This window comes from Pararge aegeria, chromosome 14 (assembly GCF_905163445.1).
Source record: "Pararge aegeria chromosome 14, ilParAegt1.1, whole genome shotgun sequence".
Taxonomy (NCBI): domain Eukaryota; kingdom Metazoa; phylum Arthropoda; class Insecta; order Lepidoptera; family Nymphalidae; genus Pararge; species Pararge aegeria.
In genome coordinates, this window is record NC_053193.1 from 2,803,108 (window position 1) to 2,875,196 (window position 72,089).

General features: G+C 35.4%; 1 protein-coding gene across 1 annotated transcript; it reads left to right on the top strand.

Moving 5' to 3' along the window:
* Positions 1-11,240: 11,240 nt before the first annotated feature.
* On the top strand, positions 11,241-59,177 carry LOC120629439. Its single transcript, XM_039898381.1, has 12 exons — positions 11,241-11,244; positions 15,173-15,278; positions 18,137-18,248; positions 29,704-29,870; positions 30,759-30,842; positions 39,947-40,045; positions 40,574-40,692; positions 45,880-46,035; positions 51,447-51,681; positions 52,628-52,840; positions 54,589-54,841; positions 56,966-59,177. The coding sequence occupies exons 1-12, from the start codon at positions 11,241-11,243 to the stop codon at positions 58,187-58,189; spliced, it is 2,772 nt and encodes a 923-aa protein (XP_039754315.1). The 3' UTR covers positions 58,190-59,177.
* The last annotated feature ends 12,912 nt before the right edge of the window (positions 59,178-72,089 follow it).

A 72,089-nucleotide genomic window follows, 5' to 3' on the forward strand; every position in this document is an offset into this window, starting at 1 on the left:
TCGTAGATGAATTGAAGTATGCCGAGTTAAAAAATTTAATGTTATTATCGACTAAAGTAGTTAATTATTGAGAATTTCAACAACTTACGTTGTACAAAATATTGTGGTAAATATAACCTTACTTCCTTGTATCTCCATACTTCCTTGTTTATTTTTCAAGCCTACTCTAACAATATTTATATTTGGCGCTTCTTTTAAGAGTTACCGACAGTTAGTTGACGACACTTTTTCATATACACAGATGACTCTCCTTACCTCTACCCTCCATAGGTGGGATGAAGGGAAATGTACCCTCTACGCACGTTTCGCTCCGAAACCTGAGCATCCTAAGGTGATGTTGACTTTACAATGAATAATTGTTAAGTGCCACTTAACAATTACTCATTGCCAAAGATCTGTTTGGTGTGGAGTATGAGAATTGAAGAAATTATTAATTAAACCTTACAGATTCTCCTTCTTTCGCGGAGCATAGCAAATTAAGCTTAATTTTCAAAAATTCAAAATTCAAATTCAAAATTCATTTATTTCAAGTAGGCCTAATACAAGCACTTTTGAAACGTCAAGTCTGTCCGTGTGTAGTGACTCTACCACCGGTTCGGAAGGCAGATTCTACCGAGAAGAAGCCGGCAAGAAACTCAGCAGTTGCTCTTTTCCAACATCAAAAATTTACATTTTATATTTTAACATTCATTTTTCTATCTTGTGAGAGATGAAAGCGGAGCCGGATGCTTCCAAGCAACCTTGTCATTAAGAAACTCATCAATTGTATAATAACCTCGCTGTAATAAATGTGTTTTAACACATTCTTTAAACTTATGGATTGGTAGGTCCAAAATTACCTTAGGAATCATATTATAAAAGCGTATACTCAATCCCACAAATGACTTCTGCACCTTTCGCAGACGATATGCAGATGTCACTAATTTATGACCATTTCTTGTAAGTCGACTGTTTATATCCACTTTTTGTTTATAAAGACTAATATGTTGTCTTACAAATACTATATTGTTATAAATGTATTGTGAGGCTACCGTAAGTATACCAATTTCTTTAAATTTTTCACGGAGGGATTCACGTGATTTAAGTTTATATATTGACCGTACAGCTCTTTTCTGCAATATGAATATAGTTTCAATATCAGCAGCTTTGCCCCATAATAAGATCCCGTAAGACATCACACTATGAAAGTACGCGAAGTAAACAAGTCTTGCTGTTTCTACGTCAGTAATCTGTCTAATTTTCCTGACGGCGTAGGCAGCCGAGCTTAGTTTACCTGCTAGTGTATCTATATGGGTACCCCACTGAAGCTTACAATCCAAGGTCATGCCCAGAAAAACTGTGGAATCTTCCATTTTTAGTGATTCTCCATTTATTATTATATTTTTATTAACTTTCTTTACATTTGGTAAAATAAATTCCACACACTTAGTTTTTTTTGCATTTAAAAGTAAATTATTGACAGTAAACCAGTGCGACACATGCGACATAGCACGGCTTACATCGTCAGAGTTGTCTCTACCTCTATCAGTTTTAAAAATTAGAGATGTATCATCAGCAAACAGTACAATGTCACAGGTTTCACTGACATGGTGTGGTAGATCATTTATATACACCAAAAATAGAAAGGGACCCAAGATTGAACCCTGTGGGACACCCATTGACGTAGCCGACCCCTGCGACTTAATGTCTTTTATGCAAACCCTTTGGGTTCTGTCACTGAGATAAGAGGCAACCAAATTTAGTGCAACGTTTTTGATACCATAATGGGCTAGTTTAAGAAGCAAGGTTTTATGATCGACACAATCGAATGCTTTGGATAGATCACAAAAAACACCAATGGCATTCTGCGAACGTTCCCAGGCATCGTACACATGTTTTAAAAGTTTAGCGCCTGCATCCGTGGTGCTACGACCTTTAGTAAAACCGTACTGCTCCGGATGTAGTAAGTTATTTACATTGAAGTGATTCAAAAGTTGATTTAATATAATTTTTTCAAAGACCTTACTAAGAGCTGGTAAGATTGAAATGGGTCTGTAATTGTTAATGTCGTTTTTATTGCCAGATTTAAATAGAGGTATAAGTTTACTATGTTTCATTAAATTTGGAAAAGTACCTCTATCAACACATTCATTAAAAAGTATGGCTAAGTAAGGGGCAATAACGTCTATAATGTTAGATATTACCATTACAGACATACCCCATAAATCACCGGTTTTTTTCTGTTTCAACAACTTAAAATTCTTTATTATATCATATGCAGATATATGTTTAAAATTAAATAAAACGTTGCACTCATTAACGTTGTTCCTCAATAAACTCTGAGCTGCAGTAGGTGAAGAATTAAGTGAATCAGTCAACAAAATAGGAACACTCTGAAAAAAGTTTTCAAAGGTACTTGCAACCTCACTGTCAGCGGTAACTTTATTATCATTAATAATTAATTCAAAGTTTACGTTGCGAGATTTAGCTTTCCCAGTTTCATTATTAACAATTTTCCAGGTTGTTTGTACTTTGTTATCCGATTTTATGATTTGATCCTTAAAGTATAGCGACTTAGCATGAAAGCAAACGTTCTTAAACGTTTTAGAGTACATTTTTACGTGTTGTAGGAAAGCTGGAGTATGGTTATATTGTTTTTCACCATAGAGCTCATACAAATTATCTCTACTTTTGTATATGCCAATAGTTGCCCAATCGCTAAACTTTATTTTTTTATTGAAATCTATATGTTTGAAATTGAATATTTTGTTAAATTCATTTTCTATAATATTAAAGAGCGTACCATAAATGCTGTCAGGATGACCGTTCTTAAAGACAAGGGCAGGAATTTTGGATGATATTTCACCTTTGAATCGCGTCAATTTGCTCTTAGTTATCGGCCTACACTTGACGATATGTTTATCTTTGTTTATATTATTCAAAACAGTAATTTGTTGGCCACAATGATCTGATCTTAAGTTGGTTATTATCGATTTACCTAAGATATCACAGTTGTGAAAAATATTATCTAAACACGATGCTGAGGTTGCTGTGATTCTAGTAGGTTCACTAAAAGCATAATTTAAATTAAAACATTTAAATAAGTTTAGCAACCTAGTCGTAGTTGCATTACTAAGTAAAATATCAACATTAAAATCCCCGCATACTATTGCTTTTTTTGTGGATACAGACAATCGCTTAAGCACATCTTCCATTACATCCTCAAAAAGGCTAAAATCACCTGAGGGGGGGGGTTTCATAATATATGATATTATATTTTCGCAAAGAAAGAAAGAAGCAAGCTTGCTTCTTTCCAATATTTGAATACTGTTAAATTTATGTGACGCCATCTAGCGTTGAGTATGGTGAATGACGTGAATAGTATAGATGAGAAAAAAAATGTAAACGTTGAAATTTTCTAAAAAATGTTTGAGAAAATTTCAACGTTTACATTTTTTTTTCTCATCTATATTATTAGAAAATTTAGAAAATTTCAACGTTTACATTTTTTTCTCATCTATACTATATTATATTTATTGTACTTTTTGAAATTTAATTTTTTTACTCAGCTCTTAATTCTAGCGGTTTCGGACAGCTAAAATATTAAATCTTATTTGCTACGTTTTCGATACTTACCATGCCTGACTAGGGTTGTCTGGATAGCTTTAAGCGATAAGGCTGCGTATGCGCACTGTTTTTTTTAACTTTAATTGTACTTCATATTCGTGAGTTTTATGTGCAATAAATGAGTTTTATATATCTACTAGCTCTTGCTTCGTCTGCGTTTGATTTTGTTTTTCGATGTGGCATTAAATTTAGTTCTAAATCTAAAAAAAAAAAAGTATTCAGTATCGCTAAGCCTTAAATGAGGGGTTTGCTGCTGCAAAATTAAACACATATACCTCCATAATACAAAAACAATTATTTAAATTGGTTACAATTTGTCGGAGTTATGGTGTAAAATCGTCAGACCCCCTCCCTCAAAGGAACCGAGCTTAATGTCGGGATTAAAAGTATCCTATATTACTTCTAACATTCATGAGGATCGGTTAAGTAGTTTTTGCGTGAAAGCGCAACAAACAAACTTACATTGACATTTATAATATTAGTAGGGATCTATCCGATACTTTATATCGATTAATAAAAATAATAAATATTGCAGAAAAATATCAAATAATATTTTGGAGGATTCAATCCCTATCTTATACCAGAAATACTTGTTATAATGTTGATTTGTTGACGTCCCTCGTATTTTAAGTATTGTCACACCCTGGTGAAAACTCTGGTTTACATATTGGCTTTCTGTGCACCAAAGTAGAAACTATAAGAAATAAATAAGTAACCATGACGCCTGGGAAGAATTATTTTATCCTGCATCAAGGTTTCATTATTATTAATTCAATTTAATTTTATTATAATTTCTTTTGCCTAATTGTAAAAACCTAATTGTAAATCTCAAATCAAAACTATTAATTCGACATATTGCCATAAGTAGTAAATGTCACTATGTTCTTTGTGGAAAAATATAGTACTATTTGTGACCCGACAATTTTGTTTATTTTAGCAACTTTTGTACGACAGAACAGAACTAACAACAATGTGCATGCAAGAAACAAAATTAACTTTGCATTTAAATCATGAAATTGAAAATATTCAACTAGTCAGACAATATTAATTATACAGCTGAAACCTCGTTGCGGATGACAAACAATAATTGCTTTTTCAAATTTATAAATCAAGGCTAGCAGCTTTTGACAGTAAAGCTCTTTTAAAGGAAGCTGGATTTTATCTGACATTGACACTGATTAATTTAAACACTTTTTTTTAAATTAACTGTACTTTTCAAACTTTTTATCAATCGACTATCCATAAGCAAAAATCTAATAAAAAAAAAGGAATTAAAAAAATAATACTTTATGAAAGGCTATTGGATAAAAGCAGGCGTTACCTTGTGGAATTCCATTATATATTAAGCTTAATTTGCTATACTCCGCAAAAAGTAGGAGGATCTTTACAGTGTAATTTATAACTTTAATTCTTAACAATTATTCATTGTAAAGTCAACACGAACGTAAAGGAAGGACTATTTTTGGTGTATATATGAATGTGTACAACACATCGCCATATAGCCCCAAAGTAAGCATAGATTGTGATTTGGTAACTAAGATAACTGATGAAAATTTTTATGAATATAATATACATAAATACTTATTACATACAGATGAATACCCAGATACTGAAAAGCATTCATGTTCATCACACAAACATTTTCCATGGCGGGAATCGAACCGATGGCCTTGGACTCAGAAAGCAGGGTCGCTTCCCTCTGCGCCATTGCGCTGCCAAGAAATGACCCAAAAAATGTCTATGTTGCTCTCCGTCCTTTCAATAACTCTAAAAAAAACAAGTTGACTGGTTGTCAAGAACTCACAAACATGGCGTGCACTTCATATATGCGTAGAAGCTCTGCCTACCCTAAAATATGTGTATAACTCATAAACACTGTTATGAACTGAGGTTAGAAGACTAGAAGGCTTGCTATTTAAACCAACTATGTGTACTAGAATAAAAAAATGAGTTTGTATTTAAATCCTATTTGAAACTATTTAAAATCACGTCAAACAATATTAATTATACAGCAGAACCCCTCTTTGCGACTGGCAGACACAATAATTGCTTTTTCAAAGTTACTTGTGTCGTTCCCTTTTTCTATTGTATTTCTATTCCCTTTTGTTTGCGGAAATGCGGAATGATTCAATAATATTCGTGCATATATTGTAACTAGTTTGTATATTGTTTTTTCGGAATAAAGCTGTGGGTTTCCGATAAATGTTTTTATATTGCAAAGCTTCATGTTACTGAAAAACTGGATATCTTTTATAGCTTTTACGAAGATACAGTATATTTGAGAGAAAAATCCTATTATAATGATAAGGATTACTTAAAAGATAAAAAAGCTCGGGTGTGAATTGCTCTAACTTCATAGCGTAATATTAATTAACAGTGAGATGGTGATAACAAAAAAAAATTACCTGGCTAATTTTGTTGTCTTCTTAGACGACGGCGCGTTTGGAACCCTCGTAGCTTTTAGGTTTAAATTGGCGAACGAAGTTACCACCATCCGCTTACAATTCTGTAAACTTATATGTATGAACGCTTCATAAGTGCCTGTTATAGGCCTACCTACATGATTTAAAAATATCATGAGTGTTAAAAATAGTGTTTTTTCTCAACATTTGTCTATTTATATTTACTTATAAAAGCAATAAAGAATAAAAAAAGTGACATTTTAAGTTGGAGAATCACTGTGCGTAAACTGACAGTAATACCCACCTCAACGCTTCGCTTATGAGGCGTGCAAAAATATATTAATATTCCTGGTAGTTAATGTAAAGTTACACAGTATTTCACAGGTTATTGGAGATTCTAGAACAATTTATGGGGTTAATTGAAAAACCTGTTTACTAATATATCATAGTAACACGCACTCACACGCGCACACACACACATATACATACACACTACACACACGCACACATATACATACACACTACTCAACACGCATACACACAAATAACACTTACAAGTACAACCACGAGTACTTGGGCATACTAGTGATCTTAATTTACATGCCTGTCATAGCCCTGTTTTACGAGACAGTTTCCATCAGTTCGTAACAAAAACATTAAACACAGTTCTCTCGCATAATAAGTTCCAAACAATAGATACCTTAAAATGAACCTACATAACTCCTCTCTCCTACGCATGGTTGAAGCTCTGCGCTTCCAAACTACATGATCGAATTACGAACTAAAGAGGAACGCAAACACGGCGTCGACGCTAGGCTAAATGAAGTTTTAAGCACGTTTCGACAACGTAGATAGGTACCAAACTTATATCCATAGCTGAATAATTAAATATGATATCGATGTACAAACTTACAAACGAGTTTCACAGTAAGCTACGTAAGAGTATTATATTGAAGGTATACCTAGATATCTCTAATTGGAAAGGTATAGTTTTTCTTACTAGCGTGTTCGGTTACAGGTTACGAGGTTACTTAAATACTGACTACACTTTTATTATAAGAATAGAGATGAAAAAATAAAGAACCTTCTCGGACGGTAATCGTACACAGATTGAATTGTTATTAGGTTACGCAAACAAACACATAAACCATCTCAAGACTCCGTACCTCCATGAATAAATTAGGGTTTACTAATAAAGGCAAAAAGCGGTGATAGCGTTGTAGGTAGGAGCTCGACTTTCGGGGGGCCGAGTTCGAATCCCAGCACGCACCTCTGAATTTTTGAAGTAATACTTCTTTTGGCGCGTTAGGGAAAAAGGTTAGGGTAGATTTTTACGATGCGCGCGCACACCGTCACGAAAAACCGACACACTGGAATTAGCTGTAGTCAACATTTTAGTTTTAACTAAAAGTTTTTTCAGTCTACCTACACTTTCAATTGTCAAAGTCTGCGGGCTCAAAAATCTCAAATTTGAATGTGAGTTAAACTTGGTTGTTCGATAATGGGATAACTAGATAATGCGTTATAAGAAAAACTTTCAATGTATTAAATACTAAATCTATTGTTAGTGTGGTTTTTTCAACAAACTTTAGAATAAGGCGAAATATAAAACTTTATCCTGTTACTCCAATGAAGTATAACTTTTAACGTGTGTACATAAGTACACACACGTTTTTTTTTTAGTTATGTGCGTTTCAATTAATTAAAAATATCACTTGCTTCAACGGTGAAGGAAAACATCGTGAGGAAACCTGCATGCCCGAGAGTTCTATATAATGTTCTCAAGGGTATGTAGAGTCCACCAATACGCACTGGGCCAGCGTAGTGGACTACGGCCTTAACCCCTCCTCATTGTGGGAGGAGACCCGTACTCCGTAATGGGTTGGTAATGGGTCGATATTATGATGGTGATGAATAAAGCGGTGTAGTAATATTTTAGGTACATTTCAACCAATATTCCTTGACGCTCAATGTTCTAACATAATCATGAATACTGGAGCAGAATAGTAAAAAAGTTATTTGCTATTCAATGTTAAGCTGGGTTTTTAACACAGAGTATCAACATACAGTTGAGAAAGCTCGAACTTTGGAGACCTCTGACTAGCCTGTAGCAATTTTAACAATAGCGAATGATTCTGGATTCATATCACGTTCCGTTCCATATTTAAGATTAAAATCGGTCTAGAATTGTCTCCGGGGACAGACCTTGGTGGTTACCATTCTAGCAACAGAGCCAAATAACCAAGTAATTTATAAAGAAGCGTCGTTTTCCTACCGACTTTAAATAGATTGAATTGAGATTTTACTACAGAAGATATCAAATTTGTGAAGGGTCAATTTAGGAATTTATAATTTTTGAATTTTCTCTGATCCGGTCCAATGGGAGGCATAGGCCGTAGCTAGTTACCACCCTATTGATATAGACGTGCCGCTAAGCGATTTAGCATTCCGGTACGATGTAGTACGTAGAAACCGATTAGGGATACGGGTAACTTGTAGTGTGATAAAAAGAAGTTAGTTTTACTGCCGCTTCACTTTCGCCAGATGAGATACCTATCTCAAAAACTTTTCGTTTGTTATACGAAATACGAAATATATATATATTTCGAAGTATACGAAAAGTTTTTTTTCTCACTAAATCAAATTCTGTGAATGTGGCATCCTGTTTGCGCATCTGTATGATTCCTAGACTGTGGTTTGGAACTTGACTGAAGCCATACATCACAACTAATGTATCCACCGCTAATATTGTGCCGCCACTGGATTTAGTGGGAGTTTTGCGGAATAGTGATCGATGCTGGCGGGGACATGCCATTAGACTATCGATATGTCTGTTTGCTTTCTCATATTACTTGGGGAATATGTCGTTACCATATTCCCCAAGTAATATGAGAAATATTAATACAATTTTAACAAGAAGTTATAAGTAGATTTAGAGGTTATGGAATTTCAACTTTTTATTTGTATACCACATCATTAACAAATACAAACATAAAATAAAAACAGAAACATAAAGAAATAATTAGAGGCGGCCTTATCGCTTAATAGCGATCTCCGCCAGGCAAACTTTGAATTTGGAAAAAAGAAGAGGAGAATAGGCTGCCGCAGTAGGTATATGTAGATGTTTAAAATTAAACGACGTGAAACCAATCTTGACGATGTAAACATATGTCTCGCTAAAATAGTACAACGGTTTGAGGCTAATAACTTAGCTCTTAACGGAAAAAAAGAACAGTGTTAAATTCGTGAATTTAACACAAGTAAAAACCATTGCACAACTTAATAATGAGGAGTTGGATTTGGTGGATACGACAATCTTTTTAGGAATAACGTTAGATGCTACGCTTCAATGGGGCCCACATATAAATAATTTAGCGAACAGACTTAGTTCTACAGCATACGCGGTAAAAAAGATTCGTCATATGACAAATATAGAAACTGCTAGGCTTTTGTATTTTAGTTATTTTCACAGCATTATGTCCTACGGCATTTGATTATGGGGTAATGCTGCTGATATAGATTCTATTTTCGTCCTGCTGAAAAGGGATGTTCGTGCGATATATAAAATGGGCCCAAGAGAGTCATTAAGGGATAAATTTGTAGATGTTAAAATAATGACGGTGCATAGTCAGTATATATATGAAAATTTAATTTATGTCCATAAAAATATAACAAAATTTAAAAAGAAAATGGACTGTAACAATATAAATATAGAATATAGAAGCAAAAATAAACTCGCTGTGCAGCTTACTAGGCTACACAAAATTGCAAATTCATTCAAGGGCAATTGTATATTATTTTATAACAAATTACCAAATGAAATCTTTGAGTTGTCTCTCAATAAGTTCAAAGTTTATATAAAACGTAAGCTTACAAAAAAATCCTATTATAATATTAAGGATTACTTAAACAATAAAAAAGATTGGGTGCGAATTGCTCTAGCTTCATATAAATTTACTGTGAAATGGTGATAACAAAAAAAAAATTTACCTTGCTATTGTTTTGGGCTCTTCTTAGACCAGGGTGCATTTGGAACCCTCGTAGCTTGAGGTTTAAGTTGGCGAACGAAGTTATCACCATCCCCTTACAATTATGTAAATATATATGTATGAATGCTTCATAAGTGCCTGTGATAGGCCTACATGAAAAAAGAAATTTTGAATTTGAATTTGAAACGCATCAAAAGTGCCATCTATGTGCCTATTTGAATGAAGAAATAAAGACTTTTTTTGACTTTATATTATATTAAATACAAATAAATAAATATACTAAGACACGCAACTCGCCATCTAGTCCCGAAGTAAGCGTCGCTTGTTTTATGGGTACTACTCATACTACATACTTACAATATACATATTAACACCCAGACAATGAAACACATTCATGCTCATCACATACACATTTTCCAATTGTGGGAATCGAACCCACGGCCTTGGATTGGACTTAGAAAGCTGGACCGCTGCGCACTGCGTCAATCGGCCGGCCGTCGGACAAATTATGTAGTAAACAATATCAGATGGTTAAAGTTAAGTTTGTAATATATACAGCCGAATAACCCACAAATCAATACGGTTCACAAATAAATACATTACACAGAACAATTAATAAATAAATTACAAGTTTAATGGCAGTCGTTATATCGGTTATAACGACGTTGTGGTCGCATCTCCACATGGAACACAATTTAACTCGTTGTTGAAAATTTACAGTGTCGTTATTTAAAAAAAAAGATATTCTCCTGAATACTAACAATACTTAAATGTAACGATATTTTATATTTGACAGGCGATTTAGTCGTTATTTATTGAAATTGTACAGTCATTATTTGTTTTTAATTGATTGTTGTATTATGATAAAATTATTAATCAAACAATTAATATTAATTAACAAATGACAATTAATTTAGTTGCAACGATACTTGCTGGTGTTATGATATACATTGTTTTTACCCGTATATACCATTGAATTGTTTTAATATATCAATAAAGCACATTTAGGTACAAAACTTTAATAACCATGAAAATTTATATGTAGCATTTGTTTTTCCCATTTCATTGTGTAAAACTATCTAATCGGTGGATATGTATATAAAATAAATCTTGTGCAATTTATTCGCACACGGCAGAAGTGTAACTTCTGAAAAGTAGCCTACGAGAGATTGAGGTGGATGTAGAGTTTCAAAACTATAAGAATAAATGTAAGGTTTATTATTTAGTTTCCGTAGTAACTAGAATGGGTAAAAAAATTTATGATGTTTCCTATCTCACTCAGTCCTATACATTTATGTGTTTGTGTCTCTATGGACTTATTTTTTCGTTTCATCGAGTTCATCACAACGATTTTGGAGGAGTTTCACTTCAAAAAATCTTAGGTAAGAATATATTCCCTTCCTGAAGTAAATGCGTATTGCGGTTCCGGGAAGGAAGGCCACTGAATGTAGGAGGTTTCCACTCCTAGTGCAGTCGAGCATGTCAACTTGGTTTAGGGCTGTTGACATCCATGAGGAATTCCTCCTAAAATAAAAAAAAGGTTAAGAATACAGTAACGAATAATGGTAATAAAAATAATATACTTTATTAGGCACAAAGATACAAGTACAATTATAACGGTATACAAAAAGACACATTAGTTATCAGTTAAATGATCTAAGCAATTGTTACAGTAATCTGTGGTTAGATAAAATTTTTATCGATATATAGGAAGTGAAAAACTTGTGCCCCTATACTAGGATTTAACCTGTATTATAGGAGGCAGTGCTCTCCAAGTGCAATACTAAAGGATAGGTACCTATTTATAATTATCTTTATGATAACAGTGAACAAATGTTTAGGTATAGTTTTAGGTTAATAAATAGCAATACGAAATGTAATAATAAAGGTGTGTGTCTAGTGTGCATATGTTGGTATGTTGAATGTATTTTTGTGTGTGTTTTTATATGTCCGTCTGTGTTGTGAGAAATTTCAAGGAACGAATGTTATGGATCAATGATAAATTAAGAATGTGTGATAAAGTATGTATAAGATACCTTATAGCAAAGTTATTTCCAGAATTGTAATAACTCTTCAGTTTCGGTAGTACTTACTTACTTCTTCTTTGCATTTAATTTTGTTAAGAGGATAAACAAATACTATAAATAGCAAACCATTTGCAATGAGTGTCTCAAATTTCAGCTGTTAATGATACCTACCTATAATTCCAAATGTTCATGAATCACAATAATGCAAAAATATATATATTTCTTGCGTTTGTGACGCGATAGTGATAACGTAATCAAGTATGTTTAGTTTTTTTTTAAATATTCATACCGAATATTTCCAAACCATATTCATTCTTAAAACAAAGCGACTACCATTAGTGAATAAAACTCCACACAGAACAAGCTGCTGAAAGGATGAAAAATGAATATCCAGAGAAGGCAAGAAAAAAGACAGTCAAGTAGAGTCAGAATCACGTTAAAAAGATTCCGTACAATTGAGGAGTAATAATTGAGTGTATAATAATTGAGTGTTTACATAAAATACATATTTTCAGTTTTATACACATGTTTATAAAATATAACTATATACACACGTGACACGTAACGTACACGTAATTGTACGAAATCTTTTTAACGTGATTGTTACTCTACTTGACTGTGTGTTTTATCTTGCCTTCTCTGGATATTTATTTTTATATTTTCTACACACGTGTATAAAAAATGTATAATAAAATAAACAACATTATGGAGAACTCTCAGGCATGCAGGTTTCTTCATGATGTTTTCTATCACCGAAGCTGGTGATATTTAACTGTTTAAATTAAATACTCGTGAATTTTGGATGGCGACCAATAAATTCTTATGCCCAAGAAATCAAACAAACATTACAACCACGCATTGCCAATGCCTTGTCAATCAGGGCCCGTAGCTTGCTCAGTAGTCGAACAATGAATCAAATTATAAAACGCTTCATCATCATCAAATAAACCCATTACTGACTACAGGGCACGGGTCTCGTCCCACGATGAGAAGGGGTTAAGACCGTAGTCCACCGCGCCGGCCCAGTGTGAATTGGTGGACTCTACACCCCTTTGATAACATTATGTAAGACTTCCAGGCATGCAGGTTTCCTCACGATGTTTTCCTGCACCGTTTGAAGCGTGATATTTTAATTACTTAAAACGCACTTAACTTAGAAAAGTTAAAGTTGCGTGTTGCGTGTTTGCGTGTTGTGTTCGAACTTGTACCTACGAGTTCTACGATCATCGCTTCACATATTATTTCCGTATACGTATATTATTTTCGTTGGTCCTATGACAACTGTGGGTTTGGTCATAATTTTTAAGCCGGTATCGTTGGTAGCATGTTGTTTTTTTTCACTCGTTTAGCCGGTAGTTTTTTTACAAATAAGTTATTTATGGAAAAGTGTGCACTTCTGTTGCACTACTATGTTCAAATAGATAAATGTTAATAAATGTTTTTTAATTTTCATTTACATTTTCAATTGCATATCTGTCTCCATTATTTTTCATTACACCATTAGTATTTTTGTCATTGATCAACCACGGAAACACAGTTACTATAGCCGACTTGCACCCAGTGGCGAGCATTGAAGGTATGCACAGGGTATGCAGATGAAATAAAATGAAGAAAATCTCCAGTACGAGTTGCAAAAAACTTAAGTTTAGGCATTATAAGAGTTATAAAAAGCCCTTAAGTATTTATATCTCGTATTTGAGATTTTCTTCATTTTATGTCATCTGCATACCCTGTGCATACCCTCTATGCACGCCACTGCTTGTACCCTGTCTGTTCGGAATTAAACCTTCATAAGTGCCGCTTTCATACTGAAGAAGGGGACCCTAAAAACTGAATTCATTTCATCCAGCACAGCAGCATATGTAAATTCAGTGATGTAAGTCAAAACAGAGGTACCCGCTCGTTTTCTCTTTGATGAAATTTTACCTGTGTAACAATTTTAAAGCCACTCTGCTATTTTTCCATCACTTTAATACGGTTAGTCAATCTTCTCCTTTTATACTCGCTTTTCGAAAAGTTGGCTCTGTTTGTTTAACAGGCATTTTTCCGTCCCATATTTATTGAGTAATGTTTTAAACTCAAATATAGAGATATTTGCTTCATCCGAAATAATTGAAGTGTTTGTGAAAAGCACACAAGTGTATGTTATACATCATCGTCATCATAATAACTCAACCGATGGAAGTCCACAGCTGGACATAGGTCAATTGTAGGTTGTTCAAAAATCCACGATCCTGGGCCGCTTGTTTCCAGTGCCTCCCAGCAAGCCGTTGCCCACAAGCCCACCTCATTGGGGCCCGACCAATACGGGTTGATGGACTTTAAAGACTTTAACCACAATCAAATGAAATCAAGTAAAAATAATCGAGACCGACAACTTTACGTGCTCTCTGAGGCACGGGGGTGACACTCCCAATTTCTTAACTCCGGGTTGAGACGGAAAATTCTTTAATAGAAAATACACTCTTTGCCCGACCGGGATTAGAACCCAGGACCCCGTGATCGTTAGTTGAACATGCCAACAACTAGACCAAGATGGCAATCAATGTACGGCATGAAAATGAATAAATATAGCCACGCTGCCACAAACGGCTACCCCTGGAATGCTTGCTATTTCATCAGAAGATTGCGTGTTCATATCACGTCGGGTTGACCATTTTTACTTACTCATGTAGATATACGTACCTAAAGAGTTAAATAGAAAATTTACTGGTGTATATTAGGTATATTAAACGTATCACTATTATGTCGCAGTATGTAGTGGTATTACTACATGACATAATAACAGATATTAAAGTTTTAGTCTAATATAGTAACAACGTTTGATTACTAATAGATTCCATCTCGTACGATATACAATCACGTTGTAAAGGCACGAATTTTGAAGTGCTTTTGGTGTCAAATTAGTGACTATTAAAGATAAAATTCTGTAAGCTGGCAACTAGCCACGGCGGAAAACTCCCAGAGAAAATTTAGGAATAATAAATTTCCACATTTTCCTTACTCACCTTAAAAGACCACAGCACTCGCCATTGCACCAGGGAGGTCGTCATTTTATTACGCTATCGCTAATGGTATACTACTTTTTTTAGTGATACACACTACCTGTGAGTTCTGCATCACTAATCGATCGTCCATTTTGTTTCAGATTCAAAAAGAGATCACTGTAATAAGACTGTAGAAATATATGAAGATGTATCATCTCCGCCGGTGACACCAGAAAACTTCGGAAGATCCCTCACTTGTACATATAGGTAAGTAAACCCTTATAAAAAGTTAAATTAATGAAACTAAAAAGTTTAAAGCACAGAATTACGAACATACAGAACCCTCATTCAGCCATTATTGTATGCAGTGCTTTGTGTCCAGAAACAGTGCAAACGTGAAAATTAAGCTTAATTTGCTATACTCCGCGAAAAGCAGGAGGGTTGTATGGTGTAATTTATAATTTCTTCAATCTTTATAGTCTACACCAAAAACAGGTTTCGGAGCGAAACGTGCGTAGAAAGTACATTGCCGAAGATCTGTTTGGTGTGGAGTTTGAGGATTGAAGAAATTATAAGCTTAATTTTCATATCATGGATTTCCGCAAAGTAACGTCTGCTTCTATCCAATACAGGTCAAACGTCCTGCACACGTCTTAGTTCACACCCACGTATTGTTAGCTCCCAATTTTTTTTAAATGTTTAGAACATTAGACGTAAAATAATTACAGTAAACTGTTAAATGGAATTGAGTGACTAACCGCCTGTTCAAGAAACACTACTAAAACGGAGTCGTTTTTGATGCTTATGCACACGGTTTCTGTATGTTTTTAATTCTGTGGTTTAAGAGTGTAGAACGATTTACACACTTCTTATTGACATTTTCACAAGTGTCAATAAGCAGTGTACAGGGTCGTGTAAGGTTAACGATGAATCCTTGCTAATGTTATAAATGCTAAACTGTGTTTGTTTATTAGTCTGTTTGTTTGTCCTATTTTCACGCCCTAACTAAGCAACCAATTAACTTAATTTTTGGCATAGAGTTAGTTGGAAAGACGAAGAGTAACATAAGCTACTTTCCCAGAAAAACAAAGACGAAGAACCTGGGAAAAAGCTGCATGTTAGTCGTTACAGTCTTGACAGACTGGAAGTGGTCGTTATCTGGGTGTTGTGACTCGTTTTAAAATCTGTCGCCACTCTTCGCCAACGGTTACCTTTCTTGCGCATTCATGTAGAGGAGTCTCGATTGCGGCCTTCACTTGGTTTGGGAACAAGCTAGTTTATTAAAATTCTTCATTCAGAATTATCTGCATGGTGTATTTAATCTATATATATATACTAGCTGTTGCCCGCGACTTCGTCTGCGTTTGATTTTGTTTTTAAAGTATTCAGTATCGCTAAGCTTTAAATGAGTATAGTAGTATAAATATATAACATGTGACTGCCAATTAATTATAGACAAATAATTTGCAATAAAATAATATTGTGACTATAATTAAAGATCTAAGCTATCCTATCTCTTAAGTTGGACCAGGCCGCTCACGGTGAGCCAATTTAATTTTAAATGGGTTAAGTAGTTTAGGAGTCCATCCCGGACAAACATCGTGACAGGAGATTTATATATATTAAGATATAATGTGAAGAAAGTGTGTGTGTATGTTCCGTATAGGCTCCGAAACGGCTGGACCGATTTCAATGAAACTTTCAGGGAATCTCCGGATTGACCTGGCGAGTAAAGTTTGGTGACGATCGGAGCACTCCTATTTTTGAACTATCAAACTGTCAAATACAGCTTTTATTTGCTATGATGATATTCTATTGTTGGTTGTACATGGGTGTAGATAATGATCTCTCGAGAAGAGAATAGAAGAGAATGAATACGGAGAGAAATAAATGATTTAATATATTATAAGACTTAAATTAAAAATTTAATGATGTAAGTTTATTGTTTAAATAAAATAAAGCAAAATCTAGCCCGGCGAAGCAGGCTGGGTACGCTAGTATAATATATTCTTATTTTTGTACGCAACACCACTTAAATTATCCAAAACAAGGTTTACAGTGGGCACAACCCCTTTTCCTAACGTTACCGTCTGTATCATATAACATTTTTTTTTTTTAATAAAAATGTATTTGTTATTATGATATTTATTATTTTTAAGAATATAACAAAATCATAAAGCGTAGGTACGTTGTATAATTTTTGCCAAATGTGTACTTTTTAATTTCCATAGACAATATTTTAAGAGACCGTTATAACACTGGGCATAAGTCAGTACTGACAATTTGTTTCTTTATTTGTCTTTAATCCCACAACAAGTTAGCCCTTGACTACAATCTTACCTGGTGGTAAGTGATGATGCCGTCTAAGATGGCACCGTCTATTACAATTTTTAAAAAACTTGTTAAAGATCATTTTTTGTCTGAATCTTCGGAACTTTAACATGCCTATTCCCTTCTGTTCTATTTGGTGTTTGACAATAATGTATATATTTATATATTATTGATATTAACTATATACTTAGGTATATATTAATTATCATAATAAAAAACTTTGGCATTTGGCATTGAAAGAGTTATAAAAAGCCCATTTTTAAGTATTTATAGCTCGCACTGGAGATTTTCTTCATTTAATATCATCTGCATACCCTCTATGCACGCTGTGCACGCCATTGACGGGCTTCCTGTTAGGGGGTATGGCAATTTCATAGAACTCATACCCCTAATCAGTTTGTACGCGACATCGTACCGGAATGCTAAATCACTTGGCGGCACGTCTTTATCAGAAGAGAAAAATCTGAATATAAATCCCCAATTTGCCCCCGTCGGGAATCAAACCCGCGACCTCCCAGTAAAAACCACTGCGCTTACCGCTGCGCCAGACGGGTCGTCAAAATCGTTTTTTGACTGTTCTCTGACGTTGTATTTTTTCAATTCAGCAGTCCCTTTTTACTATTCTCAAAACAAAACAAAAGTATCTCAGCATGAAATGAAAAAAATAAACATTTTCTTACTGTTCTTATATTATTCGAGGTCGGGGCGTACATAAAAAGTTTGTACAAAGCATAATTTTTATAATAACACACGAATGATTTCAACGGTCACTGAACCCTGCTTTCGCTTTACAGGTTTAGAGCTTTCCGAGGGTCACCGAAGGACTGGATACTAAGGATACGGTTCAAGAAATTCAAAGTCGGCACTCTTATAAATGGGACTACGTGTCATAAAGGATATATGCAGGTAATTAAATAAAACGGTGAAGTGCGAGTCAGGCTTGCTCGCGACGAGTCCCGCACAATCTTACAAAATAGTATATTGTGTTATCGTCATCATATCAACTCATTACTGACAAAAAAGGGGTTAAGGCCGTAGTTCGCCATGCTGGCCCAGTGCGATGGAGAACTTTCCTCACGATGTTTTCCTTCACCGTTGAAGGTAGTGATATTTTTATTGCTAATTGGCGACCGATTGGCGCAGTTTGCAGTGACCCTGCTTTCTGAGCCCCAGGCCGTGGGTTCGATTCCCACTACTGGAAAATGTTTTGGTGAATGTTTTTTAGTGTCTCGGTGTTTATATGTATTTTCTAAGTATTTATGTATATAATTCATAAAAATATTCATCAGGCATCTTAGTACCCATAACACAAGCTACGCTTACTTTAAATAAATAAATAAATAAATATACTATGACATTACACACATTGCCATCTAGACCTAAAGTAAGCGTCAGCTTGTGTTATGGGTACTAAGATGACCGATGAATAATATACATAAATACTTATAATATACTAACCCAGACACTGAAAATCATTCATGTTCATCACACAAACATTTTCCAATTGTGGGCAAGATGGCGATGTGTGTATTGTTTTAGTATATTTATTTATTTATTAATAGTCTAATTACATTAAACTTATACCCCTAATCGGTTTCTACACTGAATCGCGTGCAAATAATAACAAAGAAAAAATTAATTGATTGCCTTTGGCTGGTCATTTTGCTACTTCTCGACGTCATTGAAATCTTAGCAGGGAATTTAATGCATTTTCTAACTTAAATGATTAGTTTTGGGAATAATATTTTATTCATCATAATCACATCAATCCATTACCGGTCCACTACAGAGCACTGGTCTCCTCCCACAATGAGAAGGGGATAAGGGTTAAGGCCGTAGTCTACCACGTTGGCCCAGTGCGGATCGGTGGACTACACACACCTTTCAGAACATTATGTAGAACTCTCAGGCATCCAGGTTTCCTCATGATATTTTCCTTCACCGTTGAAGCAAGTGATATTTTAATTACCTACTTAAAACGCACTTAGAAAAGTTGAGATGCGTGCTGAGATTCGAACTCGGCCCCCGAAAGTGAAGACTACCTTCTGCCCAATGCGCTATCACCGCTTCAAATTTTTAATACTAAAGCAAAATGTCAACAGTGTTAAAATGACACTGCTCTAAGTTAGTGGCAGGGTGAAATTATAGTTTGCGACGTTGCAATTTGCATTTCAATTTTTTTGTATTTATTTATTATTCTTAATTTTAATAATTTCTAGAAGTCATGAGGTTAAGTGTGTAGGTAATTTAATATTTTTAAGTGCTTTTACCTACACCTTCAGGAAATATCTGTGACTATTATTTAACAACAATTAAAAGACTTAAATACTCAGTGATGTCTACTTAAATACCTACTATGTTTCTTACCATCCCAAATTATAAACGTACTCGTAACTATTTTTTTGTGAGAGTTTTTTGTTGTTTCCATAAAAAAATGTTTTACTGAATAATGTAAAAATTAATATTCAGATATGGTTAGGAATAAAATATTTTTTACTGAAAAAAACTACATAAATTTAGTTATTTTACCACTTTAGAAACACTCAGCATCCTAAGCGATAATTCTACCCACTGCCCTTTGAACTAGACCCAAGTGTGAATGTATTGAAGTACCTATAAACCTGACATCAATAAAAAGTTGACCAAATTGGTACACGGCAGAAACGACATCTAAAAATGGAGGTCAATGGCTACAATCCGATCAAATCGTTAGGGGCGTAAAATCAATAGGTCGGGTAAAGGAAAAGCGGTCTCTCTTCGAAGAAAATAAAAAACCTAGCCATAAGAGAACCGATCTCGTGCGACGAGGGTTCCGTTTCCTGCCATAAACGTGACTTTTGTAGTTCCTTTCATTAAAAAGATGATACTTTTCTACGACAAACCATAACATATTAGGTATCTACTAAACAATGTTACTTATTAGTAACAATATTAAATTTACGAAAAAAATAAAATTAAAATTTCTGCCACCAGGCAACCATCATGGAGGCAACCATCAATACGAGTATAAGCTTTTTTTTTTTTTTATACTACGACAATACACACATCACCATCTAGCCCCAAAGTAAGCGTAGCTTGTGTTATGGCTACTGAGATAGCTGTTGAATATCTTTATGAATATAATACATATAAATACTTATAATATACAGATAAATACCCAGACACTGAAAAACAATCATGTTCATCACACAAACATTTTCCAGCTGTGGGAATCGAACCCACGGCCTTGGACTCAGAAAGCAGGGTCGCTGCCCATTGCGCCAATCGGCCGTCAGCTTGTAAATTGGAGAGTCGTATCTATTTATTAATACTTTCAGAATGCCGTTACTACTTACCCACGTTCTTTTCATCGAGGATGCTATTCGTTTTCTTGGGCTTTCGAGGGCTCATACTGATGGCAAAAAAGTCATCAGTATAAGCCCTCGCGAACATTTCTTATGCACTACAATAACGTGTTAAGCCCAACAGCATTCTGAAACCATCATTATACTGAAGTGATACTGATAACTAACTGATACTGTCCATGACTGTTTCGCAACTGGGTCGAAATATTGCCAAATGTCTAGTTATTAGCGTGGTATATACACGCACGGATCTCTGAGAATTCGCTGGAAATGCGGATTTTTCTTTATCAATTTTTCAAACACAGACATGGAACGATGTCGAGTGTCGTTCAACTTGTTTCGATTAATGATGTCTTTGCAGTCTGGATGGGAGCTCTCTTTGTGAATTTTAACATCGCATCAATGTGTTTGCTTTTGGTTTTTTAACAAGGGGCTTGACATTCTTGTTGTTTTATAACACGGTCTATTTATATTCGTCGCCTGGTGTAGATGTTTTATGACCAGGGCTTTTTCTCTTTTTATTATCTATGTTTTTCTTCTTCTTTTGCCTATTGACTTTTAGTAGTGTGCCAAATCAAAAGTTCGCAATGCGTCGATTCTACAATTTTTAGATAACGAAAAGAATACTGGTAAATTAAGACAATCATTCCACTATAATAACGTAACCCTCATGGCTTTAGTTGTAAGGTTGCGATTCAATAAATCGCCGTCATCTCACTGCCATTTAATATTTGTATATATGATACGCATCAGAAGTAACTTTTACACGGACACGTCTTGTTATAATGACCCAGTTAATCTGTCCAATATCTACCATTCATTCATCAACATCATTATTATCAATTCAAGTATTTGACGTCTACTGCTGGTCTTGTGTAGGGAGTTCCTCAATCCACGGTACCAATGGCGTGCATAGAGGGTAAGCACGGGGTAAGCAGGTGATATAAAATGAAGAAAATCTCCAGTGCGAGTTATAAAAAACTTAAGGATGGGCATTGTAAGAGTTATTAAAAGCCTACCCTTAAGTATTTATAACAGGTACTGGAGATTTTCTTCATTTTATATCATCTGCATACCCTGTGCATATCCTCTATGCACGCCACTGCACGGTACTAGGCCGGTTGCGTCCAGCGGCTTCCAGCGACTTGTCTGAGGTTTTCTGTCCATCTTGTTGGAGGCCGACCTGCGTTTACCGATTGCGTCTGCGTTTTAAGACCCCAACATCCATCGGTCCTCCGAGCCAGATGCCCAGCCCATTGTCACTTCAAATTTGCGACTCGTTGAGCTATGTCGTTACTCTAAGAACTCCTGACAGACTCCTACGGATCTCCTGATTTCTGGTTTCATCACCTAGAGATACTCCTAGCATAGTTCTCTCCATCGCCTCAGTGACTCTGAGGTTTCTTATGAAGGCCATAGTAAGCGACCACGTGAATTTCTGAACTCTAATAAACAACTGGTTTGCCGTTCTTTGATTGTTTTCGCATCAAAAGTGCCATCGACATCTGTATATATCTGAAGAAATTATGTCTTGACTTTTCTTTACTCACTTTAACGTACTTGTTATCTCGACAGGTGACTGATCCGATAATTATCCAACCAGATTGTTCTTACCGTTCGAACTCCAAAGTTCTTTAAGTTCTCAAGTTAAGAAATTAATTAGTTGAATTGCTAAAGCGTTCCCAACTTAATAACTTGCTCCTGCTTTGCGATTTCATCTTACTGACTTGGATTTTCCGTTTTAGTTTGCATAATTTCATCGCTTGATATCTTTTGTCGCTTTCACCAAGATATGGAAAATTGGAAAGGGTGAAATTTTCGTCCATGAAACAAAAAAAAAGTATAAAAATTAAAAAGCAAGAAATAAATATTTTCTACAACATGTTTAAGTTGGTGCCAAGTAAAGTGTAATTACTTTTATAAAGTAGTAATTTTCTACGTTGTACTGGGTACCGACTGAAAAATGTCGTAGAAACTATTTATTTCTTGGTTTTTTGTTGTTGTATAAAGTAGGTTCTCTTTTGTCAAAAAATGGTTTTCACGTTTTTAGTGGGTCTCCTTCATCTTGCAGTGCCGATTTCAATCGGAAGTTGGCAACCATTAAGGCTATCTGGACCTTAGACGCAGCTGCACGGAACAATGATCGGGTACTTTTTCCGAACCATAGGCGTCAATTTTTTAGCCACGATGTTCTTCTTCATTAATTTCTTTTTTTAAATAAATATACTACGAAAATACACACGTCGCCATCTTGCCCCAAATAATTCGAAGCTTTTGTGAGCACTAAGATAACTAATGAATATTTTTCTGAATAATATACATAAATACTTATAATAATATATGTACTAATAAGTAGGTACTGTAATCATGTTATACATATTTTTTACAACAGTAATCGTCTCAGTGCACGCCAAATAATGAATATTATAGGCAAATTTTGCTAATCAGGTAACATTACTCCAATTTCCTTAAGGATTTCTAGTTTTATTTTTTAAATTATAAACTATGTGACACTTCTGTTCAGTTGTCTGTACTGTGTGTTATTTAATCCTAAGACTCCTTCTTCTTATCTTAAGGAGAAGTTTAAATTTCTTGGAGTGCAGTCTGAACTTAGATCGAGTCGTGCGCTGACTTTGAGCATGCCGTTCCACAAAACGAAGTTTTTTAAGCATTCGTTCACTGTCAAAACTACTGAATTGTGGAATGCACTGGGAGTGCATTACACAATTCAGTAGCATAAGACAGTCGAAGTCATTGGGCATATTTAAAAATGCTGTTAAGGCTCAATATTTCGCTCAGTAAAGACGACTATTATTATTTATTTATCTACTCAAACTCATATTTAAGTATTAATGGTATATTAAGATATGTATTAGTATATTTATTTTTTATATTTATCAATAGTATTTTTTTATTTGTGTAGTCTGGTGTATGTATTACTTAGTATGTAGATATTCGTATGTATGTACTAAATAGTGTACCCCACCTATTTGTTTTCTTTTTAGTTTTCCTAATCCTAAGGTTGCCTGGCAGAGATCGCTATTTAGCGATAAGGCCACCTTTTGAATCCTGCTTCATTCTTCATGCGAGTGATGTACAAATAAAGAGTATAAAATAAATAAAAATATGTTCCTTCATGATAATTTAACTTTCTATTGGTAGAAAGGTGTCTTAAAACCACCAGTCTAGGTCCAGTGTTTTTGGAGGCGATTGGGTACATCCAACCAGAAAAAAAATATTAGTATTGATGTAGATAAAGTCCTGACTCTTATATCCTCGACGGCCGGCAGCAGACCGACTGGCGCAGAGGGCAACGACCCTGCTTTCTGAGGCCGTGGGCTCGATTTCCAAACCTGGAAAATGTTTGTGTGATGAACATGTATGTTTTTCAGTGGTTCGATGTTTATCTATATATTATAAATATTTAAGTATGTTATACATAAAAAATTTCATCATTAATCTTAGTTCCCATAACACAAGCTAAGCTTATTTACTTTGCTAGATGGCGATGTGTGTATTGTCGTAGCATATTTATTTATTTATTATTTATTTATATTTGAATAAAGACATTTTTGACTTTGATTTTGACTTTGACTTTGATGAAAAATATATTTGTCATAGCAGCCAAAAACAGCGCTGGTGTTCAAAAACAAATGAACCCATTAATAAAAAATTAAATGAATTCATAAAGCACGAAAGCGTAATTGAGTTTGGGAACAGCAGTAGGTACGAATTGTTCAACTAATTAATTTCCGAACTTTGAAACTAAAAGAACTCCGGACTTCGGAATACGAACGAAGGGTACTGGACGAATAATTATTGGATCATGACCCCTCCGTGATTTTCGAAATTTGAAAATTAATAAACTTTGTCGGGATTTTGTTGGGAAAGTATTTATCTGCTATAACTACCTCTGATGGTGTGGTGGTGTGACCCAGTTGAAATTTTGTTTCAATCCACTTCCAATAAGGAAGTAATTTCACAGAAATCAGCCAAGAAACTATAATCATAAATTTAAAAAAAATCCCTGACTTTCAATACAGTGTATCTACATTATTCTACTAGTCTAGCTTTTACTTATGATACCCATATTGACGGCGTTGTGTAAAAAAAATATAATTCCTTATTTTGTGTTTGTGGCTATCTTGGATTGTTGTAGTATATAGTATTATGCTATTAGTCGAGCCCTCACATTTGATACCCATAGTTGTGAAAATATATATAATCCGCATGTTGGACCGATTTGTTTCAGACATATATTTTTCTGATATTTTTCTGTCTATGTCATCCAGTGATGATAGTTTCCACAGTACATCACTTCATCCTCTTGATGTTACACTTAATTCTAATTTCTCAGATTGTCTGAAAACCTTTAATGTTATCCATATTAACGCCCAAAGCATTCCGGCTCATTATCCTGATATGCTTGCGTCTTTTGATTCCCGTAACTTACACGCTATCCTAGTATCTGAGTCTTGGCTTAAGACTAGTTTACCCTCAACATCCTATTCACTGCCAGGGTTTCGTCTTATCCGAAATGACCGTGTTGGTAAGGGAGGTGGTGGAGTAGCGATCTATTTAAGATCTTACATTCCTTTCTCTATCGTTAGTTCGTCTTCACAACCTCCTCTACCCGATGCGGCTGAGCACTTGCTTGTGGAAGTTCTTTTATCCCACACAAAAATCCTTCTTGGTGTATTTTATTGCCCACCCTCTGTCTCTAACTACTTTCATTCTTTTGAAACAGTATTAGAAAAAGAAGTCCCCTTGTACAGCCATTCTATTATTATGGGAGACTTTAACACATGCCTACTCAAGGATGACTATCGTAGCAAAAAGTTAATGACTGTAGTGGAATCCTGTAGTTTGACTGTCTTGCCCCTTGCTGCTACGCATTACTCTCCTGGCTGTACTCCCTCTTTTCTTGACCTTATTATGGTCTCTTCTCCGGATTTTGTCTTCAAGCACGGTCAATGTCCTGCTGATGCATTTTCATATCTCCAGCGTAACTTTGGTGGGATTGACAAGAGTCGCCTTTGTGATGATGCCAGTCTTCTTGATTGGACTGCTATCACAGATGTCGACTCGATTGATCGTAAGGTTGAGGTATTTAATACTTTGCTAACGCAGCTTTATGATGCACATGCTCCTATACGACCGATAAAGATTAAGTATCTGCCAGCGCCATGGTTGTCGGATGAGATAAAAGTCGTAATGAATAAAAAGAATGCGGCTAGATATAAATATAAAGTGAAAGGCTCGGAAGACAACCGTGAAAAATATCATAAATTACGGAACCGCTGCAATACCATGTGTAGAGATGCTCAACGACGCCACATTCATAAGTCAGTTGAAAATGGTGATACCATTAAAACATGGAAATTTCTTGAGTCGCTTGGAGTTGGTAAGTCATCCAGTCATACTTCTATTAATTTCGATATTGATCTCCTGAATAAACATTTCTCTACTTCCGATACAATCGATAGTGTCGATAAGGAAAATACTCTTAGACTTCTTTCTTCTGCCTCAACTCCAGACTTTCCTGCCTTTAACTTCAAATCTTTCACTGAATGTGATGTTAAGAAGAGCATTATGTCCATCGCCTCGAATGCTGTCGGTACTGATTGCATAAGCCGTAATATGATCATTCCTATTCTTGATGTTATTTCTCCCATTCTAACTCATATCTTTAATTATTCAATCCACTGTAGTAAATTTCCTGATGCATGGAAAAATGCACAGATTATTCCTCTTCCTAAAAAGACAACCCCCGAATCTTTTTCGGATTTTAGACCTATATCTATTCTACCCTTTTTGTCAAAAGTTCTTGAAAAACTAGTTTTCCAGCAACTGAATCTATTTCTTAATAAACATTCCCTTCTCAATCCTTTGCAATCGGGATTTCGTCTTGGTCATAGTACGGTTACAGCATTAGTTAAAGTGACCGATGACATTCGGCTGGCGATGGATAATAAGCAGGTTACAGTTTTGACTCTGCTTGACTTTAGCAACGCTTTCAATACTGTTGACTATGACATTTTGCTTAGTCTGATGTGCTCTATTAACATATCTCCATCTGTGATAGACTGGTTTCGGAGTTACCTCTATGGTCGTCGACAACGCATTCGCTTGGATGAGTCTATGTCTTCTTGGTGTGATGTTACGGCCGGGGTACCTCAGGGTGGCGTGTTATCTCCCTTACTCTTTGCTATATTCATCAATTCCATTACTCAAAATATATCTTCTCTCTACCACATGTATGCAGATGATATCCAAATTTATCGCCACTCAAGCATTGAAAATCTTGGTTCTGCTGTCTCTGCTATAAATTTGGATCTTGGGGTTATTTATGAGTGGAGCAAGCAATATGGTCTAAAAGTTAATCCTGTGAAGTCTAAATCAATCATCATTGGCAGCCCTGGAATGATTTCCAAAGTTGATGGACGTAACTTATGGCCTATTCTATATAACGGTGTAGGTATACCTTTTTGTGCTACCGTTAAAGACCTTGGCTTATATTTAGATCAGGATTTGTCTTGGTCCACACATATAAAAGAAATGAGTAGACGTATGTTTGCCACCATGGGCTCGCTGCGACGCCTAAGATCTATTCTCCCAATCCCGACTAAAGTTATGTTGGCACATTCCCTCCTTCTATCTATTCTTGACTATGCGGACGCAAGCTATCTTAATTTGACTGAGGACCAGCTTAACAAACTTGAGCGTCTCCAAAATCTTGCTATTCGGTTCATATTTGGCCTACGCAAGTATGACCACGTATCTGAATTTCGACAAAAGCTCAAGTGGCTCCCTATTCGCCGTCGCCGAGATATGCATGTCCTTTCACTTCTGTACTGTGTGTTATTTAATCCTAAAACACCTTCGTACTTGAAGGAAAAATTTGATTTTGTAGGATTGCCTGCTGATTTAAGATCATGTCGTATGCTGACACTTCACATGCCTTTTCACAAGACGAAGTTCTATAAACTCTCGTTTACAGTGCAAGCTATTGAGTTGTGGAATGCGCTCCCACTAAATATACGTGAGGCAAAATCGCTTGAAACATTTAAAAACGCGGTGAAAGCATATTATCTTGCACTATAATGACGACATTTATTATACCTTGATTATGTTTATTTTTATTATCTATATGTTCATATATGTGTATGATTGAGTATATATTAGTTTATTATTTTATATTTATTTATTATATTTTTCTTATTTGTGCAATTTTGTTTATGTATTTGTATTTAGCTATTTGAATGTACGTTTATAATAATTTTACACCACCTGTCCGCTCTCTCTCATCTTGTCCTAATCCAAAGGTTGCCTGGCAGAGATCGCTACTTAGCGATAAGGCCGCCTTTTGTATTCTACTTCTGTCTTTGTATTTCTTTTGTTTTTTTTATTTTCCTAACTTCATTGTGGTGTACAAATAAAGAGTTAAATAATAAATAATAAATATAGATATATTCCTTCACCGTCGAAGCAACCGATAATTATTATATATTATTCGTATTTTATTATTTATTATTTTATATTATTTGCTTAAAAAGCAAATAACTAGTATTTAAGTAGAAATAGATTCAAACTCGTCCCCCCCGAAAGTGAAGTCTAAGTTCTACCCACGGTACTATCACCGCTTCCTAAATTTTATTATCACACGTGAATGATAATAACCGGGATCGAAGGGATAAGCGTGTTCTACCAGGCACGGAGGTTGACACTGCCAATTTCCCAACTCCAGACTGGTACCAACTAGAAATTCCTAGAAAATACACAATAACGAACTGTATGGTCCTACCAAATTCGAATCCAGGACCTTGTGATCCGTGGTTGAATACCACCACCACAAGACCGAAGAGGTAGTTATCATATCGCAAGGTATTAAAAACCGAATCATGCTTCATTTAATTTTTAATGATTGAATTAATGATTAATTGATGCATTAATTAATGAATAATTGAATAAACTTTTACTGTACATGACGCAGAAAACAAAATTAATAAAAAATGCAAATACTAAAGAAAAAAGGTACCATTTGACGGCCTTTTCGGAACATAGCGAACTATTCCAGGCAATTAAAGGCGTATAAGAAAAAGCTTAGCAATAAATAAATACACTCTTTATAAACGAAAGGTAGATATAAAAAACCGCCTTACTCGAAATGGACATAAATTAGAGATATCTGCATATCGTTTGCGAAAGGTGCATAAGTCCTTTGTGGGATTAAGTAATATATGCTTTTATAATATGATTTTCAAGGTAATTTTGTACCTACCAATGCATAAGTTTAAAAAATGTATTAAAACAAATTTAATACATCGTAGGTACTATACGATTGATTAATTTCTTAACGACAAAGCTGCTTGGAAGGCTGCTGCACTCTCAACTCTCACAAAATAGTAAAATTCTAAAGATAATAGGTAATACGCTGAGTTTCTTGTCCTCTCTTCTCGGTAGAATCTGCCTTCCAAACCGGTGGTAGAGTCATTACAAACCGACTGACTTGACGTTTGAACATTGCTATTAAACTAAGTCTACTTAAAATAAACTAATTTTGGGATTTTGCACGGTATTAAAAAGCTAGTCACTTTTATATTTATTATTAATTTTATTTTTTCAAAGTTAATGAGACAAACTTTTGATAAAGCTACGCCAAAAAGATATCATTTTTCAGACAAAAGGAGACGTAACACATAAACCAATATCGAAATTGTTATCAGCGGACGTAAAATTTCACGCTCGAAATTCTTTTTTGTGTCGTCCAAATGTTTGGAATACATTTTCATATATCATAAATTTAAATCCGATAAAAGGAGGCTCAAAAGTTTTTTTTTGTTGGTAAAAATTAAAAAAAAAATATCATTGGTAGCTGATTATAAATGCCTACTTGAAATAAATGAATTTCGAATGTTGAATTTCGAAACATGATTACGCATCGATTTATTTTATCAGGCCAAAAATGTAGAGTACTAAAAATAAAGTCTATGCCTAAAGTTCTAATTATTTTGCAGATAGTAGACGGCAACGCAAAAACCGACGTCTCCAACAGAAAAGAACCCGGTCTCTTTTGCGGAGAGATTGAACAGCCGCAGACCTTCATTTCGGAGACCAACTTCGTGAAGATCGTCTTCCACGCTGACAACTTCACCGATCAGACGTATTTCAGTTTTGACTCAAGGTCAGTATACTCTTTGTTACTAATGCTTACCTGATTTTCCTACCATTGTGTTATAATGAAGCGGTGATAGCGCAGTGGGTAGGAACTTGATTCCCCTTTCGGGGAGCCGAGTTTGAATCCCAGCACGCACCTCTAACTTTTCTAAGTAATGTGCGAAGTAATTATCACTTGCTTTGACGGTGAAGGAAAACATCGTGTGGAAACCTACATGCCTGAGAGTTCTCCATAATGTTTTCAAAGGTTTGTGGAGTCCACCAATCCGCACTGGACCAGCGTGGTGGACTACGGCCTTAACCCCTTTTCATTGTGGGAGGAGACCGGCCGGTAACCGGCCGGATGATGATGATGAATAGGCATTTTTTTGTTACTCAATAGGCAGAAGTTGAGTCAGTTTTCTAGTTTAGTGAATAGGCATTAACTTGATAAGAAAGTTATACAACGCGCACAACTGCGCGGAGAACGGAGCAAGGACCACGGAGGTCGTCAAAACATACAATACAATACAATATTTCTTCTCCAGCTTTATCCCAAACCGTTTTTATTGTTGAGACAAAAGAAGCCCGGACCTATTGTCTAATTCGTTCAAAATCCTTTTAGTTATGAAATCGTAAGCAACAGATTTATTTAGAAATTTATTATATTCATTAAATACTAAAGTCAGGATATTATAATGAGTATATTAAATTTTTGGGGGTTTAATTAAGATGGGAGGGTGGTAGGGGAATACTTAATTGTATACAAGAAATATACTGGAATTCTAAAACTCCACGCCGCTGGCATCACGTCACTATTATAAAATATTATAACTATGTATGTGTGTGCGCGTATGTGCGTTCAGGTGTGTTTGTGTGTTTCATCACTTCAATAATAAAAGTTATTTACATACAGAGCGGAGCAGCAGTTCGAAGTATACCTGCGCTACGGCCAGCATCCAGAACTGTATCCCAACAGGCGCGGAGAAGTTGTAGCGGGGTAAGTTGATGAATTGTATTAAGTAATACATTATATATATATTTTTTTTGTAATGTTTATATACGAGCGCTTGACTGCAATCACACCTGATGGTAAGCGATGATGCAGCCTAAGGTGGAGCACGCGTGCCTAGAAGATGCCTATTTACTCTTGATTTGAAGGTACTCAAAATGTTAGACACTCGGGAAAATGGTAGCTGGAAGGGCTTCCAGATCCTAGCGGTGCGGATCAGAAACGAAGATGCGAAGCGCTTCGTACGCGTCCGCGGTATATCGACCACGTAGGAATGCAGATCCTTACGGTGACTCGCGGTTCGATGGTTGGAGGGGGAGCTAGATCAAATAGTTCTTGAGCACAATCTCCGAAATATATCCCATAGAATACCGAAAGGCAGGCAACCTTGCGACGATGAATGCATATGTTTACATTAATCCCACAGACACCGTTTGTTAATAAAAAAAATCGAGTTTATTAACCCCCGACGCAAAAAGACGGACGATATAAGTTTGACGCACAGAATATTCTTAATATTCAGAAACCGTGTACACGACTAATTGAAAGTATCAAAAGCCACTGGTGTTTCTCGAACAAGGGGTTAGTCACTTCTTTCCATTAAGCAGCTGACAGTAATTATTTTAACTCTTACATTCTAAACGTAAAGCGGTTATAGCGCATTGGGTATTAGCTCGACTTCACTTTCTGGGGGGCACAGTTCGAATCCCAGCTTGCACCTCTATCTTTTCTAAATTACGTGCGTTTTAAATAATTAATAACTTGCTTCAACTGTGAAGGAAAACATCGCGAGCAAACCGCGTAGAACTCTCAGGCATCCAGTCTGAGTGTTCTACATAATATTCTCAAAGGTGGAGTCCACCAATCCGCACCGGACAAGCCTGGTGGACTACGACTTTAAACCCTTCTCATTGTAGGAAAAGACCCGTGCTCTGTAGTGGACCGGAAATGGGTTGATGTGATAATGATAATGATGATGATGTTGATGATTCTAAACGTTTACCATAAAATGGAGAAAAGCTAGCATCATTTAACGGGTGTGAAGTGATATGTGCTCGTGGCGTTTTCAGTGTTTTTGACAGTGCATGCAATAATGGCTGAATGCGGGTATCATCTTTATTCTGTGATTTGAAGTGTCTGTGTGTATTGTATCGGCAGAACGGATGCACCGATTTCGATTTATTTTTTGTTTATAATTGGAATTAGTCGAGTATATTCTTAGCTATATTTGATGCAAATCTATTCAAGATGGCCGCCGCTACAAAATGGCGCTTGGCATATTATTTCACAACTCCATATAAGTTTCAAGTTAAAGGGCTTGACGAGTAGAATAAATTAACATGATATTGGAAGTCGGGGGTTTTTTTTTTTAATTTCAAATTTTACATTTTACGCATAGGTGATATTTGCTCCGACCCTAAAAATATAAACAGTTATGTTATATAGCGTACATAAGTGCGTTCCTCGTATCCACAGACGATTCAAATTACCCCCTAAATTCCATGGGAACATCAAAGCCTACTCATTGAGCATTTCGATACAAATCGTTTTCAAAGGTATCCATTGTGCCCAAATTTGGAATCCAATTCGCGATAGAACTGGAATGGAAACGTAATCCAATCTAACATGAATATTGGAAACATAGATATATAGAACATATTTCTTTATTGTACAACACAATACCCCATTCGTAAGGAAAAGCATCTATAATAAACTAGTACAATAAGTGAATGTTATTGCTAAATAGAGATTTCTTTAAATCATACCTATCAATATTGAATGAGAGGATTCGTCAGGTATTTTGTCGGCTGTGTAAACCTATGAGTTATGAGCAGGTCAACGCCTCGCACTGTACCAGGCTTAAGTGCGAACAAGCATGGAGTACTGTAGTCACCTGTGGGGTGGCTCTGCCAAGTACCAACTTGAAGCTTTGGATTCGGTGGATCGTCGCGCCAGGAGAATTATAGGCGACAATTCGTTAACGCAGGCGAAACTACATAGTCTCCAGCACCGACGCAATGTTGCCTGTTTATCGGTTTTTTACCGGATATACTTCGGTGAGTGTGCTCAGGAACTTCACAATCTTGTTCCCCCTTCCCCGTTCTACCACAGAACAGCGAGACACCGAGAGCGGTGGGATCCTTATGTGGTTGATATCCCATCAACACGCACGAAACGTTTTTTAGCCACGTTTCTGATACGTGCCGCTAAGATGTGGAACGCCCTCCCGGTAACTGTGTTTCCTGCCACGTATAATTTAAGTTCCTTCAAGGCTAGAGTGAATAGGCTTTTTCTAGGCAAGCGTGCTCCAACCTAGACCTCATCATTCCTTTCTAACGGGCATGATTGTCGTCAAACGCTGGCCTATCGTTAATAAAAAAAAAAAAGTTCGATTCCCGCAATTAAATAATTGTTTGTGTGATGAATATGATGTTTTTAGTGTCGAATGCTTATCTATATATCATCATCACCTCAACCAATTGCCGTCAACTGATGCACATAGGTCTTTTGTAGGGAGTTCCACAATACACGGTCCTGGGTCGCTTGCCTCCAGCGGCTCCCAGCTACTCGCCTGATGTCATCCGTCCACCTCGTTGGGGGCCGACCAATATATATATTAAGCGTATTTATGTATCATTTTCATCATCTTATCAACCTATTACCAGCCCAGTACAGGGCACAGATCTCCTCTGGTCCACCACGCTGGTCCAGTGCGGATTGATGTTCTTCACACATCGTTCTCAAACATTATGGAGAACTCTCAGGTATGCAGGTTTCCTCACGATGTTTTCCTTCACCGTTGAAGCAGGTGATATTTTAATGCTTATACCCCTTTAAAACAATTAAATAGTATTTTCCTTATAAAAAGTGTCTGAGTCATTTAAATTTACGTATAGGTGAAACTCTCCAACAAATCCTTAGATTAAGAATACAAAACATCATAAGTAACATCCTCAAAGCAAATTGTATTCAGTACTAGCGTACCCAGCCCGCTTCGCCGCCTAGATTTTGCTTTATTTTATTTAAACAATAAACTTACATTATAAAAATTTTAATTTAAGTCTCATAATATATTAAATCTTTTATTTCTCTCCGCATTCATTCTCTTCTATTCTCTTCTCGAGCGGGTGAAGATCATTATCTACACCCATGTACACCCAACAATAGAATATCATCATAGTAAATAAAAGCTGTATTTGACAGTTTGATAGATCAAAAATAGGAGTGCTCCGATCGTCACCAAACTTTACAGGATTACTCGCCAGGTCAATCCGGAGATTCCCTGAAAGTTTCATTGAAATCGGTCCAGCCGTTTCGGAGCCTATACGGAACATACCCACACTTTCTCTTTTATATATATATATCTAGAGATTATCAGAGAGCGAAATATAGGTCCTATTATGTAAATGAAAATAACTATTCATGCAACGGTCTCATTAATTTGTCCCTCTGTCAGCGAATGACCCCTACTCAAACGACTGATTACAAGCTATAAATCAGGGGTCGTGATAATTGGCGACCGAAAAATCGCATTCGGATTCATTCGTTCGATATTCCGGTCACGTAGCGAGTGAAGATTTGCCGCCTCAATTTTGATTTGAAAGTATTTTATGATGAAATTCCCAGGCGAAGCTCAGGTGGTCCTGGCTTCGATTCCCAGCTCTGTTTCGGTATTAATAAGTTAATTATTAAGTAAAAAAACGATGTTATTTTATAACTTTAAATTAACAAAAATATGAACTATGGGCTCAAAAGAAATGAAATTTCAGTTACTTCATTAATATGGGAAAAAGCGGTTATTTGTTTGTGTGGCCTTGCGGGGCAGCATCGTTAAACACTTTTTAACAAACCGAAATAGAAACATTTTAATTAAAAATGAGGTCCCGGTCTCATACAAAACAGTGGATTAAATTTTTTTTAACCAAACTTATGCATGTATATTTTAAAGACAAGTATAAACTTATTTACCAATCCGTTACTAGCCAGAAGGTTGGACTACACCCTAAGCGTTTGCATGCTGAGGGAAGGTCCGCGCCCTGAAGTAGGCCGGACAATGGGTTGATAATGAGGAAGATGATAAAGATATACCGGTGGTAGAGTCACTACCAACAGACATATATGACGTCAAAACTGCTTAACTTGAAATAAATGAATTTTGAATTTTTTGTTTATTATATCTGATTTTATAATTGATGGTTAGCTGGGTTTAGGCGCTATCTGTCGAATTAATTTTATAACTGAAAATTAATTAATCAGTTATTGCGTTAGTTAAGGCGAAATAAATGTTAAGATATAGCGGTGATAGCCTAGTGGTTTGAACTTCGTTAACACTTTCGAGAGGCCGAGTTGGAATCCCAGCAATCGCCTCTACTTTCTAAGTTATGTATGTTTTGTCTTAATTTTTTGGCGTTGTAAAGACCCTCTAAAGGGGGTATACTCAAAATAAAAACCACCACGGCATATCCCTCTTGGAATTTTTGGACGCCCGGGGAAGCCCTTGTATACTTCCCGAACGTCTACCAACCAACCCAGCCGATTCCCCCCCGCTATAATGAGGAAGTGATCGGGATAGCTAGAACCCCCTCCCCCCCCTCAGAGAGTAGAGAGCCTTGTATAGTGACGGGTAGCTAGCCCAATAGCTGTACCCGCTGTAATACCCGCTGTAAAACCCGCCGACTTCAGGGAAGCTGACGAGCGGCAAATTTCCGCCTTTTTCTCCCCGTTTGGACTCTCGTCTGTACACCCGCTCCACGACCTCCCTCTGTGTAATGACGTCTGTGCAAACATTTATCACGGCTACCCAAGACCTCTCGCTGCTCAGCATGACAAACACTACGCTGGGCAGCGAGAGGTCCCCGCCAAGAGCCGCGCTGGGGACCCCACTTGCTGCAAACCTCGAGGATCTACTGAGCCATGTCATCCGCAACACCGCACCCATGGCACTTTAGGAGACCCGTACCCTGTATTGTACAGCCAGTAATGTGTCGGTAATATAAGAATGTTCTAATCGGTGTCCTCTATACTCCTTAGGGATAACGGTACTAAGCCTATAAAAATGATTCCGTCCTTAGCTAGGGCAAAAGCCATACTCCATCCATTCATTCATTGAAATTGCAAATGAAATACGTAATATCTATTCATCATAGGCTCGCAGTCGATCGGCTCTCTTTCAGTGATTGTCCCGCGCTCAAGCTCTTGATTAAAAGACATAAATCAAAGGCCGCATTAATAGGTCACTGTAATACTGCGGTAATAGAGCTTTCTGTGTGATTTATTCGTTATTTCCGTCGCGCAGTTACTGATATTATAGTTTTTTATGGACAGATTTCGAAAATAAGGAATTTTTCGTGCGGTGACGGCAGATCAAAATACAGTTGTCGACTCCCCACCTTTTTACTCCTACGTACGGGGTGATTAAATGTACATAACAGAGAACGGGCAGCAGCATCCTTTGTGCTACGACTACCATCTACGGCGATCACCATCCCGTTTTCACTAAACCTAGGAATCCTCTAAATTGGAAGCCTAATGATTTAGGTGTTGGCTAGAGGAAGATAAGGCTTGTAACGACGTTAGCCGCATCTAAAGTTACGACCTGATTCAGCGTTTCGTAATGTTTAGGGAGCTTGTAAACTGACATCGACAGCTGAAAAAATTTGGTATTTTTACTAACAACTAAATTCTATCGAAAATTAAAAATATGATAATACAAACACAAAATACCTCACCTTGTGGCATAGACAAAACTGAAACTGAAACAGAACTGAAACTCTCAACAAAAAATAATATTATTATAGTGTAAAAGAATTAGTGACAGTAATATACCTACTAAGTTTAATATGTATTATTTGCCTAGTTAATTTAAAATAACATTATTTCCTATTTCTGATTATTGTATTTTTATCCTTTAAATTGTAACGTAATTTTTATTTAATTTTTAATGTTTAAAACAGTTGTACACTGTATGTGACAGTACATTGTGATGAGACTTTAATTAAATGTTTACTTGTTATGTACCCACATTATATACACACTCTCTCTCTCTCCTCGTTGCACGTTAGAGATAGAGCGCATTTTGGAAGACCTTTATGGTGGTTAAAATATATTATAGCATTTTTAAATATCACCGTTCATATTTGCCTGGTTTTTTTGTAATTTAGCCAATCAAGCTTAATTTTCTTTATGAATGCTATAGCATTTTTGACCCATAAAATTATGTGTTCCTACAAAAATATTCATTAAAAACTACATAATTTAATTTAAATTTAATTTTAATTAAGCTAAAGCATAAAACCGGATGATAAAAATACCGGAGCATAAAATTTCATGAATTGAATAAAAATTTCAATAAATTTATACTGAAAAAAGTGCTTCTAAATCTAGCGCCACAACAATTTTCCTGTTTCTTACGCCGCTTGATAAACTAACCCTAGGCTGATTTATTCAGAAGTAACCTCACGTAGCCACCTAAATTATATCCATTAGCCTGCAGATACCTAATGATTCACGCTGCTACGCCTGAGTCCTAAGCAACTTAAGGTATGTTTTATGGAGATTTATTAAAGCAAAGAAAGTTTGACTGGAATACATAATTTATAATTTTGTTTTGGCTATATGTCTGTTCATATGGTATCTGTTCCTTATTAAAGGTATTTCTTAATACGCTACAGTGAGTGCAAACGGACGAAATTATGAGGTGTTTTTCAATGACAACTAAACTTAGTCAGAATTATGACATTAAACTTTTTTTTTCCGAAAGAAACTTCGTAACTGCGAATTATTGCTTTATTTTATTACCAGAACCCTCTTTAAATGACATCGTCATATCGTATTAAAGCTACGTCCTATAGCTACGACAAGATTATATTTTTTAAGACTTTTAAATCAATATCATAATTTATTATTTTGGCGTAACTTTAAGCTTCCCAAGTTCTCAAAAGAAATATTTTTTCGCAGTTTTGCAAAATTTTTCAGTCATTATCCGCTTCTATTGGTCCTTGCGAGATGTTATTTAGCCTATATCCTTCCTGGCTAAATGGACTTTCCAATGCATATAGATTTTATCAACTCAAATTAGTAGTTCCCGAGATTACCCTCTACAACGTCACAAAAGTAACCTTATTATAGTATTACTATATAGATAAGACGCCGCCATGTCATCACTTAGTTCGGGCAAAACATAAACAATTTTAAGCTGTTATAGCGTAGTGTTTAAGAATTCGACAGTCAAACAATGAAAATGCATTTATTATGTTCTTTAGAATAAACTGCTGCAACATTTCAATAACGCCAGTATTTACAATGTTTCCTACTAGATGGCGCTTATAGTCTTTTATAGCCTGCTAAAAATGTTTTTAACAATTTCAGCACTATGCACATCGGGGAAGCGTGGCTTGATAGGCTAAATACCTACGCGCCATCACAAAAATACTTCAGGGATTTAAATCCGAATCTCTCCGGCTATGCAGAGAGAAGCGGGCTCAAATCCCGCCGGTTCAGAAATAACGATATGCATTTTACACATATTTGTATAAATCTATCCATACACTGTTCACTCCACAGCTGTTATTGACAGACAATAGCGCAAATATATCACAGTAATGGCGGAATAAATTGGAAAGTGTCAGCGCGTCGATGTAGTCAATTATATCGAACTGCTGACTTATATATAGCGGACGTGGTATAAATAACGACCTCATGTACGCCCGTCTGTCCGAATGTCGCAGCTATTTAAATCACAACTATGTAACGATTTTTTATCAAATACTATGGACACAGATAGATAGATAGATAAAGTCTTTATTGCACAAATTAAAAGCGAAAACAAGAAATAACAAAACAATAAAAAAAAACAGACACAGTTTAGTTTTCTGGGATTAAAAGTAGTTAATGTTTCCATCCGTCCTTTCAAGTAATTTTAGGCCAAAATTTAACTTGATTGTTGACTTAATTAGGGCGTGAACGACAAACACTATCGCATTGACAATATTAAAAAGTAGGTATCAAGTTATTAATTGTAGATTATGCATCAAGTTTGTATACATTGGATTTTAAGTCGAGGTTCTTAAGCCGAGAGTGCGTAATCTATTATTCTACTAATCTAGTTCTGCATGAAAACTTTGTACAGTTATTGATCTAAAAGGACAGATCACAGGAAAAGGTAGTGGCACAAAAATATTTCATGTTACTATCTCTGAGACTTAACTGTAAAACCAAAACGCTAACAGTTTTTCAGTAAACCACTACCATAGTTGTTACCGAAAGAAATCAGAACATCACATGCAAAATTAAAATTAAGTGACTACTGGCACCTTAATAGGTACGCGTTGTATAACGTAGGTTATATACGCGTGTCGGTCTTTTATCTTCAATAGGGTTGTCATAACTAAGCACTTGAAATGAATTGAATTCGTTTGATTGCAAAAAAAATATGCTTCTTTTGATTTAATATATTTACAGGGTGATTCCTTATGAAATATAACTATACATCCTTCAATATTATTTCGTAATTCTTTAACACGTTGTATATTTTTATTTACGACTTCCTTAAACATTACGCACCGCCAAATCGGTGTCGTAACTTTAAATGGCGCCCAAAGTCATTAGCCATCTGCTAAGAGTTGGTGAACCGTTTTTTTCTCTACGCATCACTGACTTATGCACCCTTCAACAGTATTTTGTGATTCGTTTACAGGTTGTATATCTTGAATACAGTACAGTACAATACATAACAAGCCTTGTATAATTATTATTCTATTTTTTATTTATTTATTTATATGAAAACCTGGATAGCAGCTTCATTTTTGTGCCTTTTGGAGTAGAGACTTTGGGACCGTGGGGTCCGGAGGCAAGAGCCCTTTTCAAAGAATTATCGAAAAGGGTTATCGAGTCTACCGGTGATCCTAGAGCGGGTAGTTACCTTGGCCAACGAATTAGTTTGGCCATCCATAGGGGCAATGCTGCCAGCATCTTGGGAACTGTGCCTCGCTGCGGTGGTTTCGAGGACGTATTAGATTTTATTTAGTTTTTAAATAGTTTATTTTAGGTTATAGTTATGTATTAATAAAAATTATATTTTATTTATTGTTTAGATCGTACTGCGAGCGTGTGTTCCGGGATTGTCGCCTTCAAACCTGCTATGTCCAGTCAGCTGCGTATCCTGGCGTGTATCCCAGGAATCTACACTGCAGGTATGCCATAATGATATGAATAGCTACTTATATGCCTGGTGGACTACGGTTTGCACCCTTCTCAGTCTGAGCAGAGACTCGTGCCCATTAGTCGACCGGTAATGGGCCGATTTTGTAATGTAACTGGCGCAGTGGGCAGCGACCATGCTTTCTGATTCAAAGGTCATGGGTTCAATTCCCACAACTGAAAAATGGTCTTTAGATGAACATGACTGTTTTTCAATATCTGGGTGTTTATATGTGTATTATAATTATTTAAGTATTATTCATAAAAATATTCATCCGTCATCTTAGTACACACGAAACAAGCTACGCTTACTTTGGGGCTGTATGTATTGTCGTTGTTTATTTATTTATTTTTATTCAATTAAAAAAACTAGATTTGATAAATGAATTTTGAATCTTATTTTTAATTATTTCACCTGTGCGATATTATTAGCTATGCCAAGCAAAACAAAAGTGCTAGACTAAGCTCATCCTATCACCTTTTTTTAGCAGTGTACACTAATACAATGATTTTTCATTTAGATATCACCTGAACACCCGCCTGCCTTACATAAAGCTGTACATAGAGAACGAAGAGTTCAACATAGACGGACAACGGTGCGAGAATATTATGACATGTCCAATGCGGCCTATCACTTCAGGTAAGACCTTTATCAAAAAAAAACGTAATAAAACCTCACGCCTTCTAGCATATTATCGAAACTCATCCGGACGGTCCCCAAGGACCAAGCTGCCCCACATTTTAATTACCACAGTGAGTGAATTAACTCGAATGAATTAAATTGTAGAATCGCCTAGCAGAGAAATATCAAAACTATTTTGTTTAGAAAATATGCACGACTGGATTGTTTATAAAACCAAATAAATTGTGACCTACATAAAAACAGTAGAAGGAGAGCGTTTTGTGACGGAGTTGGTCCGGGGAAGGACTTATGAATATAGAAATACCTATGCTACGCGACGCGTACCTTATAAAGTGACAGGAGTCACATGATTTTAATTTTGCAAGTGATGTTAGGGCTGCATCTGATTTATTTCAGTAAAAACTATCCTAGTGGTCTAGTACTCAAAACTATTAGGTTTTCGGATTCACAGATAATCCTCAGAGGCAGTAAATAATGTACCTCTGAAGCCTGTGAAGTATTATTTTGGTTTTCATTTACACGTTGTATATTGTTAGAGACAGACAAACAATTACCGATACAAAAATCGGTAACAATTGTATTTTATCATCTGTGACAGCACTTTCCGGATTTATTATATTACCTATGGCAGCTGTCACTGTCTATTTCCATCGCTGGTTAAAACTCTAAAGCTATAGCTTGTTTCCCAGCTACAGTAAAAACATTTATATTTTTTTATTCATGAATTAATTTTGTGCGCTATTCCGCGCAGAATGTTGGGCACCTCGCGGCTTGTAAAGCAAAAACTTTGTACCCCTTTTTACGAAAATTGCGCGTGCGGAGGAGCTAGAATTTCCTTCAGTAAAAGTTTATATTGATAAGGAGCGCAGAATGCATTTGTCTTTTTCTTGTGACATAAGACAAATATAGTAGCCTAGGCGAAATATGTGATTAAAGTAGTATACTCTTTAACGACAGAACCAATGATGTTCAAACTTATAATTTAAATTAATTATGGTTGAATTTCGTCCACTAGGCGTGTTTATTAATATAATTGAATGATATTGTAATAAAAAAAACGTGTGTGTAAGAGTACACACACGTTTTTTATTATAGCTTCGTTAAAAGTTATAGCTTCTTTGGCATAACAAGATAAGCATAGTTTCAAAAATTTTATCTTTCGCCTTATTCTACGTTTGTAGAAAAAAACGACACCAACAATGGAAAAAAGGTATTGTTTGAATTATTGAAAATCAAACCTTTTTTAAGAAAAACTAAAATGTTAACTATAGCTTACTTCATGTTGTTGGAGAAATAATGCCTAGTTACCAAGCCAATTTTTTTTTTATTACTTTTTTTTTTTAGTAAATATTGACGGGCCAATTCTGCCCCACCTGCTGTAACAGAAAATCCTTGTACTATAAACACAGTAATAATACAGAGCATGCTTCGCAGGGCGTGCAAGGAACAAGCCCTATAAAATGTCTCGCTGCGTTCCTAAACTTTATGTGTAGGTGATACCATAACATAGCTATATAATAGCATACAAATATTATGCATATCACGTATGGTAAACTTGGTTAAACTTTTGTTAAACGAAAAACTGTTCGTGGTAGTACTCACTATCAGCTCTCGTTAAACGGACGCTACGTTTAGATAGCGGAAAATCTTTAACCTGGAACAAAAGCCTACTGGCTAAAGTATAAAATTAATTTAAGACTTCTAAGCACAACTTGCTCGTCGGCTACGATAAACTTTCCCAAAATCCGGGCGTTTTAAAAGCGACTAATTTAGAAATTCTTTATAATAATGAACTGTTTCCCGAGATTATAGTGAAATACAACCGGAAAATACGAATATCTTTTGAAGATGTAAAGGCTAACTTTTGCTGACGCAGGACAAAAGTCTCTGTAGAACTTATAGACCAAGAGACGACACCGACTTTTTGCACGACTCCGAAATAGTATTTTTAGACTCAAGTTTGATGACATACATGTCTTGTACTTTAACTCGATACTTAAACAAAAAACACTCGTTATACAATTAGACATATATAAGATATACTTTAATACTACAGGCACTTTAGTTTTCTCCGTACGTTCCAATTTTTCCGTTGCCAGTTTAATGATGATGACAACTGCGAAGCCAAACTGAAGTCTACGCTTCATGTCGGATCGATTGTTTAGTAACGGAAGTAGCTACAACTTACATAAGGAGAATTTTACTTTCATTTTAATGTTTCGATATTCAAAACCGACCACACAATTGCGAGTTTAGCGAGTATTTATAGTATGTACAAATGTTTTTTGTTTGAGTATCCTGTAATACTAGACGTAAGTTGAAAAAATAAATAAAATATTTCACCCTATATTCCCATTCAGAATCGTAGGTTCAGAACCTTTTTTGCGATTCTTTGAATGTTGTTAATTGTTTTTTTTAATAATAATTAAAAACTAAATGTTAATTCTGATAGGTGTTAAAATATTACTCTTAATCTCCCATTAATTGAATACACAACATATCACAGTGTAGTTTTGATACGCCATTTTGCGGATTATAGTTCCCTCTAATAAAGACAATTACATTGAGGATTTCGTTAAATAATAAATAAAAAAAATTGTATTGTTATCCTAAATGAAACTCATCTACACTGAATTAAACTTTCAATAATAATTTAATCATTAGATATTCTCAAAATCATCTAAATAGATGGTAAGCAAACGTAGTTGCTGGCAATGCTTTTGCGTATTTAAAAGCATGCTAATGTTTACATAACAAAAAACAATTACTGAAACCAATAATTTACTACTATGAAATACAATGTAAACAATGTAACAGGCATTCATTAATTTATTAATTCTAAGATCAGTAAACGCATTTGATGCCTTTTCACCTTATTGGTTGTTACCTTGAATGGGTTGGCAGTTTCTTTCTTGACTTTATAACTTATATTAAAACACGTTGGTTTATTGGTAATTACTATATTCTTATCCTAAAGTGTTACCAGTTGAAACAAACTATTAAAGAATTAAATTAATACAAAAAAAATATTTTTTCTGTTTCCCGGATTTATGTCTTCTAAACCCCATACAGCAAACTGTATTTTGAAATTACCTTTCAAATGTTGTTAAAAAAATATTAGTTAATTTAGGACTCAAACTCTTAGACTATTATATATATACCCCGAACTTGTCAGAATTCAACACAATGGCTCTATAAATAATGAATCCAAGAATACTGTACGTAATACTAATGCAGAATAGATATATAGGTTGTGTCCTACATAATAGGTATCCATACACTTGGAGATCGGGTATTGTATTCTAATATTTTTTTTTTACTATGAAATTCTGGGGATAAGTAAGGTTTGGAATTTTGTGATACCTTACTTAGCCCCAAATAAGTGCGTGCTGGGATTCAAACTTGCCCTCCCAAAAGCGAAGTCGAAATAGGTACTTTCCACTTGGCTTCCACTTGGCTTCTTGAAGCGGAGATTGGCTATTACAGCTTCGCTTAGAATATTTCTAAAATTTTTATTATTTCTTGTTACTCGGAAACTCGTTTGACAGCTTCACAACTTCCAGCGCCAAAATGTCGACATTCAGTAGGAGACAAAAAACAAGTGACAACCGTCTGTAAAGAAGTAATGTAGGTCAGTGGTCGGGCCACAATAATATTAATATTTGTCAAATATAAATCCATTTTTTGTGTAACGCGGTGATGAAAAAGAGCTCCGCTTCTAACGTAAAGAGGGTACACCAACTTTTGACAGTTGCCTAAGAATGTAATATTGGTAGAAACTCGCTGCAAGAGCGTCGAGATTTTATGACCATTATTGGATGACCGTTATTTATGATCGCAATAAATTACGGGCTCACCTTCCTTATAATAAGGAGGTGCTTCCACCGAAGCGAGGCTTTATTATTAGTTTGCACATTTTGGTAAAATTTTGATGGTTTTTGTGGATTCTCAAAGACCAAACCATTTTATGTTATACGCGATGCCAATAAATTAACGACTTTCACTACTTTTAAAAGCTAATCATACCCAGGTTTGCAACAAAGTTCATCCCCTCTACACTCTTTTCTTCTCTGGTATACCCAGCTTTACATAGACACCTCTATTTAACAGCTAAGTACTGGTACCGTTATTTTGCCGTTTTTGAGTAAGAAACATCCACACTTTCAGATTTATAATATTAGTAGTATAAGATTACTATTAATATACTATATAATATTAGTAGTATACGATCTACGGATAACGGTACGGTAATCGGTAGTATTTTTGCTAACAACTTGTTTATTTGTAATGGCAATAAATCTAGTTCTACCCGCTAATAAAGAGTGTCTTTAACCAACTACTATCGGTCGCATGAAGTCAAAAAACTAACATGAAGCTAACATATTTGAGTATATAAAAATAGAGTTCACCGCTGTAGTAGAATAACGACTTTACGATGGAAATATGGGCTTCACATTAAGAGCCTATTTGCGAATATCTTTCCAATTTCCTGGTCGACGTCAGTCTTCAGATATTAATATGAAAATTCCTTGAATCTCCATAGCAATTTATTTATAGATGAAATTACTCTAGTTTATGTAGTTCCTCGATTCTAATATTGGATATTGTATGGACCGTTTTATTACAAAAATATACTTCTAAGGGGAAGTTTTAATGTTTAAGTTACTGTGGGTTTCCATGGGAATACAATATTTATTCATATTTTTAATTATTAATTGTAGGATATTTGGTGAATTTAAGTAGGAGGTGCCGGGTTCGATTCCGTCAGAGTTTAAAAGGACAGGTTTAAAGTGCTCTCCGAGGTGCGGAAACTCCAATTTCCTTATGTTGAAAAGGTACTGATAATTATACGAAAAAAACTCAATAAATTTTAGGGCCCGACATCGAACTAATTGGACCATGTGATCTGTCTGTCAAATATGATTACAAATAAATAGCCCAATGCGGCAGTTTGGTTCCTTTTTATCTTTTATTCCACTACGAGTTAGCCCTTGACTGCAATCTCTCCTGGTGGTAAGTAATCTGTTTAGGAGTAATATAGTCATACGCCTAATAGGATTGTACGTTACATCGCACCGGAACACTAAATCGCTTAGCGGCACGTCTTTGTCTGGTGGGAGTTTGCCTCCCACCAGAAAACGCCTGCTTGTATCTAATATTATTAATCAGTACCTTTTGTTTTAGGTCCAGAAAACTGTCCATACGACTACATAAGGATATACGACGGCAAAGATGAATCGGCGTCCGTGATCGGAACTTTCTGCGGCATGGGAAAGTTCCCCTACTCCATTATCGGCACGTCGCAGGACTTGTTTGTGGAGTTCATCAGTTCACCTGCGGGTATGTGATATTAACACCCGGCTTTTTTTTATTCCCCTACAGTTTAGCCCTTGATTGATCTCAAAGATGGTAACGGGCTGAGTGGTATAGCAGTTATATTAAACACGTATGTGTATGGAAAATGTGTATGGTTTTCAGCAATGCTTTTAACACTGTAGATTTCGATATACTGTTGGGTATTATAAGTTCTCTTAACATATCTCCATCTGTGATTGACTGGTTTCGTAGTTACCTTTAGGGACGTCGGCAGCAAATTCGCGTTGGAGAGACTTATTCATCTTGGTGTGATATGTCTGCCGGCGTGCCTCAAGGGGGCGTGTTGTCACCATTACTCTTTTCTGTTTTCATTAATTCTATTACTCAAAAACTCTCTTCTCTATCACATGTATAAATAAATAAATATACTACGACAAGACACACATCGCTATCTAGCCCCAAAGTAAGCGTAGCTTGTGTTATGGGTACTAAGAGAACTGATGAATATTTTTATGAATATAATGCACATTAATACTCATAATATACATATAAACACCCAGACACTGAAAAACATTCATGGTCATCACACAAACATTTTTCCAGTTGTGGGAATCGAACCCGGAAAGCACTGCCCACTGCGCCACTCGGCTGTCTGTCTGTATGCGGATGATGTTCAAATTTATACTCAAACATCTCTTGAGAATCTTCCGACAGACGTGTTAAGGATGAATAAAGATCTAAGTGTTATCCTGGAATGGAGTAAATCGTATGGCCTCACTGTAAATTATACTTTTTGTTAAATTTTTATTTATAATTTTTCTATTTGTTTATGTGGTGTACAATAAAAGTTTATTCATTTATTCACGTACCCCTAATTGCTTTCTACGCGTAATCGTACCGGTTCATACCGCTAAATTGCGTAGCGGCATGTGTTGTCGGTAGGGTGGAAACTAGCTACGGACTCCCACTAGACCAGACCAGAGAAAATTCTGACATTTTAATTCCCAAATTGCACTGCCGGGAATCGAACTCGGGAACTTCCACGTAAAACTACACCGCTCACCGCTGCGCCACGAAGGTCGTCAAACCTTTATTGAAACGATGATTGTTGATTAACCCTAATTTAGTAATAAACGCTTTGGGCTTCAATCTGTTGAAGTAATGATGATGATATTATATGCACCCCAATCAATGTCCCTGCTAAGGCTAGCACGACTATTAAGGGCGACATTTAATTGTTTGTTAAAAGCATCCCCGGCTCAAACAGCAGTGTGCGATCAACTTCAATAAAACAAAAACAGACTGTTTGTTCACTATCTTTTATTTATTATAGAATGTTTTCATCTCCGTATTCATCATAGCATTTAGTTATTTATGTTTCTAGTTGTTAATGTATAATGTGTTGGTGGGTAAAGTCTATTCGCTTGATACGGTCAGCTTTGTGCCGTGCCGCCTTGGCCCGTGCTGCAGATATGAATTATTTGGTTCGTCAAAGCCTAAATAGATTCAAACCAGCTTTGAAGAAATGACTGTAACAAAATTCATTTTATTCAGTCAAGGAATTATTAGTACACAAAAATATTTGACTAGATATATATACCTATTTACCTATACTGATATTTTACTTAATATTATGCTTTTTAATTTACCTCAATATTTGGAGGTCGATGCCAACGACAAAATATGCGTGAAACACAAAATGATAACACATCTTCCTATATATAAGTGTTTGGTACCAACAACTTTTTTCTTAGTAAAGATATGAATTTGAATTTAACATCTATCTATATATAAGTATTTAGTACATACAATATTTTTTTCTTATAAAAAATTTGAATTTTGAATTGGAGTTTAACAGAAAGTACTTCTAAGTTCTAAAACTAATATTCCCAGTAGTTTATTCCTAAAACACTAACAGCTCGGCCAATAAATATCCTGAATCTTCATTAATAGATATTCAACCATGAATTAACGTGGTATGGTTGATTTACATAGAGAAACCTACGCACAGTGTGTTCCAATGCACTGTCATACTACTTCTACGAGCTACGTAGTAAGTAATGTTTCTGAATAAACAAGTTAATTGCGTCGAATTCTTGACAAGGGGCGACAAGTTAACGTGAGTTTTGTATAGAAACTGAATTGCTTATTTCCAATTCAGCGCGCGCTCTTTGTCGAAGAAAAACAGTCCTGAGAATCCTGTGCAAATACTGTTTAGTTCCTTTTGGTAGAAAATTAAATCTAACTTTGTAAGTCCTATTTATAAAGCAAATCGACGTAGCAATTTAGAAATCAGTTGAATGTTTATCGTTGAAACGTTTTTCTCTAAGAAATATATACTAGTTGTAGGCCTAGTTGTCTAGACTATACTTAGGACAAGCTCGGAAAAGAATAAATAAACCAGACAAGAGTCATTAAAGAAATATTTAAAAAAATATTATTACATAAATATCTTCAGAAATCAATATAATAAATAGAAGTAATTATTTATATCACACTAGCCGTTTCCAGCCCGCTTCGCTGGGTTGAATTGAAAAAGGAAATATATTACATTTTATGTTTCATTTTTATTTATTTTTTTCATATTTTTATTATTCTCCTTTTTTTTTTATTTTTGTATGAACATAAATAGGCCCCGCGGATAGAACTGTGAGCATCGATATTGTTTAGACTTACTCAAATTCCAAATTCCATCGATTTAGCCTGTATCTTTCATCCAGGTGATTTTTCTCACTAATATTCATTGTAACTTTCAATGTGCAATCATTATAACATTTCCGTGCCTTTCTTCCAAAAATTAATAATAATTGACATGAAGAAAAAAATTTGAAATGAGCATTGAAAGTTTAAGTTAAAGTCATTGCAAGTCTCATATGTGAAGTTGAAATCTGTCTAGGTTCAAGTGCGACGAATTTTCTGTTAACTAAAATTTTCTCCGTGACATCAATTTTTTATAGAAAATTAATTGTGCATGTTTTTTATGAATTCTATTGGAATAAGTAACTAAATTTCTTTTCCACATCTCATGTGCTTGGAAAATGCATTCATTTTAATCTGTTACATTTCCGCGATCCCGCAATAAAAGAATTCGTCGGTTATGTAGTCTTCAAAAGTAAAATGAATGTAAAATTCTTAGTCCGTTGATTGGATAGCTACATGTAAAGTTAAGTTTTTGAAACTTCTTAATGACTTTTTCTCCGCTGCCAAAAAGACGATTGTTGTAAGGAAATACACGAATATCCCTACATACACGAAGATCCCCACCAAATTTGGAGTCTGTAGAAGTTACAGGTTAGAAATAAAAATTTTAGATTTTAACACCCACCCCAGCAATTCCTGTCGGAAGTAGACTTTATTGAAATCCATTTTGAGATGTTCTTTATGTGAATAATAAAAGATTCCTACCATATTTAGAATTTTTAGACGCTATATTTCGAAATTGAAATTTTTTATTGTTAACACCCACCCCTGCGAACCTTATTGGAGGTGATTCATTGTAAAATCCGCTCGAAGATCATTTTTATATTACATTTAGAACACTCTCACTAAATTTGGAGTCTATAGGAGCTATCGCTTGGAAATTGAAAATTTTCATTGTTAACGCCCCCGCAATCTTCTTTGGGGTGGGATATCGTAAAATTTGTTCATAAATCATTTTTACATCACTTATAGAAAATTCCTACAAAATTTGGAGCTTGTAGGAGCTTTAGCTGGAAAATTAAAAATATTAATTGTTAATACCCACCCCCGCAACCCCCTGTGGGGTGAGCTATCGTAAAATTCGTTCATAGCCTATTTCAACACCTCTTACAGAAGATTCCTACCAAATTTGAAGTCTATAGGAGCTATAGTTTAAAAACGGGAATTGTTCATTGTTAACGCCCCCGCAATCCCCTTTGGGGAATGAATTTCTTAAAATCTATTCATAGCTGACCTCTACATAGCAAAAGTAATATTCCTACCAAGTTTCACGTTTCTAAGTCTTATGGTTCCCGAGATTTCGTGGTGAGTGACTATATAGATGGGAATTCTTCGATTATCATCGAAATTTTTAACTTTTTATCGGGCTTTTTTAACATTTTCTTACATACAAAACTTTCTCCTGACAATTCTGAAGATAAAAAAAAGCCCAATTGGTTCAGCCGTTCTCCACTACCGTGAGTAGATTCTTAGCTGAATGTAAAAAACCATAATCCGTTTAATACACTCTGTTGAAATCCATGAAAACAAAAGAATCAAGAGAAAATGCTTATCTTTTGTTTTTATTAGCGGGATAAATGTTCATAAAAGTAAAACAGCAATGAAAAAATGAAGGAATGTTGGAATTCAAAAAATAGATAGCCATAAACCATCTAGGAAAAATTTCGCATCGAATGGTGGTAGTTTCATGTCGATACGATCCGTGGTTTAGGCGTGATTGAGCTTCAAACGAAGACCATTTTCATTATATATATATATAGAGATTACGCCAAAAAGCTTTATATAAATAATTACAGTAAATTTATGAAGTGGGTAAAAAACTTTTGATAACTATGAATTCATATTTGCCAGATATTTTATGAAATAGTTCATAAATAGTTTTCAAAAAACAATTGAAGTTATACTTGATTAACAACCAATGTTCATGACATTGAGCTGGTGGGTATTTTGATATAAATACGACTGCATTATCGGTGCACCTCAGTCCTACATGGACTCGAACGATGCAAAGATACGTCCCGGTGTCTTAGTCGTTTATCAAAATACTTAAAATGAATAAATGAAATTAATTTTATGACTATAATCTAAAGTCATTAAATTAATTAATGAATATATGTCAGGTGATGGTAATAACTACGTTCGCTAACTTCGAACTAAAGCTAGGAGGGTTTTAAAAGCGCCCTGGTCTAAGAAGAGCCCACAAAAAAACCGGTTTTTTTTGGTATCACAGTTATATTTTTATTTAGCAGTGCATACCCAAGCTTTCATTGTGGGAGGAGACCTGTACACTGTAGTAGGTCGGTAATGGGTTGATACGATGACCCAAGCTTTTTTTTGTTCATGTTATCCTTGATAGAACAGTAGAATTTTTTTTTCTCTAAGCTTATGTTTTATATCATCTATGTACAAGTTGTAATCATAAACTTGCTATCTAACTGTTGTGTACTGACTACTGGTAGGGTTGTGATTGCAACTTAAATAATTAAATAATAAAAAAATAATAAAAATTGTTTCTAAAATGAATATCATTAATCTATACCTTGTTACATAAACTCTGTGTGGTTTGAGATGAGGTGAGTGACCTAGTTGTCGTAAATTGTTTTACTCTTAAGCTGACTCTCTTCGTGAAATGGTTATGCCATTTTGTTTTTTTTTATTGCCTGTTTTTTAACTTTACCTTCTCCTTAGCGTGAGTGGCGCTATTTTTGACTTTGACTTTTGATGTCATTACACAGGTCCATTACTGAACACCGGCTTTCATTTCAACGTGGGCAACTGGCCTGGGCACGTGGAAGCCCCTGGCTCGAAGATCGGCAACTGCGACTGGCTTTTGACCGCTGAGTCACTGAAGAAGTCTGGAGACACTGAAGGCATATTCCTGTCGGTCGCTCACTGGTACCCTCCTCATACGTCCTGCACATACTTGATGCAGGGTTTCCCTGGACAAGTCGTCAGGCTGTATTTTCCAAGGTTAGTTCATTCGTAATCCTTAACAGATTTTTTTTTATTCCTATACAAGTAACTTCACTGCAATCTTAACTGATGGGAAGTGATGATGCAGTCTTAGATGTTGTTGCCCGCTTTCTACGGCTTTTTACAAATCCCGTGGGAACCTTTTTTTTCCGGGATAAATAGTTATCTATGGTACTCTCCGTCCTTCCCACTAACTCTATGCCAAAAATCAAGTTGATTGGTTTCTTATTTAGGGCGTATAGAAAGACAAACAAGCATACTTTAAAATCTATAATATAAGTATGGATATTGCATGGATTTGCTGTAGATCGGAAACATTACAGGGGTTGTCCACAGAATTAAGAACATCTAGAATCCGTTTACACGTCTAATATTCAAGCATCAAAAAACCACTCCACTTTAGTAGTGTTTCTCGAACAGGCGGTTAGTCACTATTCATTCAGCGGTTGGCCGTAATTATTTAACTGCTAATGTTCTAAACGTTTACCATGAATAGAGGAAAATTTTAAAAGTTTCAGAGCTAGCAACATTCCACGGTGAAGTGTGAAGTCAGGCGTGATCTTCTCTGATTTTGGACACAATGCACTGCATGCAATAATAAATGAATTAATAAATAGACTACGACAATACACACATTGCCATCTAGCCCCAAAGTAAGCGTAGCTTGTGTTATGGGTACTTAGATGACTGATGAATATTTGTGAAAAATGTAAATAAATAAATATTTATAATATATTGATAAACACCAAGATACTGAAAAACAATCATGTTCATCACACAAACATTTTCCAGCTGTTAGAATCGAAACCACGGCCATGGACTCAGAAAGTAGGGTCACTGCCCACTGCGCCAGTCGGCCGTCTGGCTGACGTATAAATAATGGCTGAATGAAGATGTTCGACGATGAAAAAATAACTGTGCTTATAATTTTTACTTCCTACAGTTTCCGCATAAACCGCATCGAATCACCCATCGTGCCTTGGACGGGAGACTGTGGGGAATCTCTCACCCTATACGACGCCGCCAGACCGGATGACGCGAAGATCATAAAGACCTTCTGCGACACATTCAGCAGACCTATGGAGAAGCATGACTTCGTGTCTACGGGCAACGCCATGTTCGTGAGATTCGAGAGCAAGACTGGAAGTTATAGCGGGTAAGTAAAAAAGCAGCTAAGACGCTCTGTCAAAATAAAAAAATAATAGTTTTCTTTTCTTTTACCATTATAAAATTTTTGCCCTCCCTGGCGCAACGGTGAGCGCTGTGAATTTAAGTAGGAAGGTTCGATTCCCCGCGCGGGCAATTTGGGAATTTAAAATTTCTGAATATTCTCTGATATCGTCTGGTGGGAGGCTTTGGCCGTGGCTAGTTACCACCGATTTAGTGTTCCGGTGCGATGTCGCGTAGAAACTTATTAGGGGTATGGATACCTTACTCCCTAACAGGTTAGCCCGCTATTAGACTGGATCATTACTTACCACCAGGTGAGACTTCAGTCTAGGGCTAACTTGTAGTGGACAAAAAAAAATCTTCTAATATGTAATTTTTAGCAGGTCTTCCTTTAACTCGGTAGTTGTATGTACATAAGTATCAGCAACATTAAGCTGAGTCACCTTTTTATTGGCACGACTCCTCATAGACTAAGTAAGAATCAAATAAGAAGCGGTGATAGCGCAGTGGGTAGGAACTCAACTTCACTTTCGAGGGGCCGAGTTCGAAGCCCAGCGCGCACAAAAAAAGTTAGAGAACTTTTCAAAGTTATGTGCTATTTAAGTGATTAAAAATATCACTTGTTTCGACGGTGAAGGAAAACATCGTGAGGAAACCGGCATGCCTGAGAGTTCTACATAATGTTCTCAAAGGTATGTGTAATCCACTAATCCGCAATCGGTCAGGGTGGTGGACAACGGCTTTAAACCCTTCGCTTTATGGGCGGAGACCCATGCCCTGTAGTGGGCCGGTAATGAGTTTTATGTCGATGATGATGACGGACATAAAAAGATCTATTTATTATTATTTCAATGCTTATAAATAATATTCGTAATTTTGTTTGACTTTTTATATTGTCTCCCGGAAATTTATTGTAGTTATTAGATTTACTACTTTAGGAACATGTTTCCAATGGCAGGTCATAGAAGATCAGATCTTTATCACAATTCCCAAGAAACTCTTCATGCTAACTAAAGACCCTAAAAGAATACATCGCATGACGTATTGCTAATAATTCGTTGGTGCCTTCTAAGTTACTTATGTATACCCAAATAAAAGTTTCCTTTTCTTGTAACTCTATCCTAATAAAATACAGCAAACATTTACTTTCTGTATTTCCTTTGGCATGAGTATTATCTCCAATCTAATAATTCCTATTAATGATCTGTCAAATCCATATCGCGTGTTAACGTTCCAAATACAAGGGAAAAAGTAAGAAGTTAATGGGAAAGCAACAAAAGCCGACGCTACATAATAGAACGCGATTGTACGTACTAACGTTATTGGGAGAGAATTTCACGTTGATCGGGGAAATTCGAGACGGTTGCGGGTTTAATATTCGCTAATGCATGTTAAGAGATTTAGTAACATTCTCTAGATTGCATAGTTTGATAGATATTATAATATGTTTAGTTTTGAATAGATTAAAGCACGAAATCACGATGGGTTGCTTTCAAACATATTAGTGATATTTGACTTAACTTTAAAGAAATATCAAAAATGAGCAGGGTCGATTCTTCAATCAAGACGAAACCAGAGAAAATTCAGAAATCGTCAAATCCCGGGATCTGCCGCGCAAACCACAGCACCAGAGATTTCAACAAACCCCCGGTTCTGCGACACCCACTGCCACTTTAATTATTACATAGATATTGAGAGTCCAACAACCGTAGTCAAACAATTCTAATCTTACAGGTCATCTTTATACTACTGGGCGCATTACGACTTCTTCAACAACACAAGATTCGGAGAACCAATACCTAACACCGCTTGCGACGAGGTCATAGCCTCGTGGAAGCAGAGAGCTGGACGTCTAAGGTCTCCCCTCAATACCCTGGTCTACAAACAGGCGCCACCGGGAGAAGATGTCCACTGCTTGTACAGATTAGTGACGGATAAGAGAATTTACGCGAGGGTTATCTTGACCATTTTCAGCGTCAACTTTAAGGTGAGTAATCTTTTTGAACCTGGATGATCATCTTTTGAAATAAGGTAATGGTAAGTGCCGTGTGGTGACGGCAGATCAGAATCCAGTTGTATTCACCTCTGCTCCAGCGGGTCTCGTACGAGGTGACTAAGAGCATATATAATGGAGAAAGGACAGCAATTAGTTCGTGTTAATTATACGATCTAATGCCATAGCATAGCATAGTCATAGACTAATCCGTCTGCAGCTTAGTGATTGGAGAGATCTTTAGTACAGCAGGAGTATGTTATAGGCTGAGGACTGTGTAAGTGTTCAGGACTTTGTGACGTCACTTTGATACATAAAGAAGCACCTCTATAGTCAAATCGTAGAGAATCTACTGGTTAAATTGACTTGTGATAGTTAGACGTATTCGTGCAAGGATAGTTGCACATGAAGCTCTTAACTCAAATTATAAAACAGACAAAAACTAAGACTTATATTAGGATTAAAGGTAAGGGGTGGAAATCTCCTAAAAACCCTCATTTAGATATTTAATTGAGCACCAAAAGTACCTGTATAGATCTTTCAGATTAAAATTATAATAACCGTGATGAGGGTCAATTAAAAGGGCTAGAAAAAGTTTTTAATAATAAAGAAAAAGAATTTAATCAAAATTCACTACATACTTTAATTGCATCAGAATAATGTCACGGTTAATATGTTAACATTCAAATAGTTCGAGATACGCTTTAATTTTTGGCAATAAAAAAGTTTTAAACTTTACTCAGTTGGAAAAGCTGCGCAACAAATTATTTCAAGCTTAATAATAACATTTTCCATTTTTTCAAAAGATTTAATATCTTTTAAGGTCATGAACTCAAGTTTATGAGTTTATTCGCTTATTTCATTACCCGTGTATACTAGAACGGGACTAATAATGAATAGTACGTAGTAGTAATAACGTCTATACGAAAATAATAATGAATAGTACCTGGGGAACTGTATAAATATAGATGTAATATTTACTAATATATTGCCATACACATATGAAGTAATACAGGCTGTGAATGTGGTTGGTTTTAAAAACAAAAGAAAAACAGAAAAAATATGTGTGTGGGTATTAGTGTACACACGTAAGAAGTGATACTTCTTTATATATAATTTTTATTTTTTATTTTATTATTACAATTACTTGATATATACTAGATTAAAAGTGGTATCAATCAATAATTGCTAGTTTTAATTAAATGATATACATAAACAATCAAAAACCGATCAAAAACTGAGGTTAACCTGGAATGACTTCAAAAAACCATAATCATACCCACGTGTTGACTGTATTACAAAAAAATACATCGCGTAGCGGAAAAAGTGAATTTCTCTCATATATCGATAAAGAAGTTTAACTTAAAAAAATTATGCTGTAAACGATAGACCTCTGTTTATATAATATCTCAATAATATAAAACTCACAAAATATATATTTAAATCATTTTTTTTCAAAAACAATTGAAAATGATTTAAATATAAAACTTTAGTTAAACAATAGTTTAAACTAAAAGAAAAATTACTTCGTATACCGAGAAAAACAGTATTACCTCTGAACAAAACAATCAATAAAACTGATATTACATATTAAATTTACATACACGCTCCGACGGAATTTTTTTCATTATATTGACATGGTTTTATTCAAGCATTCCGTTGTTGAGAATATAAGCATTACAAGGCACCGCAGGGAACTATTTAATATGCAAATGGAAATAAAAGTTTATTACTGCATTTTGTTTCAACGTAAAATTTAAACGTGAAATGCGATACCCAATGTTACGTTAAATTGCCTATAAAATCTACCTTCAGTATAATAGTAGGCCGTTATTGTGCTATGGCTTTAACTTTGTGGGTTTTGCACATTATAAATGGAGACATTTGCGTTGCTAAAGAGAAAGACAAAGCTAAAATAACTGTAGGGTGAAATGGTTATTTTGTGTAATAACAAAACAATTTCGTGGCTGTATTATAAAATGCTGCTACTTTTATATATTATCACGAAAACCCTAAGCTTTTAAATCCCAAATGAGAGGAAAACTAAAATATTCCGGAAGAATCATAAATCTGTATTAAACAATTTTTGTTATTTTCTAATGATATTTTTATTTGCAGGAACATCCGTACACACCTGTAACTTGTCAAAACTGTTACGAAGATAGAGCTGATAAATTGATAATCTGGGAACCATTCCAAGGTGGCAAACTTACGAATACATCGTTGGGTATAACCACAACACCGTTGCCTTTACATCTAGCGGTGCAAAGATCTCTTGGTTCCTGCCTTTGTGCTAAACACGCTAATTCCGTAACCCGAGCACGACCTTATAGAGTAGTATCGTCGGGAGAAACTCTAAACCTGCAACTCATAGTTGATAATGCTCATGCAGCAGCATCATACTTCAAAAATCCATCACCGCTGTTCGAAGCAAGATATGAATTCGTACACGGTCCTTTATGTGGCCCACCAGTTCTAGCTGCAGCTTTAGATGGAGAAATTGTATACCCCCACTTAGAAGCATTAGGGTATACTGAACCTCCAAAAAGAATTCAATGCATCTGGGACTTAGAAATAGAGGAGAAGAGAGATATTTGGCTACATTTTGACAGCATTAAATTTGCTTCACGCCATTGCGACGATGGCAACATTCAAATTTATCTGCCAGGACGTATTGAACCGTATTTATCGGTTTGTGGAGAAAACGTTTCTTTAGCTAAAGAGCTACCAATCTTATCGGCTGGAGAGTTAGGGTTTGAGTCCTTGGACGACCCACTAGTAATGGAAAAGGAAAAAACCAGATCCATTAGAATAGTTTTCATCGGTAGTGCGTCTCCGGCACGTGCTACTTTCAAAATCGCTTGGACTGGTCTTTATCATTTGCCCAAAAATTCAGATGGGACGTTAATGACTTCGCGTTTGATTGAAGGTGGTTCTGCTATTTCTAATTCTGGTCATGGATGCGATTTTATTTGTCCAGGTGAAGAAGCACTTTGTATTCCAGCAAGGCTTATTTGTAATGGTGTCATCAACTGTCCTAATATAACTTCAAGTGAGAGAAAGTTCTGGACAGCAGAAGAAAAAAACGCAAGGGAAGCTTACTCGGAAGACAGTTTGCGTCGTCTTGGTTATTTAGATTTGCTGAGTGGTATTGCTCTTGGCCAGCTTCATGATGAGGCACCAGAATTGTGTGCTGGAGCAAGAAGTCAAAGAGGTGGTGATTGGTTGGCTCCAGTACTAGGAGCGGTTTTAGCTATTGCTATTGGAGCGTGTGCTTTAGCAGCTGCTTGGCGCCTTTGCTGCCGCAAGCGATCTCCTGACGAGGAATCTTTGGATTACTGACATGCGGCCCGCGGTGCTCCGCATGCGCCGCCAACACTACATTCTAGATCCTCTTCAAGAGATCTTCATTTAGATTGGAGTCTGCATTGACAGTCGCTTTACTGAGCGCCAGAGCCCTCATTTGTTAAATTCTAAGGGACTTATGATCATAAAACGAATCTTTTGGATAAATGCACGAACGTATTGATATTTTGTAGGATGATTTTTATCGACTTAACTACGATTTTATACTTTGTTATTAGCTATAAAATCTTAACTGAATACGATATTATTACTCTTATGACAAAATTAGACGGTTCATTTCTCGTTATATAAACGATGCCACTTCGAATATTAACAAAATAATTCAGCTTTATTATGGTTTAAGTTGCTAACTTCAAAATGATTGTTGTTGACCGGTCATTATTGTTTATTTGCTACGAATGAACCGTATAATTTATTAAACTGCACTATGCAGTACATCGTCGAAATAGGATATATAATTGTGAAAAATATTGGTTCCTTTTTCTTCACTTTCATTGATTGCAATAGCCACCTCCGGTTCTTCTATTTTTACTTCTTCGATTTTTATGAGGGTTTAATCTAAGGCGCTCAAACCTGTTGTTTTATAATTAGTGTATATAGATACTCTAACATAGTAATCCCTACATTTAATGGATGCTTCAACGGAATGATTATAGGTTAGTGACAAGGTGATAGTAGTCGTATATTTTAAGTATTTATCAGAATAGAGGTTGATCATTTTATAAGTTAATCGCAGATATCGAATGTGCATGTCTTTCGTGGAGCTGACTTATTCAGTTGCCTTTTTTTAATAATACTGCTGTAAACTGGGATCTAGCACTTCTTGTGACGCCGCTTATGAGACGTTAGCGCCTGTATTACATATTTTGGGCGTGTAAGATCAAGTTTACTATGTGTATTCCCAAATTTTCACTACACCGTATTCACACTATACAAATGTCATTGAAAAAAAACATTAAGTCGATTCAAGAGAACAAATCTAATAAATATTGTTTCATCTCGTAAAAATAAAAGAATAATGTAAAATATCAATGGTTATAAAATATATTTTTTACGAAAGCAATAATGGAATTCCGTTCCGAAAAACCACCGTTTCCTTTAAAAAGTTTAAAAGGAAATGCTTTCAGATGAACAGGTGAAAAAAGTAACCCTTGAATACCAACCAGAGGTACTGCGAGGTTTGCAAAGTTGCACAATAAAAACTGCAGGTGAACTCTAGTTCACTTCAAACTTGAGAGTAACGGATGGAACCGTTCCGAGTTCAGACTTAAAATTGTAAAAGTTGGGAGTTCTACTGAAAGAACTTTCTCTTTAACATTAAATTCTGTTCTACGAGTGCGAGTAAATCAAATTGTCGCTGTATCGGCTGGGTAACTGGGATTCGCAAACTTTTAAGGCGGAAACACATCGTAACGCGCGACACGCCGTGATTAAAAACCAAGTTTTGTGACCAAATATTATGTTGGCTTGCCATTGACGTGATGCATTAGAAGGCTGATTCGAAACAATTTTCATTCCACAGGCACCATTAGCAAATCAGCTTTTATGTTTTTATGTTTTATGGATACAGGCTAGATCGGAGAGCTGTGGAAATTGTTGTCATCATTGGTTTTATGACTAGTTTAAAAGGCGTGTACAGTTGTTATTAACCCATCGCTCCCAAGCACTTAGAATCGCGCAGCTTCGAGTGTATACGTGATAATGGTTTAAAGAAAAAATGATTTTACGCCGTCTAGTTGCCCGTGCGAAAAGTTTAAATGAAGTTTAAATTATCATAATATTATCAACTATATAAAGGTTACGGCGGGTACTGAAATCTAAAAAAGGTTCTTAGCCATTATACGTGTCTAATGAGAGTTTTCACTTAGGGTCAATGTACACGCGTACTTTATACGCACTGCCGACGCGCTTTACTGATGCAAAGGGCATAAAGCGCGAATTAGATAACAAGAGCGCTACAGTTGAAGTTTATATGACGAAAACCAAATTTCCTTTTTCGGATTGACACTTGCCGATAACCACCTGAGGGGTTGCTACGGCGTCACCGGGGAAGTGGGGCGAGCGCAAGAGCTCGCCGTGAGAAGAGCCCGAGGGCTCGACAACATCGGGGGGAAGGTGGGAGACGTCGACGCGAGGGTGCCTCCTGTGAGGACTCGGACCTCGGCTCGGTTCGACGTTAATCTGACTGTAGGAAAATCAAATGTGACTACATTGCGCCTGTATAGAAGTTTTTGCAAGTTTGTATCGATAAAAACGTGCGTTTTAAATGATTGCAAAGGATAAGCTTCTACTTCAAATCGTGCGTATGTCGTTAAAGCAACTCTTATTGTTAACTGTGCTATCATACAATTAATAGTACGTTGTAAATAATTGTAGTTATAATTAAGTATACCTAAGTAGAATGAAATTAATGTCTGTTTATTATTTATATTCAATTAATACACTGCCATTATTTCTGCATAGTACTCTGTGTAAAATCTTTTTTGATGTAAAACTTACTATTGTTTTTACCGAATACTGAGATGTCTATTTAAATTTAAGCGCAACTTACATTAAGGTTTGATTTTTTATAGCTATCGTGAAATAAATATCAATAAAGTGTATTTAATTTGCGGTTAGTTTGTCTTTCCATGCTATGTCAATGTAAAACATACACGAAGCGTTTTCAAACGCTGGTAAGTTTTGTAAAAGTATGAAAAATGGCCCGATTTCAACCTTTGTCTGTTAAATGAGTCCGAATATTACTAAAAACGCATTATTATCACTGTTTTTCTACGGTAAAGTATATTTTGCAATATCGGGCACTATTATCGTAAGGCTAACGTTTGAACAGCGCGATGAGTCTGTCTACACTCTATATCCAGCTCTTGTAAGTAAGAATAGAGCATATATTGGGAATAATATGATGAAATTAATGCATAAGTAAACATTCTGTAAAAGTAACGCGTTTATCGCGCGTTTTCGTTGCGTTTAATTAATATTTACGTTTTGGTATCCGGTTGGTTGGTTTTACTAGATTTGTAATAATTTATTATAAATAAATATAAGTGTTGTAACAATTCGCACTATTAGTCTAAACTGATTTATATCACTGCCCTTTGTATAAAGAAAGAGTTGAGTTAACAAAATATCTATGCAGAGACTTGCAGAACAAGTACGGAAGAATTTTTTTTTTTTTTCACTACAAGTTAGCCCCTCACTGAAATCGTACCTGTTGATAAGTGATGATGCAGTATAAGATGGTAATGGGCTAATATGTTAGGACTATAGTAAACCCAAACCCCTAGTCGGTTTCTACGTAACATCGTACCGGACCGCTAAATCGCTTAGCGGCACGTCTCTGTTTGTTGGTCTAACTAGCCACGGCCAAAGCCTCCATCCAAACAAATCACGTTGAAATCTTAACGAAATTTTTATTTATATGGTGTAAATTTTGACACATTCGTGACAAATTTTTGACCCAAACCCTGCCTGGATAAACCTTTAAATACATATTGTAGTCATAACAACAATTCAAACAAACAATTCTGTAACGAAGTATAAAATATATAATCTTTATTCCCGTATAAAATTTGTGCTCCAAACTTCCTCATTCTTTGATAAAATACCGATTTCAGTCTCATAAATAAATATTTGAAAAGAACTTCGGTAATATTATTTTTTCGATAACGGCTCGTATCTAACAAAATTACTTATTGCATTTTCATTACATTAAGAGTTTCGATGGTCAAAAAACTATGACTCAGTGTAATATGTATTATCCTAAGAAAACTGTAACGAGTCAACGTCAAAGCATAATGAACACAAATAAACTTAAGCGTTCATAGCTAGCGAGACGAAAAGATCTGTATTATCTGATCTGTATTTTCGTGGATACCTATTCTTTCGCAAGCAATGTGTCATAATCTCCTACTCGTTAGTTGTAGACTTTGCTTCAGATACTTTTGTTACCTTGAACTCTTCTTAAATAATGTAATTCTCAATAATGAAAATAACATTATTTTCTAACTCAATAACAGTAATGAGAATAACGTTTATAACATTAGTCAATCATTTTCATTTGTTACCTACTTAAAAATATATAATCCACCAACACACATACACACGCACACGCACACACACACGCACACGCACACGTACACGCACATGTACACGCACACGCCGGTAATGAGTTGATGATGGTAAGTTGCGTGCTAAGTAACTGATGCGAGCATATGAACATGCTATTTGCGTAAACAACTACTTGTACGAACATCCCGCACTTGGACAGCATGGTGGACAACGGCCTATACCTTTCTCAGTCTGAGAGAAGAGGGCCGGTAATGAATTGATGGTGATGATTCAAAGTTACTATTACAAGCGTATGTGCATGCTATTTGCGTCTTGGGCACTCTACTTGTACGAGCATCGCGTACTAGCACTATCGTTGCAAACAAGTTTTCAAACGATGGATAGCTGCGTATGCGTACATTCAATCGCTTTTATATTCCTTATAGTTTACTTTATATACCGTATAGTATATATATTATATAGCTTTTTAATTCATTATTTATAGCTTTCGGAGGTTTTAGGACACGAGTTTTAAACAAAGTTTTAAAAGCACATAACAATATGTACCCTATTTTTTTTTTATTCCTGTTTTACAACAGTTGTTACTATTACATTATTTTCATTACTATTATCGTATGTTAAAACAAACACAGACTCCTATAGTTACATTGAATAAATGCAATACTGTTAAACGTTTGCTTTGTAATAATTAAACAATTATTATTCTTTTGTAAAACGCAGTTATGTTAGATTATTCGAGTATTGAAAGTGTTAACGAAATAAATATATTTTGTACAATGTGTATTTTTTTTTATCTTTTTTCAAGATTATATGAAAGAGAAGAAGATATTATAAATTTTCATTAAGGGAACGAAGATAAATTCCACCCTCATCATCATCTGGATGCCTGGTATTCTTCTACTGTTCGAAATACCAGATCATTTCTCCCGCGCACTTGCAAACTGTGGAACAATCTCCCATCTGATGTGTTTCCTCAAAAATTCAATCTAGGGTTATTCAAGGGGCGGATAAACAAATTCCTTAAAAGCCGGCAACGCATCGGTGGCTCCTCTGGTGCTGCAGATGTTTATGGGCGGCGGTGATCACTTACCATCAGGCGACCCACTTGCTCGTTTGCCCGCTATTAATATAAAAAATAAATAAAAAAGAGTGCTGAATAAATAAAGAACTAAAATAACAAAAATTTAAGTGGAATACTCTGCTTAAATTGCCTTTTAAGTCTTTTGGCTAGCATGTAATTTTGAGTTTTGGGTTCGATACCCGTGTATACTATTTAACGACCTCCATGGCGCAGCGGTGGACGATGGGATTTTCAGCTGGAGGTCCTGGATCGATTCCCGACAGGTCATATTTGGGAATTTGGTTTGGTCTGGTCCGGTTCGGCCGTAGCTAGTTACCACCCAACCGACAAAGACGGGCCGCTAAGCGATGTAGCGTTAGTCGCGTAGAAACCGATTAGAAGTTTAATATAACTTATATACTCCCTAACATGCTAGGCCACTACGATCTAAGACTCCTAGACACAAAATAAAAGCTTTTACATAGAAATAAAATTATATAAAAACACTCTTTGGCAATTATTAAAGTTAAGCCGGTTTTTAAGTTAAATTTTTCCTTTTCGCAAAACAGTACATACGTATTATAAAAATTAAGCTTAATTTGCCACACATAACAGATGTAACATTCGCTCCGAAACCGGAGCATCCTCAGGAGATGTTGACTTTACAATGAATAATTGTTAACTATTGTTTGACTGTTGTGTGGAATATAAGGATTGAAGAAATTATATATTACACCATACAGATTCTCCTGCTTCTCGCGGAGTACAGCGAATTAAGAATTAAGCATTTTCATAATATATCATGGATTTCCGCAAAGTAACGCCTGCTTCTATCCAATAGTACATACGTTTTATCATTACAAGGTAAATTTAGTGAACAGTGTTAACAGCTATTAGAGGCATGCCATACCCTCGTCAGAAAATCATCGAGTTCCACCCTTCATGGAAAATTATACGGACCAGGTTCTTGAATAGTAATTAGGTACACAATCATAATAAGTATAATATCGTGTTACTGGGATTGTTATGAATGAGAAATGTTTAACATGTTTAGTATAGTTTATTAAACAGTCGACTTACAAGAAATGGTTATAAATTAGTGTCATCTGCATATCGTCTGCGTAAGGTACAGGGATCGTTTGTGGGATTGAGCATGAGTGATTTTGGACCTGCCAATGCACAAGTTTAAAGAATTCGTTAAAACACATTTATTACAGCGAGGTTACTATACAATTGATGAATTTTTTAATGTCATTAAGGTTGCTTGGAAGCATCCAGCTCCGCTTTCAGCTCCCACAAGATAGAAAAATGAATGTTAAAATGCAAAATGTAAATTGTTCATGTTGGAAAAGAGCAACTGCTGAGTTTCTTGCCGGCTTCTTCTCGGTAGAATCTGCCTTCCGAACCGGTGGTAGAATCACTACAAACAGACAGACTTGACGTTTCAAAAGTGCTTATATTAGGCCTACTTGAAATAAATGAATTTTGAAACAAAAAAAGTATATTATTTTAAATATGTTTGGTGAATTAAACAATCGTCTTACACTGAATAAGAAGAGATTTTTTAAAAATAGATTTTTGGTTTGGGTTTTTCAATATGGATAGAAGCATGCGTTACTTAGCGAAATTCCATGAATTACTATGAAAATTATTATTATTATTTATTTCATCATGTCAACCCATCACCGGCCCACTACAGGGCACGGGTCTCCCACAATGAGAACGGGTTATGGGCCGTAGTCCACCACGCGGTACCAGTGCGGATTGGTGGACTCCACATACCTTTGAGAACATTATGTAGAACTCTCGGGCATGCAGGTTTCCTCACAATTACTTAAAAAGCACATAACTTAGAAAAGTTAGAGGTTAGGATTCGAATTCGGCCCTTCGAAACTGAAGTCGAGCTCCTACTCACTGGGCTATCGCAACTTGCATTGCGTTATTTATTTATTTAATAATATTATACAAAAAATACTTATAGCTAGCGTCAGAAAACAACCCAGGTTTGAAATATATAATAACAGAGAGTTAAATATAGGTACGTTAACTACAGAACATTATTGCCAGGATGCCAGCTTTATTTGCTATACAAACCAGGAGAATCTGTACGATGTAATTTATAAATTCTTCAATCTTATAGTAATTTTTGACGCGACTTGGTATCAAACCCAGTATCTACTTATCCGTAATTATCCGTAGTCGAACACGCTAAGCACTTGACCAACGAGGCATTATTAATCTTTAATCTTAAATATAATATTATTAAAAGCCACCGGCACCATTTAAAATTTAATCCGCAAAACCTCAACTTTAAACCGTATTTTATTACACAAACACAATCGCTCATCGAAAATACGGAAAGCCATTTTTCATTGAAAGCAAACTTGCATAACGTGATATTACAGCGATTCCTGTTTCGGAGGTAAATATTTGAACACCTGCTGGCTATATAAGGGCCAGTTCCCACTACTTTGGGCCCGGCCGAAGCGTCTAGAGTAAACATCTATGAAAGTTAGGGAGAATGTACTATTTGGTCGCACGCTTGTACGCCAATATTATTTATTGGCGTACAATTTAGACATATTATAGCCTTGCGGACGTTTTTGTAGGTAATAATTACTTTAAGCCTGCAGTAAATTATTCCAAGTCAGTAAGTTTTTTTCTGACATCTTTAATTCTTTACCAAACACAAAATCAGGTAATAAAACTTTTTATACGTAATACAGCATTTTCTATATGATCAACGTTGCAGACTAAGATGAAAGGGCGATGAACGTTTGCTGAACCGATATCACTAATCTGTTAGATGTGTAAATGTAACATAGCATTTTTGATACAAAGCCTTATAAAGGCTTTCGAAATTACAATTTCATATCTTACAACGTTTAACCGTTTTAGTAACTCTAATAACAATTTAGCACATTATAAACTCAAACATCAATCCATCCAAACTTATAGCAGACTTTATTAACTACAAAGATATAATCTATATTGCAGCCAAAAATACATACTGACAACCATCCGCGTACTAAAACCTTCCACATGAGTAATTCTGTCTATTAGTGAAAACAATATGAAAACCGGTTCGGTAGTTTTTCAGTTTTTCGCGTCCAGACATACAGACTGACGCGAGGGGGACTTTGTTTTATAATACGTATATAAAAGAAGATAGATAGATATTATAAAAGCAGTTTTATCACTTCTATGCCGCGTTAATTAATGACAAACAGTAAAAAGGTAATTGAAAGATAATGTTTAAGTTCTGCTTTTGAACATCGAATTAAGTTTCTTCTAGTCTAACAAACTAATATAAAATAATAAATGTACATACAAAAGCAAATCTGCCTTTGTATGTACATCGGGTTAAAGATAAAAAGGTACCTTCGTTCAGACTGGTTGGTATAAGTTGGAGTAGGAATTCAAAATGACAAGAACCCAGAGTAAAAACGAAGGGACATATAAAATGACGGAAACAATGCAAAAAGGTCAAAGAAAGATTAAAGGAGTTATCTCTTTGTAGTTAATAAAGTCTGCTATAAGTTCAGATAGATTGATGTTTGAGTTTATAAAATTCAAAAAAATCTAAATTCATTAAATTCAAGTTGCTGTGTTAAAGTAAGTTGTGCTTAGTTAATGTTTAATTATATATGTTAGTTTAATTTATTATTATTATAGTTGTGGATTTATTTAGTTACTTTAGTAGTATTCGTTTTATTGTTGTATTATTTTTTTTCGATTCATTTTTGTTAAACTAAGCATTTAAATTAAAATATTAAAATGTGGTCAGTGGATGGCTACGTATTTCCGTGGTGTTACCTGGTACAAGGTGCCAACTGAAAATCAGCGCTGTATGCTCACTGGCGCATGCAGCACAATGCTGAGCTGGCACCTTTTTTCTAGGTTGTGCCACACATGTTGTGAATATTGTAATGTGTGGCGCAATGTAAAAAATATTTTCTTTCTTTCTTTCTTTCTTAGTTGTAATTTAAGATACTAAAACGTTGTAAGATATGAATATGGGATTTCTTTTAAATGTAATTTCGTAAGCACTTTCGATGGCGTTTTTTATATCTTACATATTTACACACCTAACCGATTTATGATATCGGTTCAGCAAACGTCCTTTCATCTTTGTCTGCAACTTTGATCTTATAAAAAAGGCTGTGTTAAGTGTTAATACCTGAATTTGTGTTTAGTAAAGAATATATAGTTTAATTTATAAACATAAAATTAGTCATAGAGCATGAATGTTTTTCAGTGTCTGGGTGTTTATATGTATATTCTAAGTATTTATGTATATTATATATAAAAATATTCATCAGTCATCTTAGTACCCATAACACAAGTTACGCTTAAATTGGGGCTAAAGGGCGATGTGTGTATTGTCGTAGTATATTTATTTATTTATTTATTTATTTATAGTCTCGGTCGTAACAGGTCGGTCTGGGACAGATTATAGTTTGTCGACACTAATTTTGGGTTAAGTTTGAGCCTGAGTTGTATCTTATTACACTTCGGTAATTTATCACTAATACAGTTCGGTATTTTTTGAAGTTTTATGCATGCATATTATCTCATTTAAAAATATTTTTTTTTTAATAATACTTGTATTTTATTTTAGCTTAGATTACTTAGGTTATCAATAGTTATTAAGCGGTGCTTTGACAATGCCTACCGTCCAATTTCCACGTCCGGCTTCTCGGAAGATCAGCGCTGGGTCTTAACAGACACAGCAAACATGTTGAGTGAAGACCATTTTGGGATCACACCGTACCTATAATTGTACTATAAGTACTAAAAGTTTTTTTTTTTAATTGTGGTATGTGCATACCCAAATAGAAGTTTCATACATATTGTATACCCAAATAGTGTTTTTGTTTTAATTTAACATGCTTTATTGAATTAGTAGACAAATCAGATTGAGTCTAATTATTTGAGGTTTTTCATTTCAGGTTTGAGGTGGCTTAACCCTGTCCGGTGTGGTGGGAACTAGCCGTAACAGATTTCGTGTTTTTATTCCAATACTCGCATAATAATAGAAAAAATAACTAGCTCTTCTTTGTCCTGGATTTTTAGTCGGTCATAAAATAGAAACCGATTTTTATGTTAACAATATTTCACTTTATCTGCCGCTTCGCCCTGTGATATTAAACCGAACCTGCAATATAATTTAGGCCGTTAATGTTTTTTTTGTTCCCTGGTCGTTTAACAAAGCCAACAAGAGGGACATACCCTGGTGGTTCTTAGTTTGGGTATACCCCTTTAGAGGGTAAGTCTCACTTAACCTAACCAAGGGTAAAAGGGAGGTAGCAAAAGCAATAAAGCTTTTCCAACAGGCAAAAAAAAGGCTGTTAATGTTTAATATTTTGCTATAGTTGTTCTTGAACCCATTTAACCTTAAATTTAAACACAGCTGAAGTTATGGTTGTCATTGCGTATTTTTAATGAAAACTTCGTGCAGTTAGCTTGAGTATGGCTTGGTACTAAGCTTGAGACAGATTGATCTCATGTACGCAAGATAAGTAAGGAATGCAACGTGTTTGAATTGATGTGCCTTAAGGAAAAATAAATACAGCGTTGTTGTAATTTTTAACCGATGACGCCAAAAGGACGAGGTGGTGTAAGCTTGATTTGTCTGCCTGTGTATCTGTAAGTAGCATTGTAGCTCCTTAACGGTTGAACCGATTTTGATATTGATTTTATTTTGTTTGAAAAATGAATTAGTCGGGACAGTTATTATTAACTCTATATTTGTATACCACATCTTTAACATATACAAACATAAAATAGAAATAGAAACACGAAGAAAGGAATAGAATACATACATAATACATACATGCGAATAACTACATACTAATACATAAAGTAGTTTACACAAATACATCAAACATAATAAAGTTAATAAATATAAAAATAAACTAATATATATAAGTATACACCACATAAATATTTAAATACTTTAACATACAATAGATATTGACGTGAACGAGAATACATGCTATTAATAGTCGTCGACAATATAATGGGCCTAAACTGCTTTTTTATCATACAGTTCTTAGCTATTTGATGAAATCCGGTCCAACATTTTTTTTTAAATCTTGAACTTTTAAACATGAACCTCTATATTTGTCCAACATTGCTACCAACTTATTCATTTATGACTTCATAAAGGACTAGTTGTAGAAACACACTTGTCGCACGCTTGGAATAACGAATATATCCACCTTCTAAGAAGAAGCCCACAAGAAACTTAGCCGGGTGTTCTTTTTGTTATCACCATCTCACATTGTCATTAGAAAATATTTAAGAAGCAACCTGGTAAGAGCAATTGTTTACACCCAAGCTTTTTTATCGTTTACGTAATCCTTTATACTATAATAGGACTTTTCTATAAGCTTTCGCTTAATACAAACTTTGAACTTCTTTAGTGACATCCCCAAGATATCAACCGGTAATTTATTGTAAAATTGTATACAATTTCCTTTAAATGAATTGCTTATTTTGTGTAGTCTAGTGTACTGCACTGCAAGTTTATTTTTGCTTCTAACGTTCAAATTATTGCAGTCACATTTTCTTTTAAATTTTGATATATTTTTGTGAACATACATTAAATTTTCAAATATGTATTGGCTATAGAGTGTCATCGCAGAACGGCGTTGCGTGGAAGGCATTGCTTGGATTTTCTTTTTTTTTTATCTTACTACAAGTTAAGTTTTGACTGCAATCTAAACTGGTGGTAAGTGATGATGCAATCTTAGATGGTAACCGGCTAACCTGTAAGGTATATGGCAGATATGTTAAACCCATACTCTTAATCGGTTTTTACGCGACATAGCACCGGGACACTAAATCGCTTAGCGTCACGTCTTTGTCGGTGGGCTGGTAAACTAGTCGTAGCCGAAGCCTCCCACAAGGCCGGTCCAGAGAAAATTCAGAGAATATAAATTCCCAAATTGCCCCGACGGGTTTCGCGGAACTCACCGCTGAGCCTGTAAGGTCGTCAAAACTATGTATTTTGAAAGAAAGAAAGAAAGAAGAAAGAAAGAAACTTTATTTGGATATACACACACTAGAATTAAAATACAACTTAATAGTCTACACAACAATTATAGGAACGTTATTTTGCAAGTTATTTGGTGGGAACTTTCCACAACGGCTAGTAAAGTTTAGTGGCAACTAAGATACAGAATCGGCTCGCAGGCTTAGCTCTAGTTTTATTTATCTCAAAGTTATGATCCCATAAAAAAAAGTCGTTACACAAAAGTTTTTCAATTACATTCAATTATCATAAATAGAAAACCCCTGAGAAAAGTTCCCAACTATCCTTGTACTAGCTTTTGCCCGCGACTTCTTCGGCGTGGAAATAATAGTAATATACTTTATTGGGCACAAAGATACAAGTACAATTATAATGGTATACAATAAATTAAATAGTTCAAACAACCTAAAAAACACGTTTGGTATGAAAACCAAACTACCTTTTAGTTTAGTTTATTTATAAAAGCTAATTTTTTTTTATCTATTATTTTTATTAGAGCAAAATTAATCGGTAACGCATTCACCATCAAAGAGATAATTAGAGATCAAAGAGAGAAGTTAAAGATAATGGTTGGAAATTAAAATGAACATCACACCTGCCTTAGTGGGTATAGCTGAAAATTATATAAATGAACAAGAATCTTATTTTACAAATTAAAAATGGAATAATCTTATCAAATTAGTATATTTTCTTCGGTCCTCGATATATCTTCAAAGTTTGAACGAAATCAGACCGTTTGAGGAGGGTCAAAATCAAGCCCAAAGGAGTCGGTTACAAACATACCAACAAAGCTAATAAAAATCTTATTTTTTATATTGAAAATTGGAATAATATTCTCAGATTAGTGTATTGTCATCGGTCCGCGATATGTCTACAAAGTTTGAACGAAATCTGACCGTTTAAAGTGGGTAAAAATAGCGACCAAAAAAGTCGGTTACAAACATACCTGGGCAGCCTGCTAAGCTTCTGGAGTGAGCTCGGCTGGCTGGAGTGAGTGTGGAACCGCATCAGTGGCCATACGTACAACGGACGGTTCCAGACCAACCAAGTGCGTAAAAGGCCCAGGAACAGAAGAAGAAGAAGAAGAAGGAGGCAGTGCTCTCCAAGTGCAATACTAAATAATAGGTACATAATGTATAAAAGGTAGCCTATGTTCTTTTCCTATGTGAAAGGCTATGAACATGCATTATAGAAGAGCGAGACCTCCTGGTACAAGTATATTGAATGAATGAATGAATACACTTTTATTGTACACCAAAGAAAAAAAAGTAGTTGCAAAGATATAAATACATATAAAGAGAGTACAATTTGGTGGCCTTATCGCTACATAGCGATTTCTTCCAGGCAACCAATGGCGTAAAAGGAAAAACATAGAAAAGAGGTAGGTGGTGCAATAAATAAGATTTAAAATTATACAAATAAATAAATAAAATATATATATATATATATTTAATATATATATATATATATATATATATATTATATGCTTAAAAGGAGATCTCAGCGTATTAATTAATTATTAATGTAATTGTTAATGAAACAAAATTTATTATTATTATTATTATTATTACATGCATGCCAAATTTCATTTAAATCAGTTCAGCCGTTTTTGCGTGATTGAGTAACAAACATCCACACTTTCACATTTATAATATTAAGTAGGATATCTTATTTAGGAAGTTTCACACCGCATCTCAGATAATGCA

Bases quoted from the DNA above. Each gene is read 5' to 3' on its own strand.
- LOC120629439 (XM_039898381.1), top strand. The intron at 30,843-39,946 runs GTAAGTTGATGA...TTTATTGTTTAG, and splicing joins CGCGGAGAAGTTGTAGCGGG to ATCGTACTGCGAGCGTGTGT. The intron at 54,842-56,965 runs GTGAGTAATCTT...TTTTATTTGCAG, and splicing joins TTTTCAGCGTCAACTTTAAG to GAACATCCGTACACACCTGT.